This window comes from Garra rufa, chromosome 14, assembly GCF_049309525.1.
Source record: "Garra rufa chromosome 14, GarRuf1.0, whole genome shotgun sequence".
In the NCBI taxonomy this organism is placed as follows: domain Eukaryota; kingdom Metazoa; phylum Chordata; class Actinopteri; order Cypriniformes; family Cyprinidae; genus Garra; species Garra rufa.
The window spans coordinates 36,695,889-36,767,977 of NC_133374.1; the positions used below are offsets into that span (position 1 = coordinate 36,695,889).

General features: G+C 39.1%; 2 protein-coding genes across 3 annotated transcripts in view; both read right to left on the reverse strand.

Moving 5' to 3' along the window:
- Positions 1 to 21,187: 21,187 nt before the first annotated feature.
- On the reverse strand, positions 21,188 to 43,803 carry LOC141284699 (interferon-induced GTP-binding protein Mx1-like). 2 transcript variants are annotated; one of them, XM_073817706.1, is made up of 13 exons: positions 43,646 to 43,802; positions 43,333 to 43,541; positions 42,662 to 42,796; positions 42,279 to 42,433; positions 29,973 to 30,111; positions 29,637 to 29,835; positions 29,476 to 29,554; positions 29,253 to 29,375; positions 29,027 to 29,159; positions 28,775 to 28,933; positions 24,084 to 24,160; positions 23,726 to 23,989; positions 21,188 to 21,648 (listed from the first exon to the last, which is right to left on the reverse strand). In XM_073817706.1, exons 1-13 carry the CDS (start codon positions 43,771 to 43,773, stop codon positions 21,424 to 21,426), a joined length of 2,025 nt encoding a protein of 674 aa, XP_073673807.1. In that variant the 5' UTR covers positions 43,774 to 43,802; the 3' UTR covers positions 21,188 to 21,423. The 2 variants fall into 2 exon arrangements, with proteins under 2 accessions (XP_073673807.1, XP_073673808.1); XM_073817707.1 differs by lacking the exon at positions 43,333 to 43,541 and having other exon boundaries at positions 21,189 to 21,648; positions 43,646 to 43,803.
- Positions 43,804 to 69,416: 25,613 nt separating this feature from the next.
- LOC141284700 (interferon-induced GTP-binding protein Mx1-like) overlaps positions 69,417 to 72,089 on the reverse strand; it is an 8,514-nt gene continuing 5,841 nt past the window's right edge. The window contains exons 7-13 of the mRNA XM_073817708.1: positions 72,077 to 72,089; positions 71,755 to 71,877; positions 71,390 to 71,522; positions 71,137 to 71,295; positions 70,948 to 71,024; positions 70,579 to 70,839; positions 69,417 to 70,116 (exon numbers count right to left, since the gene is read on the reverse strand). The exon at positions 72,077 to 72,089 is cut by the window's right edge and continues 66 nt beyond it. Of these exons, the coding sequence (XP_073673809.1) occupies positions 69,892 to 70,116; positions 70,579 to 70,839; positions 70,948 to 71,024; positions 71,137 to 71,295; positions 71,390 to 71,522; positions 71,755 to 71,877; positions 72,077 to 72,089 (991 nt within the window). The 3' untranslated portion in view covers positions 69,417 to 69,891. The remainder of the gene's footprint in view (positions 70,117 to 70,578; positions 70,840 to 70,947; positions 71,025 to 71,136; positions 71,296 to 71,389; positions 71,523 to 71,754; positions 71,878 to 72,076) is intronic.

The window sequence follows — 72,089 nt, forward strand, 5'->3', positions numbered from 1 at the left end:
GCTAATTGAACACTGAAAATATTGCTTCAGAATAAATTGCTTACACCAACAAAAATCTCAGTGATGTGGTACTTTTGTGTGGATATTTTGTGTGGAATATTGTTTGCTAATATGAAAAGATCACTACAATAATGTAATAAATATAATTTATGACAGTGATAATATTTAAATTAAACATTACTTATTTAATATAATGTGTATTTCCACAACAGGTTTAGGTCTTAAATTTCATATAAGCAGGTATTAAAAAGGTCTTAAAAAGTCTTAAATTTCACTTGTTTTATCTGTAGAAACCCTGTATTATAATAGTCAATGTTATAACAGAACATATAGTATTTTTTAAGGCTTGTATGCCTCAACAGTCTGCCAGCGCTTGTCAATGTCAAAATGATTGAAATGGCCAAACAAATCAGAGAAGGCCAAGATGGTAAGTACCTTAACATTTAGGCCCAGTTTCACAGACAGGGTTAAGGTTAAACTAGGATTAGGCCATAGATAAATTAGGACATTTAAATAGTCTTTTTATGAATATGCCTTAGAATCAGTACCGCCGCTCCCTATACGCAGAGTACGCAGTCTGCGTAGGGCACCAACTCCCGGGGGGCACCATCCCAGCTGCTCAAAAAAAATCGTTTTTATATATTATAATAATAAATTAATATTAATAATATACATACACAAATAAACCAAAATATAAAAATATAAATGTATATATTGCATTTGATGGTGAACGCAGACTAGGCTAGTAAGCACACATGGTATGCACACGTGGTAGGCATCTGCACCGCAACGCGCCCTCACCTCTGTTTACGGCTGCCTATTTGGCCAAAAATGATGATAATAATTGATGAAAATATGCCTGGTCCTGGAAAGAGACATCAACAGTCCGGCGCCGAGAAACGAAAGAAAAAAAAAAAGCCCAAGATGAAGCCCGTGCATCACTTTCAGGTACTTTCATAATCCTGAGAAACTTTATATTATTCTGTCGACGTTAATAATGTGTTTTAATGTCGGTAATAATTTCACGACTAACGCATCTTTCTTAATATGAATACAGGCAGATCTAAGTAAACAAAATGACTTAAAATGCATTATATTAAAACAATTATGGTAATTATGATTATTGATTAATAATGACCATATAGTGTAATTAAATAACAGTGTTAAAATACATAATCTAATACAAAATTAACAGTTTACATTACAATTTTAATAAATGCCTGAAAAGGGCACCAAAGGCCTGGTAAATGCAGTTGTTACACTTACATGATGATCGAATTCCTTGTTTAATATTGACCAAACATTTAATTAAAATATCCACATAATCTTTCCTATCATTTCCTCAACAAAAATATGTGGACATCATAACCCTTGTCTGCTTTATTGTCAAATAGCAAAGGCTTTATCATATGAACAGCTCATTTACGACTTTGCCTCAAGAAAAAGCAGAAGTGTGCCTTTGTAAATTTTGAACTTTGGAAAGCTCCAGCAGATGACAGTGTTGATTTTATTTCAGTTTATTATTGTTTATTTTATTAAGATTTCACATTTTTAAATGTTTTATTTAAAGTGTAATTTTAGTTTGTATTTTTTGCTGTAGAGCTGCAATTGTAATTTATAAATGATACAATGTATTTATGTATTTACTATTTACTTTTATTTGAATAAAGTTCTGTTTTGGCCCCTATCGTAGGTGTTTTTTTATTATTTTATTTTTACTTCTGTAATATTTGGGGGAGGGGGCACAAAAGTAAATTTCTGCTTAGGGCACCCATTTGGCCAGCAGCGGCCCTGCTTAGAATAAACATCGCTGGAGTGCATCTTAAGATAAAACAATGAATATGCATATTTTAAGATCAGTCAGTGCAAGTTTTTGTTCAGTTGAAACAGCTCAGACTTACATTTTAGTCTGGGACTAGGTTTAGGCTTTGTCTTTGAAACCAGGGGGTTATTGTTTAACAACTTTTTACAATATAAATGTTAAATGCTATACATTAATATCCAGTAAGATAAACTACTCAACTTTATGGCAAAATTTGCTGTTTTAATTAGAAAATATAGGTTTGATTTATATTATGTATGTTTTATGAGTGTTAATCTAGTAGGCTATTACCCATTTACTAAATGAACATTTAAAATTAATCACAATATTGGAACCTGTATCCTATTTTAGAGGGCACTTAAAACATTAAATGGATTCTTTGTCCAATAGGATGCCTTTCTGAAAACACTTTCAACAACAAAAACAATACTGTCAATTAAAAAAAAAAAAAACATAATTTTTCTGCAGCAAGGTACAGTCACTGAAGCGACATTTAAAAGGTGGAATAGGTGATTGTCTTCAGATAATTTTTTTTTTGTTGTGCTGATTGAAAGTCTCTTCACATCCCGATAGCAATCATTAAATGAAGTGGTCTAAATCTATTTATATGTGTTTTTAAATTCTGTGGAAGGTATAGGACCAAGAAATGTTCGTCCAACGAAATGCTGAGCAAACAAATCTCATATTTCTGTACCAGCAAAGTGCTATTGAGATGAATGGGAATGCTAAGATTGCTTCTCCAAGTATTATACAGATATTCTGCAGCTAACTGTCAAGTAGCACGTGATTTATGGGTGTGACATACACTCAAAAAAATAATTCGGCCTAAAAATAAACTTTATGTAATTCAATTACATGCAAATTTTCCATGCATTTGGATTACATAGTTTTAATATAAACATATTAATAAACTTAATGTGATTCATATGCATCAGTGATACGTGAATGAAACAGGTAAGATTTATGTAATATTTCCCAGTGTTAAACAAGCACTGCTCAGTGTCCATGTGTTTCCACACTACAGAGTGTTCAAGTAGCATTGACACAGTGTTGGAGTTAAGGAGATCATTATGTGATGATTGACCATTAATGATGAACACCTGCTGTTAACAAGCAGAGTCGCCAATGCAAAAAGAAATGCAAAAACTACAACTGACTTCAGCCACAGCCGAGATGAAATCAACTGAAATAAAACAATACATTAAATCTCTCAAGATCTGATTTAAAAACTCCACAAACAGCTTTACCAGCTTCACACATTACTAACCAGATTGACTTCTGTCAGACTTCTAGAGAAGCTCTTATTGAGAATTAACAGAGGTTCAGATGTTTTGTTTCATGTGAAATCACCATCAATGAGACCAGGGTTTCCAGTCGTAGCCCGTCTTAAAGCAACACCTTTTCACATAATAAGGCATTTAAACAAAAAACATTATTTTGCAGAAAACACACTGATCAAAATTAGAGAACAACAATGACTGTAGCATGGAAAAAGATTACAACAAAATTTTCTGAAGGTTACAAGAGTCATCAATTAGTAGGAAGTGTACAGGCCTCTGCTCTGAATGACAGTTAATTTTATGCATTTGGCAGCGTCTAATTTTAGAGCCCTTTTTTTTTGCTTTCTCAGAGTTTTTCGGCACTGCCTTTCCTTTTTTTTTTACGGTGCATCTCTGACAATTAGCTTGTGTTGCACTTACTGTTTGACATTCTTGCCAGATTTTGATCACGTCCGCGTAACCTCTGATTGGGTCGGATTGGGTCGGCCCATCTCGAAACCAGCCGGCCGTTGCAGATTGGGCCAAATGCTTAACATTTATTATTATTATTTATTATTATTATTACTATTATCATCATCATCATATTTACATCTTGCAAGAGATAAAAGCTGCCTGCATGTAAATACAATACATATTAAAAAAAAAAAAAAAAAAAAAAAAAAAAAATGACCGGCCCACATTTGAAAAAATGGTCCGGCCCTTCTGGCATTTGCCAGAATTGCCAGATGGCCAGTCCGCCCCTGCCTTGCAATGAAACCATCATCAAGGAATGTTTCTGGAGTGGGTTGGACGCAGATATCGGTGACAATTTACCCGATGAGGACCCTAGTTGGAGCCTCACACAGTTTATTGACTTTGTGTTGTTACACTGTGGGAATACTAGAAGGGCCTCAGCACAAGATGTCTGCTAGCTCAGAGCTTCAGCACAAGATGTCTGCCAGCCTAAAGCATCCGCACAAGATGTATGCCAGTCTAGAGCCACAGCACAAGATGTCTGCTAGCTCCGAGCCATGGCACAAGATATCTGCTAGCCCAGAGTCTCAGCACAAGATGTCTGCCAACCTAGAGCTACAGCACAATATGGCTGCCATCCCAAAGCCAGTTCACAAGATGGCCGCCATTTCAAAACCTGTTCACAAGATGGCTGCCTTTCCAGAACCTGCTCACAGGATGACTATTCTTCCTGAGTCTGCGTTCAAGATGGCCACCCTGTTGGACCCAGCTCACAAGAGGACTACCACGCCCAAGTTCTCTCGCAAGATGGCTGCCACCCCAAGGCCCGTTCACAAGGTGGCCGCGATCCCCAAGCCTGTTCACCAGATGGCTGTCCCTCCTGAGCCCGTTCATAAGATGGCCGCCTTTCCTGAGTCTGCACCCAAAATGGCCGCCCTTCCAGATCTTGTTCGCAAGATGGCCGCTCTTCCAGACCCTGCTCACAAGATGGCCGCCTTTCCTGAGCCTGCTCACAAGATTGCTGCCGCCACTCCAGAGTCTGCACTCAAGATGGCTACCGCCACGCCCAAGTCTTCTCACAAGATAGCTGTCTCTCCAGAACCACTGCCCAAGATGCACTTATTCATCTGCGCCACTCAACTTGCACTAAAGTAAGGACTGAATTTTGTTATATACAAAACAAACCCTCTGTTGAAAAACTTTGCAATAAATGTATTTTTATTGGTATTTGTGTATCTACAGCTGAATAGATTTCATAATCAATTGAGAATGTAAATACTTTTAATTAACATTTTACTATAAAAAATGCTGTATGAATGCGGTAGTAGCGAAGATCGCATTTCCTAAAAAAACACCTGCCACGGGTGTTTGACTGTTGTGTTACAACAGTAATGTGGCTGATAAAGCGAAATAATAAATATATATCACGGTAAGAGACAAGATCAAGATGATAAACACTCCTGATACACCACTACAGTTGAATTGAAAATGCTAATTAGAAATTTACAAAATAAATTTACATTTATTATTGCTTAAACATTTAAAGTAATTATTTCAACTATTTAAAATTTAACAGTTTGTCCAAATAAACTTCATCTATGATGGCTTGTTCTCTGATGACTTTAGTATCATCACAGTGAATATAATCAACATGTAATTTATTATTATTATTATTATTATTATTATTATTATTATTATTATTATTATTATGCAAACATTAAACAGATACATAAAGGTCAGAGCAGACAAAACCTCTACAGGAAAAAAAATAACTAAGAAAAACACAACACCACACCTTGTAAAGTTTCACATACAAAAATAAATACATACAGACAAATAACTAAAATAATAATAATAATAATAACTTAACATATATAAAATAAGAAGATAATAATAACATAAGCACACACAGAGGAACATCGGTCATAAACAATCCTTTTATATATTATATATATATATATATATATATATATATATATAGATATATAGATATATAGATATATATAGATATATATAGACATATATATTTTAATTTTTTTTATTTTATTTTTTATTATATATATATATATATATATATATCATCACTTTTCTTTTCAAATCAACCAAAGAGATCTAAGGAAAGTGTAGATTTCAGTTAAGAAATGTGAAAAAGAAGGCAGCAAATCGCGATTTAGATAATTTTTCCCAAACAAAATAATAAAAAATAATTATATAATTCAACCATTATTTGTAGATGGTCCCTCAGATGAGCGATGACGTCACGACACTCCATAGAGATAAGCATATTAATCAGCTTCTTTAAAACACCGAGTTCTGCAGAAAAAGAGCACAAAACTCTCTCTGTACAGTAAAAAAAAAAAAAAAACATGACAGACTTAAAAGTGCAATCACAATCGTCGATTTATTGCAAAAATATCAACAGCCGTACCAAAAAGTAATCCAAATGACGATGCATTTGCAGCCGCAGTCCTTTCTGGCAGAATGCAGTAGGTTTGTTTGAGGTGCTGGGCATATTTTAAATTGATAATCGCTGAAAATAATATCCATATTATTGTCTTGATCCACTCCGTGATTGCGTCCGCGCATCATTCAAACACATCTCACCAGAAACACGTCATGTCGTAATCTGTGACGAAGGCAGGCGAGAACCAATGAGCGTTTGATTTTCCTGCCGTAAAACTTGTCGTTTCTAAATGCGGCAAAATTTGAATTTGAAACAAGGGCTGCATCCGAAATCGCCTACTTCTCTACTATTTAGTAGGGGAAAGCAGTAGGCGAGCGAATAAGTATGTCCGAATCCTTAGTATTTATAAAAGAGTAGGCGAGAATTAGTAGGCGAATGCACTAATTCTCGCAAGATTCGGGCGTACGTCTACTTAAAGTGTGTTCGAATATGCCTACTTACCTACTATATAGTAGGAAAAAAGAGTATGTGAAGAAAGAAGTACGTTCGAAACCTCAGTATTCATAAAAGAGTAGGCGAGAAATCCCCGGATGTCCTACTGCTTCAGCCCAGATTCTGAAGTCTTCATCGATGGATAATTTCAATCCCAGGAGTCCACAGGAGGCCAAAACGTCATCATCGAACGTGATTGAGAACCGCAACGAGGGTGTTTACAAATGTGAGTATTACAAACCAAAACACGGTTCCCTGTCTTAATCATATTTGTTGAGCTACTTTATCGTAAACTGTTGATTTGCATAAGGTGCCAAGATGTTATACAGTATGCTATAGTATATTTGTGATTTCGCTGTTAAAACATGTTTTATGACGTATAGCGAACATTAAGCTTCAGGTAGCACACGCACGTCTTTAAAAGCTGATTTACATAAAACATATACATTTTAAAGACGTTTAATAAATGTCTATTTAACAAATGACAGGAAAATGTTCTAGAGCACATCACAACACGAAACATCTGAGTGAGTGATGCACGTGAGAATTCACTGTCAACACTGCTTTACATTAATGTAAGTAATGTAAATAAACACATGTACATATAGTAAGCCAACTGAACTTCAAACTAATTTCAAACAGAACTTTTCAGATTCTTGATTTCTGTGCCTTTGTTGCAGATCTTTTGTGGTGGAGCAGGACCTGAAAGGAAAGGTGACTGCAGCATTTTTGGGGAAAAATAAAATCCGAAACTTAATATAAAGATTGATCATTTTGTAACTTCCAATACATAGATCTAATGACATTGTGCTGTTAAAATGACAGCTTTTGTATTATATTTGTGCATCTTTGTATGATCTGAAATGACTGCAGACTGGTGTGTGCAGTAAGAAAGGAGAAATCCACAGCAGCATCCTAGAAATGGTCTAGTGCCATTGATGAGACCCTCCATCACTCCACCTGCCCTTTGCCTCATCTGGACCAGATGTTGCTGTGGTCTCTTCATCCTCAGTAGAAAAAGACTAAAAGACCAATATGTTTAAATAAAGCTTTGTTCCATGTGTATTTATTTATGTTCATTGTTACTTTTATTATTTTACTAATTTATTCATGTTTCCTGTTGTTGTCAGTAAATAAAATATAACATTTTCATAAGTGTATGCATTTATTCATTACTTCATTAAAAAAAAAAAAACATTATGCTTGTTTAACTAAACATATCATTAATTATTAGTCAGCATTTATCATTATTATTGTTGGTAAGTGTTGGAGTGGGCTAGCAATGCATTCTAAAGTTATTTTAATTTCTAAGTAGTAATACTTACATTTTCCGAGTGTAAAATCAACAGTCTTCTCCAAAGGTAAGATCTTTGAGCAACTGATCGACGTCTCCTTTGTGCAGATGTTGCAAACATAGAGGAAAGCGTACTAGGTAGGGTTGTTGTGTTAGCCTACTGATGCCATGAGGGGTCGCTGTCGCTCTAATTTTTGTATTATTATTACTGCAGAATTTATAATTCCATACAAACTCAGGGAAAGACTTAAGTATCTTTAACAAAGAACAATCACGACAGAAAACATAACTATAATAGGTTTGCGTACATAGTACAAGAATATACAGAAAAATTATTAAATAATATATTTAAATATTCATAAAATCGCAATGAATTAAAATTTGCATTTGTTGTTTTTGTTATTTATTTATTATTATTTTAAGTTTCAGGGATGAAAGGAGAGAGAAATTCAGCAAGAAAAAGGAAAACAAATGAGATCTAAGCTAGTTTTGCACAATTTTGCCCATTAACATATTCAGGACAACAAATTTGGGGGGTTTAGTCATTTTAGTATTGTTAAAAATATAAAAACTTCAATCAATCCAAAATAAGCAAATTTAATCAACATCAAAATGTTTACAGATAGATGAATTAAATCCGTCGCTCATATCATTTCATGTTGCGCTTGTTATAACGTCATAGGTCACATGATAACGTTAACATGGCTGAACGCATTCATACTCAACGAGATTTGGCTGTTGAGTGGGTACTCTTTTAGCGCTCGTTAAGTAAGTACTTATTGAAATTAAGTACCTACTCATTGAGTAGGCGATTTCGGACGCAGCCAAGCACTTCAGCGCGGGGGAAATGCTGTTGTTGCTGGACTCGCTGCTCGGGATGGAGGTGAAAATCGCCTGATAAAGGTTTTAATTTGGGTCTGTTCCTCGCAGTCGTATGGATTCTGAAGATTAGCGCACAAATAAAATCTTTTCATTTTGTAATTATGATGCGCGTTCAGTGTATTTTATGTTTCTGTTGTTAGTCACCGCATGTCAGAGAAAACGCCCTTTGTGTCCCACTAGGCAAACGAAGTTAATATTACATGAATGCTTAAACAATTGCAGAAATGTATTTGAGTTTAAAGTGTAGGCTTGCTTAACATTATGTGGACCTATTCTTGGAAACGAGCTGGCAGCAGAAATCACACAGAACAGTATGAAATGTTATAATTTAATATAAAGTAAACGATTCAACTATTTAATACACTCAAAAAAAAAACGCTGGGTTAAAATAACCCAAATTGGGTTATTTTGGTAACCCAACGCTGGGTCAAATATGGACAAACCCAGCGTTGGGTTATTTTAACCCAACTTGTTGGGTTAAATCTTTGACCCAACACGTTGGGTTGTTTTATTTACCTAGACTATTGACAAAAAAAAAAATACTATGTTGCTGGTTGAAAACAAACCTGAAATATTTAATAATAAAGAAAATAAACAATAATCAAAGAGAATTACTTAAGGGTTGTTTTTTTACCCAACTGCTGGATTAACCCTGTTGGGTCATTTAGTTGGGTTGTTTTGCTCAGTGTTGGGTTGTTTTTGTGTAACCCAACATTGGGTTACTGATTTTATCCAATCAAGTGACAGTTAAGAGAGTAAGCCATTCCCCCTACTCGACGAGCCAAGCCCTAAACTAAAAAAAAAAACAAAAAAAAAAACGCTGGGTTAAAATAACCCAACGCTGGGTCAAATATGGACAAACCCAGCGTTGGGTTATTTTAACCCAACTTGTTGGGTTAAATCTTTGACCCAACATGTTGGGTTGTTTTATTTACCTAGGTTGTTTTTGTGTAACCCAACATTGGGTTACTGATTTTATCCAATCAAGTGACAGTTAAGAGAGTAAGCCACTCCCCCTACTCGACGAGCCAAGCCCTACCTTCGCGGCCATTTTGAATCACCTCAGGAATCGCCTCAGGAACAACCGTCCTTCAGCGACGACAGAAAAGGTATGTTTGTGGGTTTTTAATGTATGAAACTAATATTGTACACCAGGGTTCCTCAAATCTTACCCTGGAGGTCCAATGCGCTACAGAGTTAGGCTCCAACCCTGATCAAACCCACACAGCAAAATCCCCAGTGTTAATTTAACACTCTGAGTATAGACACATATAGACACTGAAGCGGTGTTGAAGTTAACGAGATAATTAGGTGATTAACAAAGTGATGATTGATTATTATTGAAGACACCTGATGTTAATAAGCAGAATCACCAAAGGAGAAAACCAACATTTTTAAGCAACCATTATAGTGGTCAATGTTTGCATTAGTTGGGCTCTTGACCCTTAAGTTTTCAATATTAGGTCTTGTTTGGCTGTAATTACTGAGTTATAACAGCCAGAAAATCCAAGAGCAAAAGTCATAAGTGGCATTGACTGTGCTTGACATAACCATCATATAGTGACTTGAGTATTTGACATAAGATTTCCTTACGGACTACAAGAAACTGTGAACAAAAGAGCAATCAATTTTGGCGTAATCAGACACATGATGAGTAAAAAGTGTACTTTAATTTAGACACACAGACATGAAGAATCAGTGTGAGAATCACAACAACGGTGACCATCAAAAAGCGTGTTGTAGCCAATCAGAACTCATCCATGACTCCCATCATGCATTGCGGCATGAATAAATGATGAGAGTTCAGAGTTGATCTGTTTATCTGAATATGCCATTTGTCACCATTGTTGAGATTCATGGGCTGGTTCTTGATCTCAATGTGTGCCGACATGAAACACTTTTGTTTATTTTTTTTTAACAGGTTGTAAAAAAAAATCTTTCCAAAATGTATAAGAAGCACTGGATCTTCTGTGGATTGTCAAGGCTATTACAATAAGCAAAAAATAAAAAACAAACAAAGAAATTAGACATGTGATTAAGTGATTCACGTCAAACAATGAATACGTTAAGACATAATCATCACCTGATGACATGAGCTTATGTCTGGCTGTTTTAACTCAAACACAGCAGCCAAACAAAATCTAATATTAAAGATTTAAGGGTCAAGAGCCCAACTAATGCAAACACTGACCACTATAATGGTTGCTTAAAACTTTTGGTTTTCTCCTTTGGTGATCTGGGGATTTTGCTGTGTGGGTTTGATCAGGGTTGGAGCTAAACTCTGTAGCGCATTTGACCTCCAGGGTAAGATTTGAGGAACCCTGGTGTACAATATTAGTTTCATACATTAAAAACCCACAAACATACCTTTTCTGTCGTCGCTGAAGGACGGTTGTTCCTGAGGCGATTCCTGAGGTGATTCAAAATGGCCGCGAAGGTAGGGCTTGGCTCGTCGAGTAGGGGGAGTGGCTTACTCTCTTAACTGTCACTTGATTGGATAAAATCAGTAACCCAATGTTGGGTTACACAAAAACAACCCAACACTGAGCAAAACAACCCAACTAAATGACCCAACAGGCTTAACCCAGCAGTTGGGTTAAAAAAACAACCCAACATTTTTTAGAGTGTAATGCAAATGAAAACATAAGGCAATTGGTATGACAATTAAAAACAACAATAATAATGAAATCAATGCTGCGATTTCAGTATTCATAAGGATTTGTTTTTAGGTGTTGTCAAAACGTATGTATTGTATTGTACGTCAAAATGCTAAAAATACGTATGTATTTGTAAGTGTAGATGCTGTAAATACGTCAGTATTTTTATTGGCTTATTCTGGTAAATAAACTTGAATATCACTCAATAAGTGCCATAATTAATGTGGATATAACTTTCACTTCAGAATAGGGGGTCAAATCGGCTTTATTAGTGTCACGTATCTGGTCTATCCTGTCATCATGAACTCTTGCATCACACATCATGGACTTCATTCCCCACAAGCCACTGCACCAATCACTGCATTCACCTGCTCTCACTTTACTGATTACTGCTCACAGCTGCACCTCATCACACTGACTGCATTTAAGCTTCACACACACACAGCCACTCTGCGAAGTCTTATTGTTCCTTCTGGTCATTATTTCCGAGCGTTTATTCCCGTGTTTGATTTCCTGTGTTTTTGATTCCTGGACTCCTTCCCGTGTTTTGATTCTTGCTGCCAGCCCCGACCTTTCTGCCTGTTTTTGACGACGATTTCTGCCTGCCCCTTTGTGTTTGTTTGTTTTGTGTTGGAAATAAATGCTGCAAATGGATCTGCACGTCTCTGACCCTCCTTGTGACAATTAGTACTGTATTAATGGAAGGTTAGCCTTATGTCACGTCCACACACACAAGGAGAAGGTAAGTATATTTCAAGGTATTTATTAACAGACGTGCACACTTCAAACAGGTGAAAACAGGTGAGTATAGACTTCGGTATCCGAGTCTTCAAACACAGTCCAAACAGGTAAACATAAGTTCATAGGCAATCGTCAGCAAGAGCAACAGTCACTTCCCTTAAAGTGGGTAATATGTGTTTCACAGGTTCACCCAGATGCAGTCCTTGAAGAGCACAGGAGAATCGAGAGAAGGAGGAGAAGATCCACAGAGAGGTGTCCATGTAACTTTGATTCCAGCCGGTGAGTGAATGACAGAGGTGAGTATATAAAGGGAGTGGTGATTGCAGTTCCAGGTGTGGGTGATTAGAACTCTGGTGATGGTTCACGGGCGTGGTGCAGTGGGGATTGGCTGGTTTGTGATGGATCACGGTGATTGGGACTGAGGGAACGTGCTGAGGGTGTGACATCACCCCCCCCTCCACGGGTGACTCCTGGCACCCAAGAGCGGCGACGGGGACGACCTCGGCCTCGGGGAGCTGGGCGTTCTGGGTGCTGTTGGTGGAACTCCTCGAGGAGAGCAGGATCCAAGATGTCATCACGGGGTATCCACGATCTCTCCTCGGGTCCGAACCCCTCCCAGTCCACGAGGTACTGGAGTCGGCCGTTCCGCCGCCGGGAGTCTAGGATCTCTCGGACCTGGTAGATGTTGTCACCGAGGATTTCAGGTTGGTCTGGAGGAGGAGGTGGTTCCGATTCTGCAGAGGAAGGGAACAGAGGTTCAGTGTGACGTTTAAGCAGAGAGACGTGAAACGTGGGAGAGATCCGATAGCGTGGAGGTAAGTTCAGACGGTAGGTGACGGGATTTATTTGTGAGTGGATGGTGAATGGCCCTATGTAGCGGGGACTCAGCTTCTTGCTGGGCAGACGGAGGCGGATGTCCCGGGTAGAGAGCCATACCTGGTCTCCAGGAAGGTAAACAGGATTAGGTAACCTGTGGCAATTGGCGTACTCCGTGTGCCTCCGTACTGCCCGTTGTAGATGGACATGAGCTGAGTCCCACACCCTCTCGCTCTCCCGGAACCAGTGATCTACCGCAGGCACTTCGGAGGGTTCCCCGGTCCATGGGAATAGTGCAGGTTGGTAGCCTAGGATACATTGAAACGGGGTTAAACCAGTAGATGTCTGACGAAGGGAATTTTGTGCATACTCAGCCCACGGTAGATACTGGCTCCAGGTGTCCTGGTGTTGGGAGCAGTACGTCCGAAGGTACCGGGAGATCTCCTGTATCTTCCGCTCGGTCTGCCCGTTCGTTTGAGGGTGGTATCCAGATGATAAGCTGACTGTGGTGCCCAGCAGTTGGAAGAACGCCCGCCAGACCCTGGAAATGAACTGAGGCCCTCTGTCGGATACGATGTCCTCAGGAAGCCCGAAGTTCCGGAACACATTATGGAACAGTGCTTCGGCTGTTTCTAGAGCAGTGGGAAGGCCTTTGAGAGGAATTAGTTTACAGGCTTTTGAGAAACGATCAACAACCACAAGAATTGTTGTGTACCCTTGAGAGGGAGGTAGATCCGTGGCAAAATCCACTCCCAGGTGGGTCCAGGGTCGGCGGGGAATGGGCAATGGTTGGAGTTTCCCTTCAGGTAAGCGACGAGGTGTGGTGTTAATGGCACAGACCAAGCACCCCCGGACGTACCGATCCACGTCCCTGGTCATGTTAGGCCACCAATATTTCTGTTGAAGGAGCGAGAGGGTTCGCTTACTGCCAGGGTGTCCTGAGCCAGGGGACGTGTGCGTACTATCCAGTAACGGAAGCCGATGATTGTTAGGGACATAGGTACGGCCTGGAGGAAGTTCAGGAGGTGCAGGTTCCTCGAAGGTGGCGGTCCGGATGTCCTCATCGAGTTGCCATTGGATAGGCGCTAGGAAGACAGATGGAGGTAGAACAGGGTCAGGTGTGTCAACAGTAGGATCAGGTGAATACATACGGGACAATACGTCTGCCTTGGTGTTCTTGTGACCGGGTTGATAAATGATTTGGAAGTTGAAGCGTGCAAAGAATAGTGACCAGCGAGCTTGCCGTGCATTTAACCTTTTTGCTTGTTGGAGGTACTGGAGGTTTTTGTGATCGGTCACCACCGTGAAAGGGAATTGGGCTCCCTCTAACCAGTGCCGCCACTCTTCGAGGGCCAACTTAATAGCCAGCAGCTCGCGATCACCTATTCCATAGTTCCGTTTAGCTGGGGTGAGTTTTTTGGAGTAGTACGCACACGGATGGAGGGATTGGGGTTCACCAGACCATTGCGACAGGACAGCTCCGACGCCTACGTCGGCCGCATCCACTTCCACTACAAAAGGCTTCGATGGGTCAGGATGCTGGAGTATAGGAGCTGATGTAAACATGAGCTTAAGGTGGTCGAAGGCTTGTTGAGCTTCAGGGGTCCATTGAAGCACCTTTCGTCCTCCCTTCAAGAGGGAGGTAAGCGGCGCTGAGAGGAGACTATAGTTCTTTATAAAGCGACGGTAAAAGTTGGCGAATCCCAAGAAGCGTTGGAGTTCCTTCACCATCTTGGGTTCCGCCCATGTGGTCACTGCATCCACCTTACCAGGCTCCATCCGAATTCCCTCCGCAGAGATCACGTATCCGAGGAAGGAGACGGTGGGCTGATGGAATTCGCATTTTTCCGCCTTCAGGTAGAGCTGATATTCACGGAGACGCTGAAGGACTTGGCGAACATGGTCTTGGTGTTCTTCTAGGTTGCGTGAATAGATCAGAATATCATCAATGTAGATGATGGTAAAACGATGGAGAAAGTCACGGAAGATTTCATTCATGAAGTTTTGAAATATGGATAGACTGTTGGCCAGGCCATAGGGCATCACCTGATATTCATAGTGTCCAGTCGGGGTAATGAAGGCGGTCTTCCACTCGTCCCCTTCTCGGATACGGATCAGGTTGTAGGCACTGCGGAGGTCGAGCTTGGTAAATATGCGGGCCTCTCGTAACTCCTCTAAAGCAGCTGGAACTAGTGGAAGTGGGTAGGCAAACTTTACCGTAGCTTCATTCAACACCCGATAGTCTATGCAGGGCCGGAGTCCTCCATCCTTCTTTGGGACAAAGAAGAAACTGGACGCTGCTGGAGACGTGGAAGGTCTGATGAACCCCTGTTGAAGAGCCTCCTGGATGTAGTCCTCCATGGCCTCCTGCTCAGGACGTGAGAGAGGGTAGACCTTTCCATGGGGTAGTTTAGCATCTGGCAGTAGGTCGATACTACAATCCCAGGGCCGGTGAGGAGGTTGTTGGGTGGCTCGCTCCTTGCTGAAGACGTCAGAAAAGGAGTGATAGACGGTGGGAATGGTGACTGAGGAATGAGTGTTGGGGCTCTCTATGGTGGTTGCATTGAGTGAAACAGCGAGACGAGGTTGTTTCGGAGCTGACGATGGAGAACTGTAACCGTGGCTCTGGCATCCTGCACTCCAGCCTAGGATTTCTCCTGTGCTCCAGTCTATGTGTGGCTGGTGCTCTGCAAGCCACGGTCTGCCCAGGATGACGTCAACATTGGCTCGGGGAAGTACGAGAAGGGTTAGGTTCTCATGATGGTCATATTGAGAAACTAGTGTTACCTCTTTGTTCCGTCGAGAGATTTTACCGTCGCCCAATGGTGAGTTTTGAATAGTGATGATACGATATTTGATTTCATTTAGAACGGTGGGAATTCGATGCTTGGTGATGAAATGTGAGGAGATAAAATTGCCAGCCGCTCCAGAATCCACAAGGACATGTATGGGGAAAGTACGAGAGTCCACAATTAGGTTTGCAGAAATACGGGGTAAGTGAGATATGGCAGGAGAAATGGCTACTGTACTCACCATTGGACGAGGTGGTCGAACTGGGCAGACGTTGATGAGATGTGAGGCTTCTCCACAATACAAGCACAGATGGTTCCTATCATCTGCAGGGTCCAGATGATAGGAATCGGTGACCATAGGTTCCTCATTGTCTCGTTGGGGTGACGGTGCTCTGCATGGAGGAGAACTAGCCACAGACAACGTAGAGGGACAGGCAGAGAGATGCTGCGAGACACCAGTAGCTTTCTTAATGAAAGTCTCTAGCGGTACGTTATCATCATAGATGTGTCATGATCGGGGCTGTGGGGCTTCCCTCAGCCACCTGAGGTCGCTGTTTTCCCTTCCCTCCACTGCACTTCCCCTAATTGTACACTCATGTCTTGTCATTAGCACTGATTACACTCACTCCTGCTCACAATTATCTTGTCTATAAGAACTCTCATTTCCCACTACTCCTTCTGGCTGCATTGTCTTCTGTCTACTCTCTGTCTGCTCTGCGTTCCTGTATCCTGGCCTTGGTTTTGTTATTTAGGATTTGACTTTATGTTTATGTTCTGCCGTGTGGCTTTTTGTTTGTTTGTTTATTGTTTTATTAATTAAAAATACTTCCCTGCACCTGGACCCAGACCCTTCCTTGTTCTCACGTGACAGAATGCAGCCAGCACTAATGGGTCCAGCAGGGAGGATTTTTTTTTTTGAGGAGGCGGCGTTACCCCGCCTGGGGGCAGCGACCACCAGCTCTGTTCCCGACACGGCGGGGATGTCGTTCGAGGCGGCGTCGGCCAAGAGGTTCGAATTCATCTACGCCTGCCTGGCGGCTATGGACACCCGCAGTGCCGAGGCTGTGAGGAAGCGCCCCTGCTTTGCGGAGGGGGTGGAGACCGCTGTTCCTGACGCGGCGGTGACCGCTCTCTCTGTTCCGGACGCGGCGGTGACCTCTATCGCTGTTCCTGACGCGGCGGTGACCGCTCTCTCTGTTCCGGACGCGGCGGTGACCGCTCTCTCTGTTTCGGACGCGGCGGTGACCGCTCTCTCTGTTCCGGACGCGGCGGTGACCGCGCTCTCTGTTCCGGACGCGGCGGTGACCGCTCTCTCTGTTCCTGACGCGGCGGTGACCGCTCTCTCTGTTCCGGACGCGGCGGTGACCGCTCTCTCTGGTACGGACGCGGCTGTGACCGCTCTCTCTGTTCCGGACGCGGCGGTGACCGCTCTCTCTGTTCCGGACGCGGCGGTGACCGCTCTCTCTGTTTCGGACGCGGCGGTGACCGCTCTCTCTGTTTCGGATGCGGCGGTGACCGCTCTCTCTTTTCCGGACGCGGCGGTGACCGCTCTCTCTGTTCCGGACGCGGCGGTGACCGCTCTCTCTGGTACGGACGCGGCTGTGACCGCTATCTCCGTGCCTGACGCGGCGGCGTCCGCTATCTCCGTGCCTGACGCGGCGACGTCCGCTGTCTCCGTGCCTGACGCGGCGACGTCCGCTGTCTCCGTGCCTGGCGTGGCGACGTCCGCTGACTCCGTGCCTGACGCGGCGGCGTCCGATGTCTCCGTGCCTGACGCGGCGGTGTCCGCTATCTCTGTGGCCGACGCGGCGACGTCCGCTATCTCCGTGCCTGACGCGGCGGTGTCCGCTATTGGGCCTGACGCGCCGTTACACGGGCCTGGCCCGCCATCCCTCCCCCTGACTTGCCTTCCTCCGTGCCTCCTCCCTCCAGACTTAGGGAACGTCTGGGAGCCGTTCCGTGGGGAGGGGGTACTGTCATGATCGGGGCTGTGGGGCTTCCCTCAGCCACCTGAGGTCGCTGTTTTCCCTTCCCTCCACTGCACTTCCCCTAATTGTACACTCATGTCTTGTCATTAGCACTGATTACACTCACTCCTGCTCACAATTATCTTGTCTATAAGAACTCTCATTTCCCACTACTCCTTCTGGCTGCATTGTCTTCTGTCTACTCTCTGTCTGCTCTGCGTTCCTGTATCCTGGCCTTGGTTTTGTTATTTAGGATTTGACTTTATGTTTATGTTCTGCCGTGTGGCTTTTTGTTTGTTTGTTTATTGTTTTATTAATTAAAAATACTTCCCTGCACCTGGACCCAGACCCTTCCTTGTTCTCACGTGACAAGATGACCATGTGTTTGCGAATTTGTGGCTTGAGTCCTTTACGATAAGCTGCCAGGAGAGCGATCTGATTCCAACCACTATGAGCTGCTAGAGAGCGAAAGCGTAAGGTGTACTCGTGTATGTTGGCTGTACCTTGACGCAGAGTGATGAGTTCATCGTGCACTGATAGGGGAGTGAGAGCTGCTCCAAACACTTCCTTGAAGTGAGAGATGAACGCACTGTGTGAGGCTAGCGCTGGACTTCTCGATTCCCAGAGCGCGTTCGCCCATTGAAGTGCCGGTCCGGTGAGAAGAGAAACCATGAATGAGATTTTAGAGATTTCGTTAGGGAAATGGTGAGCATTCGCTTCAATATAGAGAGAGCTTTGAAGGAGAAAACCATTACAACCGCCTGGCTCGCCGGAATAATTCAGGGGGCGAGAAATGGGCGTGTTGGAGATCGTCGTGGGGTTAGCACTGGCCGTTGTGGGAACAGATTGCAGAGATTGGCGGAGAGCATTCACCATTTCCGCGAATGGATCGGGAGAAGCAGCGGCTGATGATGCAGATGCCTCCATGAGCGAGCTGTAGTAATTTCCCGGGCTGGAATCCTGTCACGTCCACACACACAAGGAGAAGGTAAGTATATTTCAAGGTATTTATTAACAGACGTGCACACTTCAAACAGGTGAAAACAGGTGAGTATAGACTTCGGTATCCGAGTCTTCAAACACAGTCCAAACAGGTAAACATAAGTTCATAGGCAATCGTCAGCAAGAGCAACAGTCACTTCCCTTAAAGTGGGTAATATGTGTTTCACAGGTTCACCCAGATGCAGTCCTTGAAGAGCACAGGAGAATCGAGAGAAGGAGGAGAAGATCCACAGAGAGGTGTCCATGTAACTTTGATTCCAGCCGGTGAGTGAATGACAGAGGTGAGTATATAAAGGGAGTGGTGATTGCAGTTCCAGGTGTGGGTGATTAAAACTCTGGTGATGGTTCACGGGCGTGGTGCAGTGGGGATTGGCTAGTTTGTGATGGATCACGGTGATTGGGACTGAGGGAACGTGCTGAGGGTGTGACACCTTAATTATTGGCTTATTCTGATAAATAAACTTGAATATCACTTGCCTATAATTAATGCCTATAATTGCCATAATTAATGTGGATGTAACTTTAACATTAGAACTGTAGAACCTGATGCATCAAATAGTCCTTATTACACTATTTTAGCCATATATAATTGCAAACCAGCAGTAATTAAACATAATTACTAGTTTATTATTTGGTTAACTTAATAGATGGTAAATCACAGAAATGTTTTTACATCACTACAAGAAATATTAAAATAATAATGGCTTATTAATTTGTAAATAATGGCTAACATGTATTTACTGTACATTCCGTTATTTATTAATTACTAGCTTATTTTTGTTATTTATTTTTGCTTATTCATGTGTTTTTAAACATTTAATAATTTGCAAATAATGGCTAATAAGCCCTTACTATATGTTCAGTTAATCATTATTTATGTATGTATTCATGCTTATCTGATGCATAATTGTGAACAAGTTAATCTTGAATTACTAGTTTATTAATAATTAACTAATACATCATTTGGGAACCTTAAAATGTTAAATTAGTCATTAATTACTAGTGTGTTTGTGCTTAACTAATGCTTAACTGTGAACAAATTAACAGTTAATTAATGCTTAACTAATGCATTATTCTGGACCCTTAAAATAAAGTGTTACCGTTGTTTTTAATACACTCATGGTAGACTTACAAATTTTCCGATGCAGCGTTTTGTGAGTACATACCCTATTTACACTACTGTAGAAGTTTGGTAAGATTACGTGCACATTTAGTGGTGCAATTTACGAGATACATCAGATGTTCCATGTATGGCTGTAGCAAGCCATTCGAAAAACTCTGATATCTCCCTCAATGTTTGACTAAGGTAAAAAAAAACACTTCGGATGGTGTATTTACATGGGCTTCAGAGTGCATAGCAATGAAGTCAAATCTACTCCGAACCATCCCTTTAAGAGAGCTAAATTAGTATATATATATATATTAATAGTGACATTTATATTTTATTGCATATAGTAGTTGCTCTGTAGTAAAGCCATTCAAACCAGTTTTTTTTTTCTGATGATATTCTTTTGTTTTATTGTTTTAGTTATGAGTGAAACATCACGTCATTATTGTCTATTAAACAGTGCCACCTCGAGGAATAAAGGTGAATTGTACATAAAGAGTCATCAGATATTTACATATTTTTGTGCACAAAAAATATACTTACACTATTACACACCTTTGGTCTCTAGCTACCCTATACACTTTTTACAAAAAACAAAAACAAAACAAAAAAAATCAGAAAACAGATTTTTTTTTTTTTTTTTTGTTATATTGTTTATAATGAATAGATTGAGGAAAACTAAGAAAGTTGTCAAAAATGTTGAAAATGTTGAAAAAAGTAGAGGGAAGTAGAGGGTAGTGAATGACGTCCCAGATCGCTAAAGACTTTGCTGGCTAACCCAAAACAAACCTTAAAAATATGTGTTTTGGGTACATTTAACATTCTGGGAGCCAACTAATTTTTAACCGGGATGCATGCTTATACCAAGGGTGTCCAGTCGTACTCCTATAGGGCCACTGTCCTGCAGAGTTTAGATTCAGCCCTAATTAAACCTCACAAAGCTAATCCAGGTCTTCTGGTCCTGTACTAGAAACTTTTAAACAGGTTTGTTGGAACAGGTTGGAGCTAAACTCTGACGTGCATTGACTGACCTGAGAAATGTTTTTCTTGTGACTATTTCATGTATTTCTGTTGACTAAACCAGTGATGCCAATCATTCTCTCTTTTTTTTCAGCCAAATCACTTATTTTCAGTAAATTGGCTAAACTGGTGTGAAAAATCATCTGAATCAATTTGTATTTGTTAAGACCACTCTCTCCCTTAAACATCTAAAGCTGTTTTAGTAAAACACATTTGAATTATAAACACAAAACAAACATCAGTGGATAGAGTGAATATTCACCTACAAACAAAAAGCTACTTTGTGCAGAAGCATTGAGAAAATTTAGCTATTGCTCACCCTGCTGAAAAAACCAGCATATGCTGGTTTTTTCAGCAGGGCAGTCATGTCAATAAGCAGCCATTCACACTGAAAGTACTTTGTGAACATGTGCTGTATGGATGTATTTGACCTTTTGTGTGTGTGTTTAAAATGTGTCTAGAGAGTACAGACACCTTTTTACTTCATTATACAAGTGTTTATTTATTTTCTAACAAATTGAAGAGATATTACAGGAATTGTGTATTTTATGAAAATTGTTTGCTACTACTGATTTAACTGACAGAACTATACTGAAATACAATCAGATTTTTCAATTATAATATATCCAGTGGTCATATTCTGCAGCTCTAAATGTATTCATATTAATGATGTTTTAAAAAGATGTCTTAGTCTCAGAGTCTTTTACTCATTAGTTCTTGAGCTTGTGTGAGGCGTTCTAGACGCTTATTTAGATCAGCTCTCCTGCGCCCTCGCTCTGAGTCTTCTTTTAGCAGCTCGACAACATCTGCCCCATTCCTCAATTCTAGCATTTGATGCTGCAGTATCTTAGCGGCATCCTTTAGCATGAAAAGGATTAGCAGCATGGGCACATAGTCTGTCAGGCGTTGATAGATGATCTATATGGAGACAGGACATGAATCACTATAATATTCACTTGGAAAATAAGGATATATTTGATGCACCCTTTGAGGTTGGTTACCATCTACAGTTATCTCTTTGGTGAACCTCTAGTGCAAATGCACTGACAATGTGTGGTGTGGATGAACACACAGACTTTTTTTTAGAAATGTTTAAAATTGAATTTAACTGTTCATCTTCATCTAGTCCACTCTTAAAAACAAAAAGAAGAACTATTTTTGGTTCTCCATGGAAATAACATATAGGTTACACATTTCAATGGTACCATTTAGACATTCTACTAAGTTTTCAAGTACATGTCAACTTAGTCTCATTAATCTGCAACAACATATCAACTAGAAGTCAGTATTATCATTATTAGTTGACTGTTGGTTTAGGGTTAGTATAAGTTGACATATTGCAAGTAGATGTTTATAGTCAGTAGAATGTCTGTTGGGGGGACCATCAAAATTAAGTTTTAGCAGATCTGAAGCAAACAGTAAAATAATACCCTTATGATGCTAGTTAACATGTACTGTAGTTTCAAAGTTATTTAAGCAACCCAACCAGCCAGATAAAGCAACACTAACACAACCATTTTGCTTTGTGATGCTAGCAGAGTGGAAAGTACACAATCCACCTTTAAAGCCTACTTATATTAGAATTATGTTATATTAGAATGTATGCACACCATAATTACAAGATAAAATATAGCTGCAAACAGCAATTACGGGGCCAAGCACACTAATGGGAAAATGAAGTGTTTAGCGTGGCATCTAGCACCAGACCTACTGCAACAATGAGTAAAGGAAGCCATTTTGAGATGATTTTAGTCAAAATGACAGAAAAGTAATGCAAAACTGCTCATAATATTATTTAATGGCTTATCACATTTGACCAACAGGTGGTGCTGTTATCAAATCGATGTGGTGTGTTTAGTGTGTGGTGACAAAGGCACACACAAAGTTTGGTGTCATTATGTCAAAGCTTTTGCAGAGATAAAGCCTCAGAATCATTTTGGTATCAAGCCTAAAATTTGTAGTGGCACTGTACAAAAACAGTTTTATATATCAACATGAAATCTAAAAACATGATAATCATGGTCTCAAACTTTTCGTAAGCACAGTCTGAAGATGATCTGTCTCAATTTTGATGAAATTTTGGACCAACAGTCTAGGAAGAGTTTGAAAAGTAGGTTTTCAACATAAATCAATATGGCAGACAGGAAGTTCGGCCAACTATGGTATAATTGGTATCTATGTTGTTGGCATGACCAAAGGAATATTTTGAGACCAATTTCATTACAATAATAACGCAATAATGCTAATGCATTCTACAGTTGTTAGCATTTTTGAAAATTTCATAATTAATGGTTAATGAATGGTTTATTAATCTTGACTATTAGGTGGCGCTGTTACCAAATTGTTGTGGTGTAATCAGTCTGAGGTGACAATGCCACATAGAAAATTTGTTGGAAATATCTCAAAGCTTTGCAGAGATACAGCTTCAGATGCACTTTGGTATCTTTACGGCATCTTTCGTATATTTACACAAAATCCCAAAATTTTTGTCAGCATTGTCTGAAGATGATCCGAGTCAAATTTGCTCCCAGAGGAGTTCGAATTTTTAAATTTTGGTGTCCATTCAAGGATAAAGAGAAAAAAATGTTTTTATTTTTTATTTTATTTTGTGTCTTACGGTTCAAAAGTTATTAGAATAAACATGAGTGAAACTTTGGACAAGTTGTAGCGCTAGAGAGTTTGAGTTAGAGACTTCCAATTTGCTATGGCGACAGTTTAGACTGTCCTCTATCAGTGTGCCAAATTTCACAACTTTCCTGCAAGCGGTTCTATAGGCAGTCATAGACTCAAGAGCGGAAACGGAAGAATAATAAGAATGCCAATGGTTTTATTAGGTGCCTTCGCACCTTCCGTGCTTGGCTCCTAATAATAAAAAATGCCAGCGGATACAATAGACGCCTACGCCCCTTTGGTGCTTGGCCCCTAATTAGCCACATTTTTACATTGTGACACTGTCAATAAATAACTACATTTCATTGTATGATTTGCAACCCACCTCATAATAGAGAACCAGTTTGTCTGGTATTAGATGTCTTGTATCCAACAATGCACAGCCTTTGGAATTAAAAATTGTGTCGTCATCATCATAGAGTTTCTCGTCAGAAGGGTCCATCCCAGTCTTCTGAGGGACGTCAGAGTAATTAAGTTTCTGTTGTAATACCTTGTCCTGAGTGAAGACTAGTTGCTCCATATCAATGAACTCCCTGATTCTTTTATCCACTTTGACCTCTTGCTTTGACTGAATGTCATTAATCATTTTCTGAAAAGAGCAACATAATACATTGCATATACTACTATTACTACTACTAAAAAAATATTATTAATAACAACAACAATAATAAAGTTGGACTTACAGAAACAATGTATCTCAGTGAAGGGAATTGGTCAAAACATGAATAACATATGTCTCTCAACACATTCTGAACAATCTCTGAAAGAGAAATTTTAGTATATATGACAAGGAGGAAAATTTTTATTTTGTTGTTTTTTTATTATGTTTATTATATAACTGTTATTTTGTAATTAAATAGTAATAATAATGCTTATTTTATATAGTGGCTTTCTACAAACTTAAGGTCACTTTACAATAGGAAGACAACAAAGAAAAAACAACACAAATGGACATGATCAGGGTACAGAAGAGAAAAAACATAAGCATGATGCAGAATAAAATAACATGCAAATCATTGAAATTAAACAAATCAAGGTTGATTGCAATAGTAAATAAAAAGAAACTTAACAGTAAGCATAAGCACAGGCACAGAAAGAAAATCATAACACACAGAGATATTAACCTGAAACAGATCAGAGGACTAAAGAGTAGTCTAAAGACATCAGAGAAACATGAGGTAAAGAGATATATTTTAAAGTGGACTTTGAAATCTTGTAATGATGTGATGTTGTGAATGTTTTGGGGAATGGTTTTCCAGAGTGTGGGGTCCGTGATACAGAAGGCCCTGCCACTAAATGTTGGTAACCTATGCCGTGGAACCAGAAATAGACCAAGAGCAGAGAGTCGAGATATGAGAATGCAGTGAGAGATGGCATCAAATGCAGAAGAAATATCTAATAGAATTAAAGTACAGATGGAACCAGAGTCTACAGCCATAAGAAGATAATTTACTACTCTGAGGAGTGCTGTATCAAGGCTGTAAAGAGTATGGAAACCTGACTGGAAGCATTAATAGAGATCATAAAATGACAGATAGTTTTAAAGTTAAATTAAACAGTTGAGTTTTACCATTTTTAGCTGATCTCTGGGTCTAGTGGTAGCACTTTTAGCATAGCTTAGCATAGATCATTGAATCTGATTACTCAAAAATGACGAAGAGTTTCAGAGTTATGTTTCTTATTTAAAACTTGACTCTTCTGTATTTATATCATGTACAGACAGAAAATGAAAAGTTGTGGTTTTCTAGGCAATATGGCTAGAAACTATACTCTCATTCCGGCATAATAATCAAGGAACTTTGCTGCCATACCATGGGTGCAGCAGGCGTAATAATATTACGCAGCGCCTCAAAATAGGCTAACTTAGTTCACAGAAACTTAGTGCCAGTCACGTTTGAAGTTACCTAGCTGGGGACTATTTTCAGGCACTGTGTAATATCATTGAGCATGCTGCACCCATGGTACAGCAACAAAGTTCCTTGATTATTACGCTGGAATGAGAGTATAGTTCCTAGTAGTGATGGGGATGAGACCGCCTGTGCCGAGTCCGAGTCAAGACCGAGTCTTTGAAGGGTTGAGACCGAGTCGAGACCGAGTCCGTAGGTTTTCAAATACAGTCGAGTCCGAGTCAAGACCGAGTCTTTGAGGAAGCAAGTCCGAGTCGAGACCGAGTCTTTAAGGAGTCGAGACCGCATCGAGACCGATTAAAAAAAAGAGCAGATTTTCATGATTTACTTACATTTAACATCACCCAAGTATCATATTCAGCCATTAAATTCACGAAGGGTAGAGTGGGGATTGTTGGCTATAGGAGCAGTCTAGCTGGCACACTTGTCTACCAAACTTTTTCTCAGAATAATATTTTAAGACTAGGAGCTCAGCTGGAGTCAAAATTTAGTAGGCCTATGGCATGATGTCAACATTTGATTAAAGTTGAAGGTGTTGCATTTTGATACTAATAACATTATAGTTGTAATAGTTAATATTTTAGAATATATACCATGAAATGGATAACACTTTATAATAACGTTCAGTTGTAAGTCATTTATAAGTGGTTAGTTAATGACAAAATAATGATTTGCAAAACATTCATAAATGTTTAATAAGTGATATGCTAACAATTTGTGTATGTTTTGCTAATTCATTTACAAGTTATTTACAAGTAATTAATTAATGATGAACTAATCATTTACAAAACATCACTATGCATTCATAAGTGATTAATAAGTGATATGTTAGTATTTTTATATATGTTTTGTAGATTAAGTTATAAATCATTTACAAGTGATTAGATAATGATGAACTAATAATTTACAAAACATGATTATATGCTCACAAATGATTATTAAGTAATAGGCTAACAATTTACAAAAATTAAAAAAAAAATAGCATATCATGAAACAATCAAACAGATCCTTAGTAAGTGGTTAATACGTTTCTAGTTAATATATTATTTGTCACTTAAAAATAATTAAAATATCAATCATTTAAATGTTTATCCTTTGCTGAAGATCGCATTATAAATAAATCATTTACAAATCTTTCTGCATCCCCTAATCTAAAGTGTAAACAATTCATCAGTTGTAAATGTTTTACTCATTTTTCAGAGGTCTTTCACTCAGTGTGTATACCCACCTGATGCCCACACAACCTGTAACCGGCAGGTTTGTAAAACATTTACAACTGATGAGTAGTTTACACTTTAGATTAGGGGATGCAGAAAGATTTGCAAATGATTTATTCATTATTTATTCATCAACAGCTTTTGAATACTTTTAAGTGTGTACTGCAATGTAAGGGCTGACTGGTGAGGGTAAAGATGTTTTCTCTGGCAAACATGAGCTGCACCCCAAATGACGCACTATACACTCTGCACTTATTCACTAAAGCACTATGCACCATGTAGTGTATGAATTATATAAGGTTATTTAGTATTTTATAACACCCACAAACTTTTACAGGAACCTCGATTTTTTTCATATCAACTTCAAATTTGGAATAATTTTTATTAAATATAATAAAAATTGTACTCTTTACAGTAAATTTAAACTTCTGTAATTTGTTAATACTTTTTTTTTTAATTCCGCTTCTGCAGTAATCTGCTGATTGTTTTCTTTAAAAAGAGACCTACCTTAGATCCAAAGTGTTCATGAATTACAATTTAAGTTTGGATAAACTTAAAAAAAAGTTAAGGGGTTAACTAGTAATTTTTAACCATTTACTAAGGATCTGTTTGATTATGTCATGATATGCCATTTTTCAGATAATTTACGACAGATGGGTAAATTGTTAGCATAGTACTTACAATAAAATGAACATATCACTTATTCATAATTTATAAACACATAGTCATGTTTTGTAAATAATTAGTTCATCATTAACTAATTACTTGTAAATTAATTTGTAAATGACTTGTAAATGAATTAACAAAATATACACAAATTGTTAGCATATCACTTAATAATCATTTGTGAATGTTTTGTAAATGATTATTTCATCATTAACTAATCACTTATAAAAGACTTACAACTGAACGTTATTATAAAGTGTTACCATGAAATGTTCACGTGAGTTTAAAAAATTCTATCTGTCCCCAAAGAGTTAGTTTTTTAGGCGACCGTTATTTTAGAATGTTTCGCATTACTGTTTCCATGGCGACGCGTCATATGACACACCACAGCCACAACAGCACTGTAAGACACATGGATCGCTTTTATTTCGTTTTTCCTTTTTTATTATTACTATTCACAAGCATGCTCACTATATTATGAAATATCTGATATTCCGATTTCGAAATATCAGAAAAAATTTGAAACACTTTTATAATGACCGCGTTAGTTAATCTATACCGGGTGATGGGCACCGCCATGTTTGTTCGCGCTGAATCCGAGCTGCAGGATTTACAACATGCAAATTAGTCCTCTCCTCCCGAAAGACATTAAAGTAAGTCTCTGGTGTGCTGGGAGAAGAGGAGAGCGAATGTTGTCAGAATATATTTGTAGGATCATTATTGCCGCTTTCATAGACATTAGTGTGTATTTTACAAACTATAAATGTATGGTTTTGCTAGTACTTATGTGTATTTAAATGTCTGAAACCTAAAATAAGCATTATATGGTTGAAAACACTAAATGTGATGTGGCAAACTTTCAAATCACACCGGTGTGATCTTACGCTTCAGGAACCAGCCAAGACAAATCACACGGGTGTGATCATACGCGCTAAAGGGTTAAAAACATGGGGGAAACGGTCTCGTTGTCTCTGTCTAAAATTACAAGTCCACCTTCTTCCAATGAAGGTCGACACCGAGTCAAGACCGAGTATTTTTTCTTTCAAGTCCGAGACGAGACCGAGTAAGTAAATAATGGTCTCGAGACCGACTCGAGTACTACAACACTAGTTCCTAGACATATCAGCCTAAAAAATAAGAACTTTTCACGATGTAACTACGGGAAAAATATCGAAACTATTTGGTAATTTATGACCAAAATGCTAACGGTCTAATCATATTCAGTTATCTATGCTAAGCTATGCTAAAAGTGCTACCGCCAGACCCAAAGATCGGCTGAATGGATTTGAAAACAGTAAAACTCAACTGTTTAACTCTAAGGAAGCTGAAAAAAAAAAATTAGCCTATTTTCAAAAATAGCGTCATGTTCCTTTAAATAGTGACCACATTCTCAAGCAGTTTTGAGAGAAATCGGAGAATCAAAATGTATCTAAAATGTACCATACAGGAGGGGTCAAGGCAAGTTTTTTATTTGTATTTTTTTCTGTGTGCTATACCTACTTTAGAGTTACTCTGGGTACACTAAAAATGTTTATTGCTAAAAATGGATGACTATACTGTATATTTAAAAAATACACACTGTACCTCGTACATGCTTTAGTGCTGCCAAAGCTGGTTCTTGAAGGGCTCCCACATGGTCTTTGATGACACTTTCAAATTCACTGAAGTCACTGAATGTTAGCAATTCTCTGCCACGATGCTTTTCATTATACTCGTCTATCATCTTAATGACCCTTGCTTTGACTGCATTTGTAATAATAGAAAAGAGAATGTCAGGTTTAGGGATCTTGGTGAAGTTCTACTAAAGGCACAAATTGTTAACAAATCTTGACTTACATGACACTTCAGTGGCTCTTAGATAGATGTCCCATTTCTTGAACTCAGGACGTAGAAGTGCATAAATGTTTCTGTCCTTTGAATGTCCTGTTTTACTCAGATCATTGATTTGAGCGTTGAACTTTATTATTATCTATTTAAGGAAGAATCATCAATATATGTATATAAAAAACTCCCATAATTACTTATGGAATCAATAGATATAGATAAGATTCATTGTTATTACCTCACTGAGAAAAGGTCCCATCATCTCTTCATCTAAAGGTGGACCCTTCTCGTACCTTTTAATCTCCCTTTGCACATTGAGTAGTGTAGTCTGAATCTGCTCAGTCAAGTAGGGTAGCGATTTCTGTGTCCATAAGAAAGTATAACTGGATATATTAACTATTACATCTATTAAGTCAAGAAACAAGGTAAGAGCATAATCCCTCTAATCATTTAGTGCTTACCTTGATATGGTCAACCAATTCTTTGGTCAGCCTGTCTGCCAGGCATTGAATAGATGCTCTTCTGTCAATCAGTAGGGAGCTGTAAAGAATAAACATATTTTTGATATATGCAAACCACAGATTAACTGTGTACAGATTTATATTATGGATGCATTAATTACCTGAAATAATTGTGGTTCCTAAAGAATTGCATTTCAATTTCCAAGGCTTTAGAAAGAGGGATTTTATTATTGATGTCACTCTGACCACGACATCTCACAACAATGTAACCCTTGCTGAGAGGAATGACTTTGCCCTGGACAATGTTCAAAACACCAGTTTCTGCCCCTTTGTCAATAAGGTCTGGTTTTGTGAGAATTGCTAACCCATGCGTTCAACAAAAAAAAAGAGTTAGGGATAAGCATGAATCATACCATTACATGTATGTAGCATTCATGAAATGTATGTGTTAAAAATATATTATAGAAATACAGGCATACATTATACATTATACAAACCAAGAGTTCTGTATCCCTCTGGGTCTACTTCTTGGGCCATTCTTAGTGCTTCTGTTGTGGCTAGGTCAACAGTGCAGGGCACAACAACTAAAATGATGGTCTCATTTTTGGCTATATATTTTAGTATCAAGTTTTTGATCTAAAAATAAAAGATAAATCTCCTTTGATTAAAGAGGTAAGATTCTTTCAGTCACCATTAAACACCACAGACGCTGTTTTATTTCTATAATGTAGAATATCCATTCATTAAAAAAAAAGGATGGATGGTGAAAAGTTGTCATTTAAGTATGAGGCTAAGAGTTTGGAGAATGATTTGTGGCAAATGTGTACATTTTCCTACAGTCTGTTCACACTTGAAAATAAGCTGTAGTGCTGATCATTCGTGGATATGTTTTATCTATCTATGAATGTGTAAGAAAGTTTATTTTTTCTTCTTGAGTTTATTTTGACTAAATTCAATTTGCACAACAAAATCCCCAGTGTTAATTGTGGACTCATATATACACTGAAGCAGTGTTGAAGCTAATGAGATAATTAGGTGATTAACGAAGTGATGATTGGTCATTATTGAAGACACCTGATGTTAATTGTGATTCTCTAATGTTGTTGTGACTTTCATGCTGCTTATTCATGTCTGTGTGTCTAATTTAAAATATACTCTTTTTTTCATCATCTGTCTGATTATGCCAAAACTGATTGCTTTTTTTGTTTACAGTTTTTTGTAATCTGTAAGAAATCCTATGTCAAACACTAAAATCACTATGTGATGATTACATCAAGCACAGTCAATGCTACCTGATGACTTTTGTTCTTGGCTTGTCTGGCTGTTATAACTCAGTAATTACAACAAAACAAGACCTTATATTGAAGATTGAAGGGTCAAGAGCCTAACTAATGCAAATATTGACCACTATAATGGTTGCTTAAAAATGTTGGTTGTCTCCTTTGGTGATTCTGCTTATTAACATCAGGTGTCTTCAATAATGATCAATCATCACTTCGTTAATCACCTAATTATCTCATTAACTTCAACACTGCTTCAGTGTATATATGAGTCCACAATCAACACTGGGGAGTGTTAAATTAACACTGGGGATTTAGCTGTGTGTCAGCTTAAAAAAAACAAACAAAAAATTTAGAAGTTCACTGATTTGAAACTGAATTTAATGTGTTTCTTTCTAAACTTCCTAAATGTATTAATTAATTCATGCATGTTTGTCACTGACTGCACAAATGAACAGTCTAAAAAACTATTTAATTATTTAATTTATTTAATTCTAAAAAACAACATTCACACTACCAATACTTTCAAGAGTAAAAAAGCTGTTTTATTGCAAGTAGTGGTAGTGTGTGCACTCTAAAAAAGGATGTGTTAATTATTAACACTTTTTTTGTGTTATTGCCATTTTAACACATTTTTGTGTCATTTTAAGTTGATCATGTGTAAAGAGAGAGAGAGAGAGAGAGAGAGAGAGAGAGAGAGAGAGAGAGCGCGCGAGAGGGAGAGAGAGAGAGAGAGAGAGAGAGAGAGAGAGAGAGAGAGAGAGAACACAATGTGTTCAACACAAAATATGTTAAATATCATCCAATCACATTGCTGCCTACGCCACCGCATAAGCTCTATTTTCATTGGTGGATGATGTGGATGCACTCATGTCAGGTATATGGATTTCTCTGCTAAAAATGTAATGTTCCCAGAGCATTCTCAGAACGTCCCCTCTGGTGTCAATGACATTCACAGAACGTTTCCCAAGATGATCATGATGTGGAGATCTTTACAGGGTTGGGGGACGTTATTTCAGGAACCTTCAGGGATTAACACATCTCAGAGTGGATTTGGTCCCACAATACAGCATTAAAATAACACTGAAGCAGAGTTAACAAGCAGAATTACCGAAGAAAAGAGAAACAAACAAAGAAGAAGAGAAGAGACAAACAGAAGCACAACTACAACTGACTTCCAGTCACAGCCTCAGATCAAATCAGCTGAATAAAGCACAATAAATCTCTGAATATCTCAGCAGAGGAGGATTAAACAGCTCCACAAACAGCATCACCATCTTCAGTCACTTACTAACCAGTTTGACTTTATTTCTGTCATACAAAAGTTCTCAATGAGAATTAACAGAGGTTTAGATGTTGATTTAATTTCTTAAAACATCACCATCACTGTGGTCAGTGTTTACTTTTGTTGGGTCTCGACCCTAAAATCTACAATTATGTCTTTTCTCTTGTTGCTTCAGTTCTGTTCTCAGAATACATTACTATAGTGGATAATATCCAAGTGAAAATACAATTAGGAAGCTTCATGCTGAAAGAAATCATTATGTAATTCAGTGATTCTCAATTACAGTCCTCAAGGCCCACTGCTCTGCACATTCTGTATGTCTCCTCCTTTAACACACCTGATTCAGATAAACAGCTCGTTAGGAGAAAGACCCATGAACTTAACTGAGTGTGTCAGATTCAGAAACATACAAAATGTGCAGAGCAGTGGGCCCGAGGACTGGAGTTGAGAATCACTGATGTAATTATTATTATTTCTTCAGATTAAATTTTAACAGATTATAGATAAATTATATAAGATTTTTTGTTTTCTGAATTGCAGACATGGAGTTGAAGAATCAGCATATGAATCTCAACGATTGTGACAATAAATATAAAGCAATTCATTCTGGGAGCCATGTACGGGTTTTGATTGGTGCTCCCAGAATGCACTGCAGCATGAAGCATTTTGGTTTTTTGTCACCATTGTTGAGATTCATATGCTGATTATTGATGAATGTTTGCATCTACTTCCCAGATATTCAAAATGTTTCGGTTATAAAGTGTATTTAAAATCAGTTAAATTTTCTAGTTAACATATAGCTTTCATTAACAGTCAATTCATTAACTTTTTCATTATGTGCAAAAGAAAACAAAAATTCAACAACTAAACCTCTGTTCTAAATAATAGCTTTTAAGACAAACTGGTTAGTTATGTGTGAAGCTGGCAGAGATGGAAAGTAACGAATTACATTTACTCGCGTTACTGTAATTGAGTAGGTTTTTTGTGTACTTCCACTTTTTAAAGTAACTTTTAAATTTTGTAATTCTACTTTTACTTAAGTACGTTTTGATGTAAGTATTGTACTTAACTACATTTTAAATATTATCCGTTACTGAGTAAAAAAATAAATAATAATAATAATAATAATAATAATAATAAAACAAATTAATAAAAAAAATGTGCGTGGAGGGAAGGAAGGGATCACGCACTGGAAACTACTGATTGCTTGATGAGCGGGAGAACAAACGCAGTTCAACTCAGAAAAGATGGAGACGGACAAGGCACAGTTTTGCAGAGTCACATCTCATGGCTGCATGCATGAAGCAAACCGTCGTGCTAATGTAAGGTAATAACAGTTGTGCGCGATTAACACTCGTGTATATCAGAGTCATACATTAGGCACACATATGTCCGATTCACAAACTATGCACCCTCTGATCTCTATCGTATTTTTGCGTGAAATTTCAAAACATTAGCCTAGTTGTCCAAATTACTGTCCTGTGAGTGTTTTATAATGAGTGCTCACCCATAGAAGAGGAGTGAGGCTCTGTGTTTATGAGCATCAGGCGCACACTGACAGTTCACTGATCGTGTCTTTGTCGAACCTTCACATCGATGTGTTTCAACAGATTTAGAATGTATTTGCTGTAGTTTGAATTCGTATGTTAATTTTTTTAATGGATACAAACAGTAGATATTCAGTCAGTTAAGTTCAAAGGGATAGGTTAAGTGGTCTTTTGGCATCTCCCTGCACTAAAAAAATGGTTTTGTGCCATTGTTGGTTTTATTTAAATATTTTATTTTAAAACAACATATATATATATATATATATATTGTTGTCCGCCAAAACACTGTTGTATTGTGCTTAACTTAAGCTGTTTAATTATCCACTTTACTTAATTATGAATTGTTAAAGTAACGCAAAGGGTTTAATTTCACCATTCAAAAACGGGATGTGACAATTTCTAAAGTATTTGATAAAGAATCATGATTGATCATTATTACAGACACCTGATGTTAATAAGCAGAATCACCAAAAGAGTAAAAAAAAAAATTAAGCAACCATTATAGTGGTCAATGTTTGCATTAGTTGGGCTCTTGACCCTTAAATCTTCAATGTTAGGTTTTGTTTGGCTGCTTTTACTGAGTTATAACAGCTAGACAAACCAAGAACAAAAGTCATCAAGTAGCATTGACTGTACTTAAAATAGCTATCATCATATAGTGATTTAAATACTTGACTTAGGTTTTCCTTACAGATTTCAATAGAACTGTGAACAAAAGATCTGTCAGTTTTGGCTTTATAAGACAGATGAAGAAAGAAAAAAAAAAAAAGCTTTTTTGCTTTTAGACACACAGACATGAAGAATCAGTGTGAGAATCACCACCAAAAAACCATGTTGTAGCCAATCAGAACTCATCCATGTCTCCCATCATGCATTGCGGCATGAATAAATTATGAGCTGTTTGGCCTATTTTTTAGTAAACCAAAACAAGCTGACTAAACTTAATGGTTTTATGTTAAAGGACATTGATTACATTGATTTGGTTGGACATTACTATTTCACATTGATTTTCCTAATTCAATTGTGTTGTCTTAACAGAATAATTTTGAATAGATTGAAAAAAATCCTTATATGTTAATAAAAAAACTATTTGGTTGTTTGGAACCACTGTCCATAACTGAATTGAGTTAGTTTAAAGAATCATTTTTTTGAGTGTGTTGCTGAGGCAGGTTCAGTTATTTAAGAAAAAGTACTCTGAAGTTGTAAAGAATGTCTGAAGTAAGGAATTCATGCGCTTTAAATCTGTATATATAATTTAAAAAAGTTAGAATTTATCAGAGGTTTTCTTTAAAGGTTATAAGGTATATTTAAAGTTTTAATGTAAAGTTTGTTTGAATTTTGAGTTTTTTTATAACATGCAGTAGAAGAATAATAAGGCAAAACAAATGTTTTGGTTAATAAAAAAGGTTTAAAAATAAATGCTTTTCTCTTTACTGCGGAAGTAAATAAGTAAATAAATAAATAAGATAATAATAAATAAGAGGACATGTCAGGCATAGGGGGCCTTGCAAGGTTGACCAGAGAAGGAGGAGGGCCCCAGAGTAAAAAAGGTTGGGAACCCCTGCTCTACTGAATCCACACTGTAAAAAACAACCTATAGAATCTACTCAATAAAATGGGGTAAACTGGTGTAACAATTTGCACTCAGTTTGTTTGGGTAGATTCTATCCTATATATCTGAGTAAATAATACCTGAATTTAAGAATCTACTCAATAAAATGGGGTAAACTGAGGAAACAATTTACATAGTTTGTTTGGGTAGATTCTATCCTATATATCTGAGTAAAGAATACCTGAATTTATCAGCTAAGAAAAAAAAAAAAAGTAGGTAAAGTCTACACAGCAAAAAGCTCAGTATTAAATGAACTCTCCCGGGAGTTTATTTGAGTCCATACTCAGAGTGTTAAAATCAACACTGAAGCAGTGTCAAAGCTAATCAGGTAATTAAGTGATTCATTGAGTGGTGATTGAAAATTATTGAAGACACCAAAATTTTTATGTCACCATTATAGTGGTCAGTGTTAGCATTAGTTGGGCTCTTGACCTGTAGCTCTTTAGCATTAAGTTTTGTTTAGCTGTTTAGTTAAACCAGCCAGACAAGCTAAAGAGCAAAAGTCATGCAGTGGTGGTGATTCTGGTTTAAAATAAGCTTAATTTGAGCCACTGAAATCTTTAGAGTGCAGTCTTCCAGTTCTATATCCTTTATTCATTACAACTGCTTTGGGGTTTCACAGCAGCAAAAATAATAAAGCCTTTTTTTTTTTTTTTTTTTTTTTTGATTGGCCTTTTTACAAGCTCCTCTGATCAATTTTTTTTAAAAGATGCTCTTTTAGGCACACACAGACATCATGAATCAGCATATGAATCTCAACAATGGTGACAAACAGCATATTCAGAAACAGATCAACTCTAAACATCACGGAAATCATCAGCTCATAATTTATTCATGCCGCAAAGCATGATGGGAGACACGGATGAGTTTTGATTGGCTACAACATACGTTTTTGATGGTCACCATTGTTGTGATTCTCATGCTGATTGTTGATGTCTGTGTGTCTATTTCTAAAGTATGTGCATATTTTTGTCAAAATAAGCTTCAAAAACACCTTTCTGATTAATCCAGCGTAATTAATAAATAAAATATAACTCTGTTATTCAGGTCATTACATTATGACTTTGTCAAAGCATGTTCAACATCACATAATCTAATTTCTTCTGGTTTGTCTGATTGTTATAACTCAATTAGAGCACCCAAACAAAACCTAATGTTAAGAAGTTAATGGTAAAGGGCTAAACTAATGCTAACACTGACCTCTATAATGGTGACTTACAAAATTAGATTTTCTCCTTTTGGTGATTCTGCTTTTTAACATCAGGTCTTTAATAATGGTCAATCACCACTCAATGAATAACTTAATTACCTCAATAACTCTAACACTGCTTCAGTGTTCATTTTAATACTCTTGAGTATGGACTCAAACTATTGGGTGAGTTCATTTAATACTGGGCTTTTTGCTGTGTAGACTTTACCTACTTTTTTTAGTTTGTCTTAGCTGATCAATTCAGGTATTGTTTACTCAGATATATAGGATAGAATCTACCCAAACAAACTATGCAAATTGTTACATCAGTTTACCCCATTTTATTGAGTAGATTCTATAGGTTGTTTTTTACAGTGCACAGTTTATGCCACATTCAGTGGTTGTGATGTTTAAAGTTTTATGGGATCATTTGCACTAAAATTTCCCTAAATATTTTATATGCTTATTTATTTTTTATTGTATCTTATTTGCTTTTATTGCATTTTAGTTTGTAAAGTTGTTTCCTCAATTAAAAACAACCAGGTTTAGATTTATATCCCCTTGTCTTTTTTGAATAACACTAGAATCCCCCACCCACCTCTGCTGTTCAAAAAAAATAAAAATAAAAAAAAATAAAAAAAAAATACTCAGTAAATTTTAAATGAGTTACTTTTTACTTTTACTTGAGTAGATGTTTTGACCAGTACTTTTACTTGTAATTAAGTAAAAATTCATTGAAGTAATAGTACTTTTACTGGAGTAGCATATTTTATTACTCTTTCCACCTCTGGAAGCTGGTGATGCTGTTTTTGGAGTTTCTGTTTCTCTTTCATTCAGCTTGTTAACATTATCAACTCAACTCTGCTTCAGTGTTCATTTAACACAGCAAGTATTGTGTGACCAAATACACTTTGAGCAGTGTAAATAGCCGACCTCTATACTGTACAAGTTGGCTCGCAGCACCATTTCATCATAATCATTTGACTGAAGTGACCGTCATCAATTGGCGTGCAGCTTGTAGCATGGCTAGTGATTCCGGCCGACTGAACCACTCCAAGTAAATCCTCAAAGCCCTCAAAGGGGATTGGGGAGTGCCAACAGAGTAATAACCTGGGCTCTAAATTGAGTTGAGAGCACTTTAGGGATGCACGTAACCGTGTCTATGGTTGAGGACGACTTTACAGCAGAGGTGGACAATCCAAGTGCCATGAGTAAAAGTCCTCCCCAGTATTTTGTTCCAATCACCTGGATTTGCTAATAAGCACAGTTTTTCAGCCAGAAGGTTCGATATTGGATCAAGTCATTCCTTTTGAGTCTCAAGCAAGTCCCACGTAAAATCCCAAGCCCCTAAGGAGTTAAAGTTAATGAGATAACTGAATGATGATTGTGCATTAGTGATGAACACCTGCTATTATTACAGAGGATCTACTTGTCATTCAGCAGAGAGAGAGAGAGAGAGAGAGAGACCACTTCATGCTGCTTACCCAAATGAGTTCTATGGAGAGAGTGTGAGCTAATCTGCTGCTGCAAGCTTTTGATTCAGCAATGCACAAACGCTTTCTGTCACAGGATATTGAAATTACTTTAAATTACTCAAAGAGGCAAGAGAAAAACTAAAGCAACCCTTGACCACAATTATGGTGGCACTGTTTTTTTCTTTTCTTTTCTTGACCAATAAAACATCAACATCTAAACCTCTGTTAATTCGCAATAAGAGATTCTGCAGACATGAAATGAAGTCAGTCTGGTTAGTAATGAGTGAAGCTGCTGATGCTGTTTGTGGAGATGTTTAATCAGATTTTGAGAGATGAAATGTTTTGTTCAGTTAATTCAAGTCAGCTGTAGTTCTTGTGTTTCTCTTTTCTTCAATGATGCTGCTTGTTAACAGCAGGTGTTCATCACTAAGGCAGAATCATCATTCAGTTATCTCAATAACTTGAACCCTTTAGGGGCTTGGGGGTTTACTTGAGACTTGCTTGAGACTCAAAAGGAATGACTTGGTCCAATCTCGGACCTCCTTGCTGAACAATTGTGCTAATTAGCAAATCCAGGTGATTGGAACAAAATACTGGGGAGGACTTTTACTCATGGCACTTGGATTGTCCTCCTCTGCTTTACAGCCGCTACGCCCAAACTCAAGGCAGAGGTCCACCTCTGCCCTCCCAAAGACAGACCAGATTTCCTGAACCGTAAGAGGATGTAGCCTCCATTCTCCCGGAGCTACATTGCCCATGGACTGCATGTCTGCTCCTAGGTTCAAACCTCCCGGCACATGTACTGCTCTTATCGAGGGAGTTAGTTCTGTGTCTAGAACAGGAGGTGTCGAGCCATTCTATAAAGGTAACGAGACGTCAGCCCGCCTTGGTTATTGATATAGGCTACCACCTTTGTGTTGTCTGAGCAGATTAGGACATGATGCCAACTTAAGGCTGGCAGGAAGGCTTTCAAGGCCAGAAAAAAAATGCCAGTAACTCAAGGCAGTTGATATGCAAATGCTGCTTTATGGCTGACCTCAACAGCGGATTACTCTCCAACAGAGTACCCCAACCCGAGTTGGAGGCGTCTGTTGTGACCACCTTCCTTTTGGAGGTCAGTCCCAATTATACACCTGGTTGAAACACAAAAGAAGTTGTCCAGGGTGCCACAGCCTTGATGCAGTGGTGGTCTATCCTGATATAATATTGACCCAGGCACCAAGTGTGGGACGAGACTCAAGCTTTAAGCCAATATTGAAGTGGCCGCATGTGAAGCAGCCCCAATGGAATCACAGAGAAAGTGGCCACCATGAGGCCCAGCAGCTTCTAAAAATCCCTGAGGGGATGAACTGTCCCCGTTTTGAAAGAAGTTTCCAATCGCCGAGTAGTCAGGGACCGTTCCGGCGTATAATAGTGCCCAGAAAGACCGCTCGCTTTCTGGGCGACAACTGACTTTTCTGGGGGTTGATCTGCAAATACCAGCCAGTTGTTGAGGTACTTCAATGTGCGGATTTGAATCTGTCTCAGAGGGGAAAGAGCTGCGACTACGCACTTTGTAAAAGTGTGAGAGGCCAGGGACAGTCCTGACAGTACTGATAGGCCACTCCCTCAAACACAAATCTCAAGAATGGTCTGTGATGGCAGGCTATCTGGACATGAAAGCTGTAGATGTGCGCAAGCATCTGCTTCAGAGTTAACATGTCGCATAAGCGAGCGATTCAGATGTCTGAGACCTAGAATAGGCCTGATCCCACCATCTTTCTTTGGAATGAGGAAAAGCGGATGAAAATGTCTGACTCGCTGTTCGCTGATGGAACTGTTTCTACAGCCCCCTTTGCAAGCAGTGTTTAAACTTCATGCCAGAGAACATGCCTCGTTGTCCTGAACCGAAGTCTGAATAATACCTCTGAAACCAGGTGGCCTGCGAGCAAACTGAAGTGAGCATTTTATTGTCTTTAGAACTCAGCTCGACACGCCTGGAATGTCTGCCCAAGCCTTGAGCCTTGAGAGGGCGGGGGGCTTGCATTCACTTAAGTGAGTGTGGGAAGAGGAATTTTGCTTTTTTGAGTATGTGGGTCTGCTATTACAGTGGTAGAAAATTCAGGTACACACTGCGCCTGCAGGATGTGACCCGCACGAAACAGATCTCCTTCTATCAGAGGTGCTTGAAGAGATGGATAAGTGTGAGCTAGGGAGTGCCAGCCAAGGCGAGAACTGAGCCCCTCCTTAGCTGGGCTTCTTGCAGAGTCAGCGAAGAGATAATCCTCGTCGCTAAAGGAGAAGATTCTGATGAAATTTCAACGTCAGCCGATTTATATAGAGGTTGGCTCTGCCCCTTAGAGGTGGGCTAAAGTACCATTGGTTTGTGCAGCTACACAAACATGAACAAATCAGGCTTCAGAACAGGGTAAAAAAGGAGATAACTCATACACAATGTGAAGTGAACGTTCGAATAGAAACAGTAAGTATAATTAATGATTAATAATGTATGAATGTATGCAATTCAAAATGGAGTAAGATTCCATCATCCAAAATAATATAATTATTATATTATTGTTAAATGACCAACCATTTTTGCTTAGTAGTTCTTATATAGTGTTCTATTCCAGCTGCTATGCATTTAAAACCTTATATTCAGTTCAGTATTCAGCATAACTGATATTCGTCAGGTGGTGCAACCATGTGAATTCTTCATTTTAACAAACAAATAATAGATCAAAGAGAGCAAATGGAAAAGTGAACAAAATGAGTAAATTGTTTTTGCATTAAATACATTTGTTATTATTTTTCTGTTTTTACAAGTAGAATCAATGCTGCATATACTAAATACCCAGCTATTAGAATGCAATAATTTCAAATTAACCACAAAATAATAATATGCTAGGCATTGCAGACACTCAAATAATTATTTTGTAATGATTTCATTTAGAAATAAAATTAGGAATATAAATATATGTAATATAAACTTTTAATTTTATTTAACAAAAGGGGCAGCCGTGGCCTAATGGTTAGAGAGTCGGACTTGTAACCCAAAGGTTGCGGGTTCAAGTCTCTGGTCCGGCAGGGATTGTAGGTGGGGGGGAGTGAATGTACAGCACTCTCTCCACCCTCAATACCACAACTGAGGTGAGCCCCCTGAGCAAGGCACCAAACCCCCAACTGCTCCCCAGGTGCTGCAGCAATGGCTGCCCACTGCTCCGGGTGTGTGTTCACTACTGTGTGTGTGTTCACTACTGTGTGTGTTCACTACTGTGTGTGTGCTCACTACTGTGTGTGTGCGCACTTGGATGGGTTAAATGCAGAGCACAAATTCCTAGTATGGGTCACCATACTTGGCCTCATGTCACATCCTTTCCTTTTCTTTACAAATTAAACTTGTTAAAAAATAAAAATGAAAAGATTTATTCTAGGGATGCAACAATACAGTTAGTCCACGGTTCAATACGTACCTCGGTTTTTAACCACGGTTTTCGGTTCGGTTCGGTTCGGTTCTGATATCTTGCCACTTCAGTGTGGGTTTTTTTGGAACAAATGAACAAAATACACCTTTAAACCTCTGCACACTAGATAAAGTGTGGTTGTATGTGTCTGCTTAATTTTTCTTTTGAGAGAGGTATAATTTTTTTGATTTTTACGCAAAATAGAATGGTTTCATTCATACTGGATGCCAGAGGGCGTCCTTGTGCAAAAACAAAACAAAACACATGCATCAAAGAAGTAGCTCTACTAACGTTCCGTTCCAGCTTCTCTAATATGGATAAAAGCATCGCTATTGCTGTAAGTTATTAAAAACAAGATATAAGGGTAAACGTTTTGAATGATGAAATCTAAGGAAAATAAACACTCAATAATATATGGTTTATTTGTGTTCTTCAAGCCATCTCGGGTATTTTCATAAGCCATTGCTAATCGACATACATTGAATATGAGTATAGAATTTATCATCTGCTTCATTCTGTGATGAGAATCCACATCAGATCACAACATTAAGGAAGTTATTTCAAACACTCGACTGATGTGAATTAAAAACAAGTTATAATGTTTTTGTAACTTGTTTTTATAACTTTTGGACAACAAGTTTAGAAAGGCTTATCATTGCATGTCATTAGAATGGAAGATGCTCTGTGTGTTGCAGAGTTTGTAATTTTTTTCAGATATAAGAGGGGAAGCGTTTTCTCATTTCAGCACATTAAATCGTGGGCAAACATACAGCAAATTCCAAGAGAAATAAAAGGAAGGAAGATATTTAAATGCAAAACCGAAAAACCGCAATTCACAAGCGCGTATTGAACCGTGGTTGTCGTACCGAACGGTTCGATATTATATTGAGTATTGTGACATCCCTAATTTATTCATCACTGACCCAGGTGCAGGATTACAGCTTAAAGGCCTGTTCAGATATTGTATATCTTTACCTGATCTCCAATATCATCAGGTTGACCATGCACAGGTACACGGGTTATACCAGGTAGATCGATCAGAGTGAGGTCACAAACATCAGGAGATGAAATTTCCAACGTGATGAGATCATCACACATTCCAACTGTATTTCCAGCAAGCTGGTCTTGAGCTGTTGAGTACACATTCATAAGTTTTCAAACACAAACAAGAGTAGTATTTTTTTGTTCAGGTGGTATTGGAAAATTTGACTCTTGAAATCCACATCAGGACACAGGGATGTGCAGCATTCACAGCAGAATTGAGAATGGATTTTAAATTTGAATTTTACAATCAAAATGTTATAATCTTCCTTAGATGACATTTGTTATGATTTGTTAGGGTTTCTGTTGATACTGACCTTTTCTGACAAGGTTATCCACCTCTAATGGGTCATTAAATTTTTCTTTGTGATCACTGTAGGAAATGGTCCCTGACCATTGTCCTTTTTTTAACTTCCGTAATTTCAACTCTAAAGGACAGCGAGTCACCATGCCTTAAAATGAAAAAGAAAGAAAGAAAATGAATAAAAACACAAATACACCTAAATAATTTTTGTGAAAATCTGTAGTTTTCAGATTTCATTTATTTCAGCACATTTCAACAAGAACAAGAACAAGTTTTATGTCCTCCCTCTTCTTTTTATATTGTAAATATGTAGAAATTTCTAAGATCTGTCATTAATGCAGAATATTTTAATAGCTGAGGGGGGGTTTTTAGTAAACATTTACAGTGAATTTTATGATGATTTTATGTGCTCTATGAAGCTTGCCTGTTGCAATCTCTATCCTAAATGATGACAACATTTTAACATTAATATAGCAAAGCAGTCACATCTACATTTTTTTTTTTTTTTTTTTTTCATATTTAATATACTGTATGTTGTTCAACAACACAAAAGTTTAGGAGTAGCCACAAAACGAATTTATAGATTTTCACTATTCAACATTACTAAGTGTGAACACCAGATCATTATTACAGTAGAGATATGTAGTTTCATTTATTGAAATAAAACGAATTTCAGAGTTTTACCACTTCCTCGAGGTAAAGCCACCCCAGATAGTGCCTCTAACACAGAACTCTTTCCAGAACTTTGATCCCCCACCACCGCAATAGATGGTAGATTTACATCCTTATCAATGCCAATCAACCGCAGAGAATCAATCAGCTCTATCAAAGGCTGAACAGATTCAGTGAAATGATTGTGGAATGCTCCATGAGTTTTTGACTCTGAAAATGAGCTTTATCATTAAAACATTGAGAGAGAAAAAAAACAAAAAAAAAAAACATAAATACATTTTTAGTCATCAAACAGCCAAATATCTGAAGTATCTAAATACTATACCTCTCAGTGCCTAGGGAATCGTAGTCTGTAAGTTTGTCCTGATCATCCATAATCTGTCTGAAAAAAACTGAGATGTGCCATGTTAAAATGTTTAGTTTATTTAATATAAAGCAGCACTTTTTTAGCATTTCACTTTCACTTAGATAGTACTATGCATTGTAATGATAAAAAAAAAGAATTTTTTTTTTGCCTTCTTACCGTATGCTTGGGTAGCAAAGTAGCTGAGTTCAAAATTCCATAGGTTTATATAGCCCATATTTCAGACTGTTTTCAACATTTATTAACGAATGTTCATCAATAAAGTTTATTGGTTGTTAAGAAATGAATGTGACTCATATGAGATGACTGAATTACGCATGGTGGAAACACTGGAGAAAGGTCAGCTGTCAATAAAATTACTTTTTGTTTTGTTTTGATTTGTTTTAATTCCTTTTGTAATTTTGCACTGCAACACTTTGCTGTAAAAAAAATGTCCAAATACTAACAGTAACATGCTGGTTTCCATTAAAACTATTAAAAACAATGCATTAAAATTAGTTGATTTTGAGAAAGTAGCCTACTCAGAGACTGTAGCCTGGTTTCCATCCAAAATTGCAAATTAAAATAATGTGCAAAATTAGATGTCTCACACAAAACATTTGCAAATAAGCACCGTTTCTATCCAACAAGTCAGAGAACAAAATCATCACTTCCTGACAAACTAGCACTAAATATCACAAGAAAAGTAGAAGCCACTGAATATAAAACATTTCATATATTATAAATTACTTGCACTTCAGAGCGAGCAGATAAAAAACAATAAATGCAATCATTGAGTTTGGAAGTTAAAGCCTGCTGTTTGGGAATGCAGTCATGTTCTGGGAGGCAATGATACAGAAAACTTCTGGTGACAGACTTTGTTCTGTCATTGCAGAACAAATAAAACAACATTTGAGATGCTGTGCACTGAGAAACACAATGACTACAATGGACTTCCACCCACAGCCTTATGAAATCAACTGACATAAAATCTCTCAAGATCTCAGCAAAGGATGATTGAACAGCTCCACAAACAGCATTACCAGTGTAAGACCTAAAATTAAATTATCTTCATTTGAAGCCAAAACTTTATGAAGAAATCTCCAAAGAGAACAAATGACACCACCTTGCTTAAATCTCCTTGCGCATTTATGACCCCCTCTCACTCTTCTACTCCAACAAGCTTCATTGAAAGTTCACTAAGAATATCAACACTGTAAAAAAATCCTGTAAATACATTTACAAAGTTATGAAAATTCAGTTTTTGCTTTGACATTATGGTGTATAGAGTGTAGATTCTGTGAGGAAAAAAAGGGGTATGAATACTTTCGCAAGGCAATGCAATTGGCATGATATATTTTTACCTGACTAATAATATATTATATTTGATTTATTTTAAACTCTCCTGAAACCATTACGACTAGTAGATTATGTGGAGGCTGATGTTACCTCAAATCTACGGCCAGGATAGTACAAACTGAAAACACCCTGATGAATGGAGCAGTATCATCTGAGATCTTTTGATTTTAGTCTATTTCTAATTCAGCATGTTGTATGAGAAATGACTAAGTAAACTACACTTTTTATCAAAAGCAAGCAGTATGGGCAACAGATTTAAAGGTTTTCGTCTACCTACATCCTCTGATGATAATCAGACAAGCAAGATTGTGATCGTGAGATCCGCGCAGGCAATGCGAAACTCAATTCTGACTTTGGTTCCCTGATGGACGAATAAGTATTGTTTTAAGTATTGTTTTGTTCTGACGGAATATATCACAAAAACACACAGAGTGTGCAAGCATACACTGTGATTTAGCATATTCAAATCCATTTTAAAGCATAAAATACAAGCCATTCTAAATTGTGGGTGGCAAAGTTTAATAAAGTTAACATTAAGTGACTTACATTTTAGACAATATTGCCTGTTTTTGCTCAATTTTGTCAATGAAAATAGATCCAAACAAATAGCTTTTATACTTTTATAAAAGTATAATATTAGTCAAGTTTTTAAAGAAAGACTTTAAATAAAGAAAATAAACTATAGTACATAGAAGCATATAGCAATTAACTGATAATTTTATGTGTGATAAAAATATGTGGTCTGTGCTCATATTACAAAAACAACTAGTTGTGTTGACTATGCATAATTTCCTTATGCTAAAATGTAAATTTCCCTTGGAGTGCATGAATTGAAATTGATTGAAATGAACTGATGAGAACATAACATGCAATGTCAGTTGCTTTAGAAAAAGGAGTGTCAAACATATCTTGGCCTCAGCCAAGAATATTACATCATCAGATTTATGAACTGTAAGAGTTATGTTAGGGTTATAAACTGCAGTCACGCTGTACTCATATGTATATCATGAATTATGCAGACAAACACTTTTCAAGACTGTTCTAATTTGTAGCATGACTATCAACAAACCAGTAAAGTCATTTTAGTTTTGTTTTACTTTTCTTTCACTGCACCATGCATGTCGATTTATGATATGATAATTTTATTGTGACATAATTCTGTAAAATCTGTATCCTTACAAATAAATACATATGAATAATAGGAGGAAATTATATTTGATTTGAAGTCCATGTTGATGGAGGCAGATAAGATTTTGCATCATACAACAGACATCTTGAACTTTGAGTTTGTAATGCTGCCATCAGGGAGGAGATTAGGAATTCCAAAATGTAGATTAAATCGGTTCAATACAATTGCAAAATTACTGTTACTCAAATGTTTAAAAAGCAGTTCTAAATAGTGAGTATGTGTCTAAAATTGTATTTTTTATTTTATTCATTTTAAGAATCGGCCACAAGAGGGCACTGTAAAAGTACATCTACACGCTGGTTCCCTTCCGGGAACTCAAGCTGTGTCAAGCGCTATGGGGAATGCCATTGGCGAACCATGCTCTGAATATTGTGTGTATAACCAATCCAAAGGAGGGCGTGACGTCACAGACGGGGTGACGTAAGCGACCAAAGTATAAAAGCACGTGCAACAGAGCCGGCGTCAGCTTTCTGTCATTTCAGCGAAGCGCCCTGTGTGTTGTGTCTGTGCTTATCACTCCTTTTTTCTGCAAGTTAGCACTAATTTCTTTTTGAGTGATAATGTCTGCTAGGGGCAAAAAAGAGAAAGATAGAGTGAGCGAGGGCGAATCACATTATAAGCGGTGTGTTCCTCCCTGCCAACGCTACATCACTGGCGGGGATATACACAGCTTATGTGTGGTTTGCCTGGGAGCGGAGCTGCTTCCTGTTCGCTTGTTTTGCTCCCGGAAGGCTCTTTTCGAGAAAGGAGCCTTCACCAGCGTTCCCCGCTGAGGCAGAGCGGCAGATGCATTCGTGGGGTTCGCAGCTAGATCTGCTGGAGGGGATGGAGACGGGTGAACCCCTATCTCCTCCTTTACCCGGCAGATCGGCAGCCCTCTTACCAGGTGTGGAAGCCCGCTCTGCGGATACTCCCCCCCGGGATGAGGGCTCGGTGCTTCTTCTGTCTTCCTCTGAGGAGGTTGACTTGGAGAGCATCGCTGATGAACATCCGCTCCCTAACCAATCGCCCCAATATGAGGAGCTCTTGGAGGTGGTTACTCGTGCGGTTGCCAAGCTTAACATCGACTGGCCCGTTGAGAAACACCATGAGCGCTCTCTGCGGACAAAGCAACCACCTCCAAGACGGAGCCTTCCCTTCTTCCCCGATCTCCACGCTGAGATCTCAAGATCATGGGGAAGACCTTTCTCATCCCGTCTGTTTGTCCCCACCTCTGATTACTATGGCAATGTGGCGGGGCTCGACGAGAATGGCTATAACAAACGTTAGCCAGCTATTTGTCACCCGGCACGGCATCATCTTTGAAGGCCCCATCCTTGCCCTCCAAGCCACTACGCACATCATCAGCGCTGGTGGGCAAGGCGTACACAGCCGCAGGTCATGCTGGAGCTTGCTTGCACACCATGTCAGTGCTGCAAGCATACCAGGCCGACCTGCTTAAGGAGCTTAGCGACGGTGAGGAAGTTGATGTGTTCATCATACCGCTGATTTGGCTTTCCACGCTACCAAGGAGACCGCCCGTGCAGTTGGGCGGTCTATGGCAGCCCTCGTAGCCGCTGAGAGACACTTCTGGTTGACCCTGTCTGGCATGAAAGAGAAAGACAGGGTCTTCCTCCTGGACGCCCCGTTGGAGCCTTCTGGTCTGTTTGGTGACTCAGTCGATTCTGTCGTCAACAGATACTAGGAGGCTCGAAAACAAGCGGCGGCATTCCAGCAGTACCTCCCTCACCGTGTTATCGCCTCAGCAGTGTACGAGCTCCTCATATAGAGACGCCCAGAAACAGAGCGTCGCTTCCCATGCCCCCCAGACACCTAAGGGTAGGGATTCACAACACTCTGGGTCGGGGGCCTCCAAGACCAGGCCCGACCTGAGGGTCGTCCTCCAGTCAAGGAGGTCCTCGGCCAAAAGACCCTGACGGTTGTGCATCAGGGTCATTGAGGGCAGCCCCTCCCGGGGACGAGCAGGTTTCACCATAACACACGGTGCCCGTCTCTCCTCGGGGCCCTCAGGAGATCTTTCAGCCACCCCTACCAGTGCTACAGGGCGCGGCAGTCTCCAGCGAGCCCATACCTCACGTCTCTCCACCCGGCAACGTAGCGGGACTGAGGTGCTCGCCGCCCCTACAGGGGCCTTAATTACAATCAGAGGCCAGCCTCAAGATGCTGGTTCCCTTAGTAGAATTTGTAGCAGCGTGGAAACTACTGCCAAATGTGTCTACTTGGGTCCTGCATACTGTAGAAAGAGGCTATTACATCCAATTCGGCGCACAACCGCCGTCTTTCGAGGGGATTTTTCCCACTCTGGTGGGCCCCGAGCAGGCTCTGGTCATGGAGCAGGAAGTAGTCTCTCTTCTGAGGAAGGAGGCCATCAAGGTGGTCCCTCCTCAAGACAGTGAGTCAGGATTCTACAGCCACTACTTCATTGTTCCCAAGAAGGATGGAGGACTGCAGCCTATTTTAGATCTCCGCCGTCTGAACCTCTCAGTCAAGAGACTGAAGTTCAAAATGCTCACAGTCAGTCAAGTTGTGTCGCATATCAGGTCCGAGGACTGGTTCGTCACAATAGACTTGAAAGACGCTTACTTTCACATCTCCATCCTTCCCCAACACGGGAAGTTCCTGAGGTTCGCTTTCAGGGGCAAAGCTTACCAATATTGGGTACTTCCATTCGGCCTAGCCCTCTCACCCCATACATTTACAAAATGTGTGGATGCAGCTCTGGCTCCTCTGCGACTCCAGGGCATCCGCATACTCAACTACATCGACGACTGGTTGATTTTAGCTCAATAAGAGCAGTTAGCGGTTCAACATCGAGATGTTGTTCTCGCTCACATGAGAAACTTGGGGTTGAGACTAAATGCCAAGAAAAGTGTGCTATCTCCATTACAGAGAACCACTTATCTAGGCGTAGTGTGGGATTCGACCACGATGCAGGCACGAATGTCACCTGCTCAAATCGAGTCAATCCTCACAGTAGTCAGAGGAGTCAAGCTAGGCCAGCCACTCACTGTGAAACAGTTTCAAGTACTCCTGGGTCTGATGGCAGCAGCATCCAACGTAATACCTCTTGGACTACTGTACATGAGGCCCTTACAGTGGTGGCTCAAAACCAAGGGTTTTCCCCGAGGGGAAATCCATTTCGCACTGCCTACGTGCCTTAGAAATGTGGAAGAAACCTTGGTTCCTTTCCCAGGGCCCAGTGCTGAGAGCTCCTTACCGCAGCATAACGCTAGCAACAGATGCATCCTTCACTAGCTGGGGTGCGGTCATGAGTGGCCGCTCAGCCCGCGGTCTGTGGAAAGGTCGCCATCTACTTTGGCACATCAACTGCCTAGAGATGCTGGCCATGTTTCAAGCCTTAAAACACTTCCTCCCAGACCTACGGAACCATCATGTGCTAGTACGCACGGACAGCCTTGGATGTTACGGTTTGCTGGCGTTTGACCCTGCCTGTCTTTACCACGATCTGTTTAATAAAAGCTTGCGTTTGGATCTTATCAACGCTGTTGCCGAGTCCGTTTGTGACAGAATACTTCGCCATACCACAGATCCAGCAGCTTTTACCACCGATCACCATGAACCCAGGATATCGTCTAGTTCGTCTTCGCCAGAGGTTGCTTTGAGGAGTATGTGGCTGACTTCTGAGAACTATGCTATCAGGTAGATTTCCATGACATTTTTCAAAAGCACATTTTCTACTATGGTCTGAACCAGAATTTAGAATCCCGTATGCCCCTACACACCCCATACTGGACTATAGAACAATACATTTGACTATGCTCTCCTGCTGGCTGGTTCACCTTTTACTGTTGGGATTGCGGATGAGGAGCTCCACAGTCCCACAGTACCCACACCACCAGTACATTTGTACATCTCATCTGTCACATCTGCCAAACCACAACCCTCTCACGTCACGCCTGTCAAGCCACAGCCTCCTCACACCATGCCTGCCGCTCCAGGGCCTTCTCACGCCATGCCTGCCATTCCTAAGCCTGTTCACAAGATGTCTGCTAGCTCAGAGCCACAGCGCAAGATGTCTGCTAGCCCAGAGCCACAGTGCAAGATGTCTGCTAGCCTAGAGCCACAGCGCAAGATGTCTGCCAGTCCAGAGCCTGTTCACAAGATGGCCGCCCTTCCAGAGCCTGTTTGCAAGATGGCTGCCCTTCCAGAGCCTGTCCGCAAGATGGCCACCATGCCAGAGCCTGTTCACAAGATGGCTGTCCTTCCAGAACCTGCTCGCAAGGTGGATGCCACGCCAGAGCCTGTCGCAAAGATGGCCGGCAGTCATCCAATCCTGGACTCTGGCAGTGACAACAAGAACCAATAGAAAAAATACAAATCTTTCCACACAGTATTACGGGATGTAACACCCACCCCCTTAAAATCAAACATCCATGTTTGACAAAAGCCACCAAGGATAAACCAAAATACCCATCTTTAAACCCGGGACAGGGCATCAGCTACAACATTATCCAAACCTTTTTTATACCTGATCTCAAGATTGTAGTTCTGGAAGATGAGGGACCATCTCATCAGTCTTTGATTCTGGTTACACATACGTGAGATAAAAGTTAGTGGGTTATGGTCTGTAAAGACAATTACAGGAAGGGTTGAGGAACCAACATACACCTCGAAATGTAAGAGTGCAAGTAACAAGGCTAAAGCTTCCTTTTCTATTGTAGAGTAGTTACGCTGACTTTTATTAAACTTTTTAGAAAAGTAGCAAACAGGGTGATCGATTCCATCTTTATCCTGTACCAGTACTGCACCAGCTCCTACATCACTGGCATCAACCTCCAACTTAAAAGCCACGTCGAAATTTGGTGCAGCCAACACAGGCTCACTACACAACAGAGCTTTGATATTATCAAAAGCTTTCTGACATTCGGGTGACCATAAAAAACGTTCGGAAGGACTAAGGAGTGCAGTTAACGGAACAGCCACAGAAGAAAAGTTTCTACAAAAGCATCGATAGTACCCGGCCATGCCCAGGAATCTACGTAGCTCACGTCTGGTCTTTGGCACAGGAAATTCATTAATGGCCGTGATCTTTGCTGTTAAAGGTCGTACCTGACCTCCTCCTACCTGCTTACCCAAGTACAGTTGCAATCAAAATTATTCAACCCCCTTGACCTGCAAGACATTTTGCTGCAGAGAACAACATTTTGTGAAAACAATTCAACAAAGGCATCAGTAAACTATTAAAGAAAGTTTATTAATACACTTTTGAGTAATTCTGAGAACGTAAGTCGATGAATAATGAAGAAAAATCAAATTGGCTCTAAACATTTATGTTCAAAATTATTCAACCCCTGAAAGTGAATTTGGTGTAGAATCTTTTGTTCTTTAAAACCACCAATAAACACTGCCTGGAAGTGCTTAGATGCTTCTGTCACCTTTCTGCTGCAATCTTGGGCCATTCCTCCCCTGAAAAAGCTTTCAGATCACTGATAATCTTTGGTTTTTACTTTGCCACTGCTTGCTTCAAATTCAGCAATGTATTTTCAATGAGAATTACATCTGGAAACTGAAAAGGCCACTTAAAATCATTCTATGACTGATTCCTGAACCAAGCGTAAGTAGATTTGAACGTATACTTTGGGATGATTGTCCTGCAGGAAAGTCCATTGATTATTAGCTTCAGACTTTGCACAAAAGGCATTACAATGTTTTCCAAAATGGTCTGATACTTTAATAAATCAATGATATCCTTTGTATGGTCATGTTTTCCACTTCCTGCTACAGTAAAACAACCCCATAATAGGACTGATCCACCTCCATGTTTGATGATGGAGATAGTGTTCTTCTGCTTATAAGCTTTGTCTTTTTTGCGCCAGATATACCTCTGATCCATACGTCCAAAAAGTTCTAGTTCGGTCACATCACTCCATAAAACATTCTTCTAGAACTCCACAGGTCTATCCAAATGAATTTTGCCATGTTCAAGGCAGTCTTTTTGTTGTTCTTGGTCAAGAATGGTATTCAGCAAGATTCCTCAACATGAAGACTACACTTGTCTAGTGTTCCTCTTGTACACAGCATTGAAATATTTTTCCTCCCTTTGTCGGGTCATCTTGCAAGTCTTTGGCTGCACATTGCAAGTTTTTCCTCAGTTGATCTGATCAAACATTTTATGATATTGTGCTTTTTTGTTCAACGGCCTCAAAGGTTTTCTGGTTCAGCACACTTTAATCTAAGGAATACGGCTGCCAGCTGTGTCTCTAGGGACTTGTAATGTTTTAGAAATCTTCATGTAGTTTTAGACTTTATAATATAGCAAACTATTTCTTCTCTATTGATTTTGTGTGAGCTCTGTTGACTTTACCATATTTGCTACTCATCTTCAGCACATGCATGGGCTAAGAGTGTACTATGTGTAACACTCCAAGCTAATTCCATTTTTAATAAGTTTGAAAAGGCTTAAGACATTTTTTTAAGACAATTTTGTTCCTTACCATAAAAATAACTGTCTTAAAACAGCAATGTTGAATAGGGATATTAAAAAATCCTATAACTCAAAAACATTACATTATATATTGACAGTATCCCTTTTTAATATGCCAGAAAACTGTTGTAGATGCAATTTAGTCCTGGATCTTCAGAAAGAGCAAAAAACATTTGTAAAGTACTGCAGTCTCTGGGGGGGTTGAATAATTTTGATTGCAACTGTAGGTCACGGTTGCTTTGCCGATCTCACATTTAGATAGATTTAAAGTCAGACATGCTTTTTCTAGACATTTAAAAACAGTTTTCAATGACAATACGTGTTCAGCCCAACCCTGTGAATAGACAATCAAAACATCGGGATATGCATTAACATTAGGAACGTCAGCAAGCACTAAATTGACCAGTCGCTGAAATGTAGCGGCGACATTTCGTAATCCAATGGGGTCACAAAAGCTGAAATTTCCGATGCCCTATCGGTCAATGGGACTTGCCAGTAACCTTTAAGTAGATCAAGTTTACTGACAAATTTTGCTGCTCCTACGCTATCGACACAATCTTCCATTCTCGGCATTGGGTAACAATCGGGTATGGTTACTGTATTTACACGTCGATAATCAGTACAAAAACGGTTAGTGCCATCACTTCTGCACTAATAAACACGGAGAACTCCAAGGGCTAATACTAGGCTTTGCTAACCCCTTCTCCAACAGGTACTGAGTTTCTTGTTTCATTATGTTTCTTTTAACCCTCCGGGGCCGACGGTCACGCCAGCGTGATCAACCTACTTTTTTTAAGATCAGTGCAAAAGACACTAAAAATACTCTGTCGGTTTCAGTCATACAAATTAGAGCTATATATCATTGGAAGCTGTTAAGTGTGTAGTTTTATTTGTGCACACTCACAAGAGCAAAAGAACGCTGTGCTTTTTTATAGAATAAAGAAAACAAACAGTGTGATTTCTGTTTTCTCTGTCTCCGCGAACTGCTTTTAGAAATGCGTCACTTAAATCATTCAAACTCGGTGAATACTCAGCACACAAACAGAAGAGTGTTATCTACAGAAAGCTTGATATGTATGCTTTTAAACGAAGTAAGTTTTAGCGAAAACAAATATTCTGTAATAAAGTAATCCATATGAAACCAAGGGGATGTCTAATCTATCCAGTTGCAACTAATTATATCTAATGAGATCACGCCCACGAGCGAAGAACCATTGATATTTAAATTAGCCATGTGCTACAAGCGCGGCAAGGAAACTCCCACATCACCGCAAACAAAGAAACACGTCTTTTCAAGTTCATCTTGGTTACAGTTCGTTTCTGAAACGAAGACATGCTGTGAGGAATAAGACTTATATTTACCTCAATCATAATAAGGACGTGATGCGACGCAAACCCAGCAGAAGGAGACATTTACATGAGTAAGTCTTACTTTTGTTTGCCTACTTGCTTTCGCTGTTATTTACTTTGACGAAACGTGTACACATTTTACTAGTTAGACTTATTCCAAACTATAATTCCTGACTATATACATAATGAAACATTATGAAGTACGTTTGATTGCATTGCATCTCTAACTATGCCAGGGTATTTTTTATGTTTTAGAAAATGATGCGTTTATGACTGTAAGATGCATTTATGACGATATGTTTATGTAAGATGCAAGATCATATTTATTTATTTTATTGTATAACAGTAGGGTGTAAAAGTAATATGAGTGTTTACACTGAATGTATGTTTACATCACGTTTATTCGTAATATAGTGCTAAACAATAATTATTAGTTTCTCAGATATTACATGTCCTTTTTTACATTAGTACAAATGCTAGAATCTATGACTATATACTATATACCAGTTATTCCCCTGTAAAGGGAAGTGTGTCCAAACCTTTGTCTGGTAGTGTGTGTGTGTGTATTTATTTATTATAGATGCTCCTAATATGAATAGGCTCACAGATGTTTTGCTTTTGTTGTTTTTAGTGCTCAGAAACCTGCTCAACAGATGAATCTTGCTGTCCTTTCCTTGAGTCTCTTCAAACTGTTTTCCTCTGAGAGCGCTGTACAAACTTCAGATGATACAGATAAAAATACAGTACAAATACAGATATTTAAAGTGCACACACTTTAATATCAGGTAAGATTTATTTGTTTTATTTGTTGAACTGAATTCAGAAAAAGTTTTCAGAAATGCCACAAAGTCTGTGCACATCTGTGTGGTTAGATCAGGGAGCTCAATAGAGTGTCTTTGACCTTCATTATGTATGTTTTGATTATACTGTGTTGTAAATAAAATACAAATAATCTAAAAAACGATTTTTTGAATCTTCTCACATTGTTTCTTCTTCTGCTAGTCAAGTCAGTCATTGATGGGGCCATTAGGGAGGGCTCTTTTGTCTCTCAGGTGTGAATTGCTAAATATTCATGGGTCATTGCCAAACCTATGAATAATCCCTTTCGATCACAAAACATGTTTTAGAAAATTTACATCAATATATTGTTTTTTCTGAACGAGTGAACGAGATGATTTTCACATCATTTGGTTGATAAAATTCTAGCCTACTCCATACAATTCTCAAAAGTCTTGTTAATAAATGGCCTGTATGTATTTCATGACCTTATTTCAGTGACTTCAAAACTTAAGTTTTTCACTAACCACGCATAAACGTAGTTTTCTCAAAAACACAACCATGTACATTAATGTTGCTTACTTATTATTATAGCCTAATATGTGCTGATTACAATGTAATCAGACTTTTTAAGATACTGAAAAAACAACAAATGTCAGGGCATGTCAAACTTCTTCAGGGCCTCAAAACACCCTCAGACCCCAGAGGGTTAACCACGTTCACCCTATAAGGATGTTGTTTAATGGGCTGTGCATTGTGAACTATGATATCATGTTTCAACACACTCGTCAGTGTAGGAGCATCACCTAAAATACAAAGAAATTTATTAAAAAGCTGGACAACGTCTTGCTTTTGGTCATCATCCAAATGACCCAGAACTTTAGACAAGTCCGCAAGAGTCTCGAAATTCGACAACCTGGCGGACAACAGCTATGTATCTGCCTTCATCAATCCATCCAGGTCTGCGTTCTCTGGTTCTACAGCTGGACTCACCTCACAAGCAACACCTACAGGCAAGGCAGCATCACTCTTTTTCACTGTGGTAAGGGATTCTACAGCTTCTCTAACAAAATAAGCTTTTAACATATTGATGTGACATACTTGCTTTTGACGCTTCCTATCAGGGGTACTAACTACATAATCTGTGTCACTGATTTTCTGCAAGATCTTATATGGCCCTGAGAATTGTGCGGATAAGGTGGAACCAGGAACAGGAAGTAAGACCAGGACTTGATCATCTACCACAAATGATCTACTTACGGCATCTTTATCGTAACGCGCCTTCATTTTCCCATGAACCTTACACAAGGCTTCTTGAGCTAAAGTACTCAAGACTCATGAAGTCTCTCTCGAAACTTACTTACATGCTCTAGCACATTTGTTTTCTTGTTATTCTCAATGATAACATTCTCTCTTTTTGTGCTTTCAAAGGCCCTCTCACCGTGTGGCTGAAGACCAATTCTAAACATAAGAGATTCCTGAACGGTTTCTCGGATTGAAAATAAAAGCAATGGTACCCCCTCATCCCACTCGTTCCCTGTCTCAATGCAATATTTCCTCAACATTGCTTTTAGTGTCTGATGGAATCTCTCCAACATTCCCTGACTTTCAGGATGATAAGCACTAGATATATATGGTGCTTAATATTGAGTGTCTTAAAAACTTGTGAGCACAATTTAGAAAGAAAATTAGTTCCTTGATCGGACTGAACGACCTTTGGCAAACCAAACGTAGTGAAAAATTTTATTAAGGCTTTCACGAATGCCTTGGCTGTAATTTTACGCAGTGGAATAGCCTCTGGATACCTAGTAGCAGCACACATAATTGTGAATAAAAACTGGTTACCGGATTTAGACTATGGTAGAGGCCCCACACAGTCTACTATGACGTGCTCAAAAGGTTCACTCAACACAGGAATAGGGATCAAAGGAGCAGGTGGAATCACCTGGTTAGGTTTGCCCACACACTGACATACGTGACAAGTTTTACAGTACCGTATTACATCACGCTTAAGACCGTGCCAAAAGAAATGCTGAAGGATGCGGTTATAGGTCTTGGTTATCCCCAAGTGTCCTACTAACACGTGATCATGGGCCAGTGACAGGACCTGCAGACAAAAGATGGTAGGAACTACCACCTGATAAACAAAGTTCCACTCACTCTCAGTGGAATTACTAGTAGCCCATCTTTAACAAAGAATGAAACATTATTGAATTTGGCATTCTCAGCCAGTTTGAAACATTTTGCCAATGAAGGATCATTATTTTGAGCTTCAATAAGTTTCTCACGTGTTACCGTTAACGATAAAGAGTCGTTCCCTACAACTCCCTTAGCCTCCGTGTCACCAAACTCGATTACTACAACGTCTCCAGATACACCATCTGCACAAAGGAAAGAGTCAGGTAAAGATATATCGTTTTGTTCTTTAGCTTGGGCATGGGTAACAGCACATGCAGGAAATACATTAGGATATTTCTGGAACAGTTCGTCTTCCTTAAGCTGGGTCAGTGGAGAGTCAATTACTTCTAGTGAGGGTATTATTTTTTCACCAGCTAAATCGTTTCCCAAAATGAAAGACACCCCTTTCACTGGCAACACAGGGCGTACTCCTACCTCCACAAAATCTGTGACCAAATCAGATTGAAAATGAATGCGGTGTATGGGCACCTTCATAACCTCCATACTCCATACTTTGAACTAACCTACTAGAACCAACAGAAGATTTCTCTGAAAAAGGCAAGACATCTGCGCATACGAACGATTGACAAGCTCCTGTATCGCGCAACACCTGCACCTCAACCTGGTCCTCCTTGTTGCCTGTCAACGAGACAAACCCTTTAAACAGGAAAGGCAAATAAGTGGGGTAGGGCAAATCATCTCTTTGTTCAGCCCTCGAACCTTGTTTAATAGAGCTAACAAAACCCACCTCTTTTTTTGGAGAATGCTGTTTACGTTTCAAAGATAGACAGTCAGCTATCACGTGCCCTTTTCTATGACAATAAAAGCATTCTCCAGTCTCTTTAGACTTCTCACCATTTTGTCTGGGCAGTTGAACATTCACTGAAGACCTCGGTACAAAACATTTTTCAGCACCTGTTGACTGAAAAACATTTTTGTGTGTAAGTACAAACTTGTCCGCTAACACTGCAGCTTGTGACAACGTTGTTACTTTTTGTTCATTAAAGTACAACACCATCCCCTCTGGGAGACACTACTTAAAATCCTCCAGCAACAGAAGCTCTCTAAGTGAGTTAAAATCGTCAGCTCTACTAGAGGTGCGCCATTTTTCAAAAAGAATTGTCTTATCTCGTGCAAATTTCACAAAAGTTTGAGAAGCGCCTTTCTTACGGTTACAAAACTGTTTTCTATACGCTTCTGGAACTAACTCATAAGCTCTCAGTATGGAAAGTTTAACCACGTCATATTTCAGACCATCTTCTAAGGATAAGGTAGAGTACACTTCTAAAGCTTTGCCCATTAATTTGCATTGAAGCAGTAGTGACCACACATCTTTAGGCCAACCCAAAGAAGTAGTGATCCTCTCAAAACCATTAAAATAACTATCCACTTCAGATTCTCTAAAATTCGGTACTAAAGCAATATGTTTGCCCACATCAAATGCAGCAGGACCAGAATTAACCGAATTATCACTCACCGACGAGGCGTTCTGCTGAACAGCGGGGACCGAAGTAACCTTAGCAGCCTCGATCTCCAACTTACATAGCTGAACCTCTTTGTCGGCTTCGATTTCGAGCCTGCGGACTTCTAGACGGAGATCCAGTTCTGCTTGGCGGGCCTGCGCTCGCTCCTGAGCCTCCATACGGAGCCGTTCAATGCGCACATTTGTCTGCATCTCCCCTCTTGAACTGGGAGTACCTGGTGAAAAAGGTTCAAAAGGTGGCAAAACACCCCCGACATCAACCTCAGTCTCCGCCGCGGCTGTTTCTACCTCCTCTTTACCTAACTCCATCCCCTCATGCCACACGCCAGCAGGATCATTCTCTTTGTCAACGTCAGGCTGTTTTAAAATCCCCAAATTGCAAAGCCGATCTAGCACCTCAGCTTTAATTTTTTTTTTTAACCATTGCTTTGCAGCTGGAATCTTGAAGTGGGTAGCTATTAAAAATAAGTCATCTTTTCTACATTCTTCAATTACCTCGAATGAGGGATTATCGAGAAAACTTTGCAAATTAAAAGCCATGAGCAAGCTTATTATGACAACTTGTATTAACATACCTCATAATAAAAAACACCCGTACTCTACCATCCACAAAGTCACGCTGTCCACCCCTAGTTGCGTTTGGTTCCGAATCACCCGTACACAACTTAATAATTAATCAATACGGCAACAAAACAACTTCCTAAATAATAATAATTGATTATTAATCAATTAATTGAATAATTGATTTTTGGGACGAGCCCCCAACTATGTTACGGCTCCCTATGTTGGCTGATGTAATTGTCTAGGGATTTAGGAAGGTAACACAAAAAAACACAATAATAAACGAAACCCAAAGGGTATTTTTACCTGTTTTCAAGAAGATTGTTTGTTACCGGAGTTGTGTGTGAGATAAAGAATCAAACGGAAACCAGAAATGCTTTCAACATTTTAGTAAGGAATTATGTTTACCAAAACCCAAGTTTGGTCCGTGTTATAAACATTACCTCAAAGAGGCAGGCAGTTCAGATATACAAAATATATACAATAAAGAGAAAATAAATAAATAAACAAAATAAATAAAAGAAATAAAGAAATCAAAACAAAACCATAACTAACTTCAACCCATCAAATACTATCTAAACAAAAAAAAAAGAATAAACAAAACAAATCTTCAGCCTAAACGCCAACTAACTACGCTCACTAAAACAAAAATACAAACAACAGCTTCCGCTCCTACCCTAATGTTTCTGTACAAGCAAATTTATGCGTGTTGTATCATGTAGGTCACGTGACATACTAACCTTGTCTCAACACTATGAGTCAAAGATGAATCCCATTGTCAACTCTTTAAAAGAGCGAAATTCAAATCACAGCACAATCGGGTAACGAGTCAGAAGAAGTGAGATACAACAAGTATAAAATGAAAGTCAATCAATACTAGTGATTCAAAATCTCGGTGGACAGTGTGACAAACAAATGAGAGCTCCACAAAGGAAAAACGCACTCTCCCGTCTTGCGTCACTTTCGAATCCTTAAAGCAGGCAGGCGTAACGGATTGGCTCAAAAGTATTCGTTGTCCTCACAGTAATAGATAATCGATCCAGCTGTCATCCAATCCTGGACTCTGGCAGTGAGAACAAGAACCAATAGAAAAAATGCAAATCTTTCCACACAGTATTACGGGACGTAACAACACAGCTTCACTTTCTGAATCAAGTCAGGACACCACTTCACTTCCTGAGCCAAGTCAAGCAGTACTTCCTGAGCCAAGTCAAGCAGCACTTCCTGAGCCAGGTCAAGCAGCACTTCCTGAGCCAAGTCAAGCAGCACTTCCTGAGCCAAGTCAAGTAGCACTTCCTGTAACGCCAGCCCAGCAGAGGGAGCCCTCACCCAGTCAGACAGTTGCTGCTCCCTCTGCTGCTTCGTTGGTTATTTCCTGTCTGTCAGCCTTTTAAGGAAGGCCATACCAAACACACAGTGCGAAGTATTGTTTTGCTCCTGCGGACTCTACCAAGCGTTTCTCTGTTTTCTTTTGCCTTGTCTAGATTCTTAGTCATGGTCATAGTCATAGTCACAGTCTTAGTCATAGTCTTAGCCTTGCCTCGTTTCATTGATTTATTTCATTTGTTACCTTGGACTGCCCTCTTGGATTTTGTCCCCCACCTGTATTACTGGATTACGCTTTTGTCTTGCCTTGGATGTTACGGTTTGCTGGTGTTTGACCCTGCCTGTCTTTACCACAATCTGTTTAATAAAAGCTTGCGTTTGGATCTTATCAACGCTGTCGTCGAGTCTGTTTGTGACAATCTCAATGTGGGAGCAGACATCCTGTCGAGGCAGGGGCCGAGGCCCGGGGAATGGATGCTTCACCCAGAGGTGGTGAAGCAGATTTGGAGTATTTTTGGTCGAGCCCAGGTGGACCTCTTTGCGACTCAGATGACATCACAATGTCCCCTCTGGTACTCTCTGACTCATCCAGCTCCCCTGGGGCTGGATGCTATGGTACAGACGTGGCCGAGGCTTTGTCTGTACGCCTTCCCCTCGATCGCTCTGCTCCCGGGAGTTCAGGAAAGAGTGCTCCAGGACGGGGTCAGTCTACTCCTAGTAGCTCCGTTCTGGCCAGGTCTAACGTGGTTTTCAGACCTGATCTCCCTCCTATACCGGACTCCATGGGAGATCCCGATCAGGAGGGACCTTCTCTCTCAAGCGGGGGGCTCCATCCTGCATCCCCGCCCACAAATGTGGAAACTGTGGGTGTGGCCCCTGAGGGTCTCTCAACTGAGGTTGTTGAGACCATTCTCCAGTCCAGAGCTCCCTCCACAAGGAAACTTTATGCCTTGAAGTGGAAACTTTTCACTTCATGGTGCAGAGACCGCCAGCTAAACCCAGCGAACTGCCTGGTCAGTACAGTCCTGGAGTTCCTGCAGGCCCGCTTCTCTGCAGGGCTAACCCACTTCACCTTGAAGGTTTACGTGGCGGCACTTTCGGCCTACAACGCCCCTCTTGGTGGACTTACAGTGGGTAAAGACCCTCTGGTAATACGTTTCCTCCGCGGTGCGCAGAGGTTGAGACCTCGGGTACGTCCTCGGGTACCTACCTGGGACCTCGCTGTGGTGCTTGAGGCCCATTTGAACCTATAAAGGAAATTTCTGATCCCTGTCAGTGGCCCCCTCTTATTTAGACTTTGCGCCCGGACTGGCCAAAGCATTTCTGTACACCCGTGCGGGGTATGTTCCTAAGGTCCCTTCCTATACACCATAGCCCGTCATACTCCAGGCCTTCTATCCTCCTCCATTTCTGGAGCCTGACCAGCAGAAGTATAACTGTATGTGTCCAGTGCTCGCACTGGACACATACGTCCACAGAGCTGCCCTGTGGCATAAGACGGAGCAACTTCTTATTTGTTATGGCCCCCCTAAGAGGGGGTGCCCTGCTTCTAAACCTACTATCAGTAGATGGATCATTTCTACTGCCTATGAGTCCTCTGGCCTCCCGTCACCCTTGGGGGTTAAGGCTCACTCAACTCGAGGCATGGCTGCTTCGAAGGCCCTTCTGGCAGGTGTCCCAATTCAGGACATCTGCAACACTACGGGATGGTCCACACCTCTCACCTTCGTCAGATTTTATGACCTTGACCTCAGGGCTACCCCTGCCTCTTCTGTCCTCTCATCCTAACCTTGACAGAGACACCTTTTCCCTCTTGTTCTGGCATTTTCCCCAGACAGAGGTGTACTACAGCTCTTGTCCTGGCAATTTCCCCAGGCAGAGACCTTCTCCATTGTGTCCTGGCTTGTTCACCAGGCTCATCCTTTTTCGCCCTTGTTCTGGCTGTTCCCAGACAGGGACTTGGAATTCTGGAGGCGTGGGTATATTTGTTCCCCATAGCACTTGATGCAGCTTGAGTTCCCGGAAGGGAATGACCCAGGTTACGTATGTAACCCAGGTTCCCTGAGGGAACGAGAGCTGCATCAAGGGCCACAATTCCGGCATCCCTGGAGCGCTTGCTGTATTCCTAGAAAGCTGACGCCGGTTCCGTCGCACGTGCTTTTATACTTTTATACTTCGCTTAGGTCACCCCGCCTGTGACGTCATGCCCTCCTTCGGATTGGTTATACACACAATATTCAGAGCGTAGTTCGCCAATGGTGTTCCCCATAGCGCTTGACGCAGCTCTCGTTCCCTCAGGGAACCTGGGTTACATACGTGACCTGGGTCGTTCTCCTGTCACACAAGACCTGTTCCCCAAAGATTTTGGATGTCCTACTAATTCAGCTTGTTAGTAGAGACTCCAACACCTGAAATAAAATAATGGGAGAGTTAGATCCATTCGGTAAGATGAATATTGGATCCAGTATCTGTATCAAAAAATATTCATTTTGTCTGGTATCCAATAACTTAAAACATTGAGATTTGATATCATGGCCACAAATTTGCTCCCATTTTGTTCCCTCATTTTAGTTAAGCCGAAGCCATGTTGTACTACAGAGCAACTACACAAAAATATTAAAGGAACACCTAATCATCACAATATAACACTATCCCCCAGCTTCACAGACAAGGCTTAAGGCTAGTCCCAGACTAAAATGCATGCTTGAACTGTCTCTACTAAAAAAATTACTTGCGCTTGCATGTCTTAAAATATGTCTGTGTCATTGTTTAATCTAAAGACACCAGTAATGTATTTTTCTAAGGCAGTTAAATAGAACGCGCTTAAATATCCTAATTTAACTAAGGCCTAGTCCTGGCCTAGGCTAAGCCCTGTACGTGAAATTGAGCCCAAGTCTATTAAACTTAAGAGATATCAATATGAGCAGTTAGAAAACGTGAGTGATTGTGAATCTGTTTCACCTGCTTTGGTGCAAATTAAAGTGGCAGTGTTACATTCATGTCTGTTTTTTTCATTGGTTTCTCCCATTGTCTCCCCCGTTGATCTGTGCCCTCGTTAGCATCATCCCCTTCACCTGTCTTCAATGATTAGTCACCATTTATAAGTGTCTCTGAGTTCTGTTCTCTGTCGGTCTTTGTTAAATGTTACATATATGTGTGTGGAAGTTCTCAGTGTTCCTGCCTGTTCCTGCCTGTCCAATTTGAAGAGTATATTAAATACAACGTTTGTTTTTTGTATCTCGTCTCTCATCTCGTCCATCCAGCACGCTACTCATAACAGAAAAGACCGACCGAAACAGTTTTTCCCGGCGTTTTCCCTGCTTTATTTTCCATTTTTTTCTCAGTGTTTGTTTTTTTCTCGATATGGACCCTACCGTTCTCCTCATCCTCCTGAGGCAGGGGGACGCTCTCTTGAAGACCACACCCATGACTATCTCTTCCTGGGGGAACATTCCCACTTCCCGGATAGCAGCCTCTGTAAGTTGGACTCAACACCACCACCAAGGCGCTGCTGTCCGGGGAGGGTCCTCAAGAAAGCCTGCCGGACTACATCGAGTGGGTGCTGGCCTCCTGTGGATCGTCATGGACTGTCGACATCATCGAGAAGGACGTCATCCTCCAGAGCCCAACACGTCCGACCAGGTGCGAGAACCGGCCACTACACCCGCAACAGTGGAGTGCGGCGTGGAGCAAGAGAAGGCTACAGGCACGTGCACAGGTAGGGCTCAACCTGTGCAGAGCACATGACCTTTTTGTAATTACACTCGGAAGTGCCCTATTTTTTGGGGAGTTTTTTTTTTTTTTTTTTTTAATAAATCAATGCTATTGGTAACCCTTTACGTCTGTTTTTCTTTTTAAAAATATTTAACCAATTAAAGGCATTAAGCGCATCTCTTAGAACTGCTCAAACTGTCAGTCAAACTTCACAACTCCGCCCCCTGAGCGCCGCGAACTTACGTACGTTTGTTTAAGCACATCAGTCAGAGAGCAGAAGCAGATGAACGTCTTAGTCTTGTAACGGTAAAATATCTTGTTGTTTGAATAAGTGCAACGTTGTCTTTATGAAATAAACACTAGTATGTCTATAAAGGTTCATATAATGCATCACCACACCAGTGTGATGTTGACGTAATGTGATGCAGTTGTTTTAATGATGGACAAATTGCACACATTTGCTGGTCAAAAACCCACGGTGTAACTGGATTTGAGTTTGACACAAAGCAACCGAGTGATCCTTGTCAGCTAGGCAAAATATATTATACAAAATTTCTACTTTTCTACTAATACTAATTAAATATAATATAAGAATATTATTGTGTTATTTTTTGGTGGTGGAGGGGTTCGTGGCAAGGTTAATTTAGTTTTGCTTTTTTCGTTTTATTTTGATATAGTTTTCAAATTTGCAATAAAATTTAGTTTAGTTTTTATTTGTTTCATTAACAATTTTGTTAGTTTTAATTTAGTTTCTATTTTTGTGAGCACATTTCTATTTAGTTTTTATATAGTTTAGTTTCATTTTTAGTTTTAGTTTTTTCAAACAGAGATCACGATTTCCTCCCAATTCTAAACTAAGCAAACTAATGTGAGACAAAATACCAATTGCTGCAGTATATTTAAAAGTGTTAAAATTATTTGAATGAATCATTAATCATTTAATACATAATATTTGTATTTAAATATAATATATTTAATACACCAATTTATAATATTTAATTTATGAAAAAGTGGTTTGAATGAATAAATGACTTGCTCACAAATACATTACTGAATGAATCTGCCTTTTTGAATCAGTCTCTCTATTTAATGACAAATACATTTTTTTAACAGTTACTTGTTTCCACCTAGTGGTGAAATAATGCAATCGACACAAACGTTACTTGAAGCGCCAATTACTTTAAAAAGACGTGCTCTATTTTGATCTCTACAATAGACATCAATATTTATATCCAAACTGATCTTTAATCAGACTTTTGCTGTGATAATATGGATGACTGTATTTGAAAAGACTGTTTGTGAAGCAGTTTTTTTTTACATAAACATGATGACTGCTCTCTCTGTTAGTGCAAATACAGATTTGAATGTTCCGGTAAGACTTTTTCAAAGGTTTATAGACATGGGGAATCGTTGTCATTTAAAAATGAGATTGCTTGGGTGTTTGAATCTCTATCCTTTAAAGATTAATCAGCTCTAGTATATTGGTTGATCGCTTGTGTTACATAAAAAAATGCCTAAAACTGATGCAGTAGCCTAGATTTAAAGCAGGTGCTGTTGAGGTCGCTGTCTTTATTTTTCTGCGATGGGGTGAGAACTTAATTATTACGAAAATGATTTTTTATTTTTGATAGGCTAATTATTATTTTATTTCGGTTAGTTTTTCAATAAAAGTTGTTAGTTTCTTTTCGTTGTAGTTTTTCATTTATTTTTACGTTTTTATTTTATTTCAGTTTACGAAAATGTTTTCTGATCAATAGTTTTAGTCTTAGTTTTAGTTTTCGTTTACGAAAATAACCTTGGTTTGTGGAGGGGTTGGGGGGGGTGCCCTTTTTTCAGTTACAGCACATGCCCCTCAAAAGGTCTGTGCACGGCCCTGGAGGGCTATGGAGAGCCCTGCCCACTGCACCACCACTGGGGGTGAGCTTGAGCAAATGTTCTCTGTCGGTCTTTGTTAAATTTTACATGTACGTGTGTGGAACTTCTGAGTGTTCCTGCCTGTTCCTGCCTGTCCAATTTGAAGAGTATATGAAATATAACGTTTGTTTTTTATCTCGTCTCGTCCATCCAGCAAGCTACTCATAACAGACAGCAGGTTGCACTGGAAAAGCAACAGCAAGATAACTCCCCAAAAATGAATGGTTTGCAGGTGGTGGACACAGACAATTGTGCTTTCCTTAACGTTCCTGACAGATTTGTCTGCAGTCTTGTGTTTTGTTGAAGTCTTTGTCACTCCTCGTAGCATGAGGCAGTACCTACGACCCAGTCAGATTGCACAGGTAATCCAGCACAGTCTCAAGAACATGGAGCAGATACAAGAACACAAGGAGAGTTGGACAGGGCTATAGAAAGGAAACAACCCAGCAGCAGCGACGGTAACAGGAGGAGCACTGCTCTAATAAAATGACCTCCAGCAGACTACTGATGTGCATATTTCTGACCAAATTGTGGGTAGCATGAGGGCCAGATATTCTGTAGTGGGACCTGGGCTCACAGGTCTCATTGTCACTGACATTGTCAGACCTTATTCATGTGCAGTGGAAACTGGATTCCTCAATGTGTATGACAGTACCCGGCCTCATGTGGCCACAGTATGCATGAAATGTCTGAATAATGAAAACATTGATGCCGCTGACTAGCCATTACATTTACCAGATTTAAATATAATTGAGATACCCCAGGACGTTAGGATTCCTTCTGCTCGGATGAGTCCCTCAGTTTCTGCCACTGAAAAACAGTCCCACAGCATGAGACTGTTACCACCACACTTTACTACTGGGAATGCTACTGTGCAGGTAATGAACAGTGCCTGCTTTCCTCCAAACATGATGCTTGGAATTGGGGTTTAACAAATCAGGGAATTTTCATAATCTGAGAGTTCTTTAGGTGCTTTGTTGCAAATTCCGAGTGGGTTTACATGTGTCTTTACTGAGAAGAGGGTTGAGTTTGACCACACTGTCCTAAAGACTGGATTGGTGGAGTGTTGCCGTGATGTTTGTCCTTTTGTAAGTTTCACCTATTTGCATATATGATCATTGAGTTGAACTAGAGTGACCATCAGCTTCTTGGTCTCCACTCTAACCAAGGCCCTTCTCCATCAATTACTCAGTTTGGCCAGAAGGCCAGCTCTTGGAAGAGTCCTAGTTGTTTCAAACTTCTCCCATTATGAATATTGGAGGCCACATGCTTCTGTGAACCTTCAGTGCAGCAGATTTTTTTCTGAACTCTTCCCCAAGTCTGTGCATTGTCACAATCCTGTCTCTGAGCTCTACAGGCAGTTCTTTTGACCTCAGGGCTTGGTTTTCTGGAATTTTCTTTTTTTTTTTTTTTGCTTCAGTTCTCTGATATACATTTTCAGCTGTTAGACCTATTATTAAGAGGTGTGTGCCTTTCCAAATCATACTGATTCAAATGAATTTGCCACAGGTAAATCCTATCGAAGTGTTGTAACATCAACATGTGATATGAATGCTCCTGAGCTAAATTTCAAGTGTCTCAGAAATATGTAGCATATGAATACTTATGCAATTAAATCATTTCAGTTTTTATTTCCAATACATTTGCAAAGTTATTACAAACCTGTGTTTTGTTTTGCAATTATGGTGTAAGGAGTGAAGATTCACTGAAAAAAATGTTATGTTGAATTTACTTAATTTTATTACGTCAAGGGGTTGCACGAAATAAATTTATCTAAATCCAGATATATTTTTTAAGTTGAGTGAATTTATATTTTATAAGTTGAGTTTACTTATATTTTATAAATAGGTTGTACTTATATTTTATACATTGAGTTTATTAATCTCTTTCAGTAATTTCAGATTAATTATATTCATAATTTTAGCTAAACTATTTTGAGTAGAATTTACTCAAATTAATTGTGCAACCAGATCAATTTAATCGTTTAATTTCTACATATTAAAATTAATTTTAATCCAATATTTTTTTTTTAAATCTAGCTGGCAGAGGTGGGACCAAGTCTTTCTATTCAAGTCACAATTTAAAGCCGAGTATCAAATGTTGATGTTTCATTGGTTAAGATGATGCTACCATCATGAAGATCAGTGTTTGCTTTAGTTGGGCCCTTGACCCTTGACTTATTATGTTAGATACCTCGCTGCAACATCATATGTAGTGCTATAGATTAGAGAGTTTGAATGTAATATGACTGTTATCAGGTAGTGGCCTGATTATATGTAGAGTAACTACTATTGTGTTTAATGAGTAGTTCTGTGAAGCTTGACATGTAATTTTTAGTTTTGTTCTGATAGTTCAAAATTAAAAATTCTGCTACATGTAGGACATACAAATAACTTCAGCTCTCGTGCTATTCAGATACATGCAGACATCAAGAACCAGCATATGAATCTCAACAATGGTGACAATGAACTAAATTCTTCATGCTGCAATGCATGCTGGGTAACACCATAGTAAAAACTCCCATCATGCACTACAGCATGAAGAATTATTGTCACCACTGTTAAGGATGGTATGATAAGTGTTTATATCTAAAAGCCTGAGCTGCTGTAAGTTTCTTCTCAATATTGTAGAGAATGTTTTACAGTGGCATTTTTAATAAGACTTTCTGTCCAGCTGTTTGGTAGTTGTATGTCAGTCTATTAACCAAAGACTAACCATTTCATGTTGTTCACTCACATGATATTAAAGCAAAACATGTTAACTGGACTGCTACTACAAGTTTTTGGTTCAGTAATGTGCAAAAACTTGCTGTAAAACAATATTGCAATTGCTTAAAAGCAATTTACTTTGAATTACTAAAAGGGTCAAAAGCCCAACTAAAGCAAACACTGATCTTCATGATGGTAGCATCATTTTAACCAATAAAACATCAACATTTGATCCTCTGTAATTCTGGATAACAGCAGGTGTTTATCACTAATGCACAATCATCATTTAATTAGTCACTTAATTATCTCATTACCTTTAACTCTTTGAGGACTTGGGCTTTAAATTGTGACTTGAATAGAAAGACTTGGTCCCACCTCTGCCAGCTACCATGTTCCAAAACACAGCTTGAGCTGGTCTAACTGGATTTTCCAGTAGGGGGATGCAGCATTCAAACGAGTGCATCATGTTCAATCCCCCCCGCCTTGGCGCCTTCAGAAAAAAAATGTGTCTGCACATGCGCAGACCGGACAGTACATGGAAATTAAATGAAACGTATTTTTTTCTAATTACTTTTAATTGAATGAAATTAACTTGTTTTACACAAGGGCAGTGAATTTGAAAATGAATAATAAAAAATAAGTAAGATTAAATAACACATTAAAATCAGTGAAGTTAACCAGATAAAAACATGTAACATTTACAAGGGGTCAGAATCATTTTTTTCAGTGTTGCTGTGGGGAAAAAAAGTTATTTAAAGCAGTTGAATAAAGCTGCAACATAAAATGTGAAAAAAAAAAAAATACTTTTGCAAGGCACTGTATATATAAAGACTGCCAACTTGAATATTTTGTTCATTGAGATCCAATGTTTTACCTTTAGTGTGTAATATAGCAATTTGTGCATGTAAACAATCTATAATGTTACAAAGCAGAAAGACTTGCAAAACCAACAACATAGGCATAATACTGTTTAGATTTGCTTATTAAGCCTTTCCAGCTTTTATGTATATTTCTGAAACAAAAATATAGATAACATAATAAAAAATCATAAGAATAATAATTTTAAAAATCTGCATTTGTAAATGTGGTTATCTACTACTTTTGTGAAATCAAAACATTTATTTATCTATTCCTGTTGCCAAAGTCCTACTGTATTAGACAGCTGTTTGACAATCTGTAGCTGATCATAATTTATTAAAATTTCTGATGTTTAATAAATGTGTTTTAGAGTCTGTTGCTGATCAGTTCTTGAGCTTGTGTGAGGCGTTCCAGACGCTGTTTCAGATCAGCTCTTATGCGTCCTCGCTCTGAGTCTTCACTCAGCAGTTTGACCACATCTGCCCCATTCCTCAGTTCCAGCATTTGATGCCGCAATGTCTTAGCTGCATCTTTCAGCATTAAGAGGATTAGCAGCATGGGCACATAGTCTGTCAGGCGTTGATAGACAATCTATTTGGAGACAGGACATAAATCATATACCATCCACTTAGAATATAAAGATACTTGAGACACATTTTGGGGTTCCTCGGATGTCTACACTGGTGAAACCCTTTGAAGAACCTCTAGGTACTTTTTCAAAAGGCCAGTTTTGTGAGGAACTTATGAAAACTTGAACAGGAAATTATTCACCATTGCTTTCTGTATTTTATCCTTTTGTAAATTTATGCACCAAAAGTACATTTGTAGGTTAATGGACAAAAGATTATTACAGTGTATAAATGCATGACCATGAATTTACTGCCACTGTCTGTAAGCTACTGTAAAATTTATTAAGAAATGTAAAATGTTAAAGCATTTTTTTTCCATTTTTAAAGCATTTTCATCACAGATACTTATCATAATATTCCATAGTAATAGTAATGTCACTATAATTCTAATTATGTATAAATCATTTTATGGTATGTTACCCACCTCATAATATAGAAGCAGTTTGTCTGGTACAAGATTTCTCGAATCCAATAATGCACAGCCTTTGGAATTAAAAATTGTGTCATCATCGTAGCTGTTTTTGTCACTTGTTTCTATCCCAGTCTTCTGAAGTATCTCAGAATCATTGAATTTCTGTTGTAATACCTTGTCTTGGGTAAAGACCAGTTTCTCCATATTAATGAACTCTTTGATTCTTTTCTCTGCTTTGGCCTCTTGCTTTGTCTGAATGTCATTAATCATGTTCTAAGGAGTATAACATAATACATGAAAGATAATAATAATAACAATATTAATAATAATAATAATAATAATAATAATAATAGGGTGAATAGTATTAGTAGTTTTTCTTACAGAGACCACGTATCTCAGTGGAGGGTATTGTTCAAAAGACAAAGAACATACATCCCTGAACTCATTCTGAATAATCTCTGAAAAGAAATTTTAGTTTGACAAGATGGAAAATGGTTCACTTTACAGCAACAAAGCAAAATGACAACTATTTGGTGGGTTTTATTAGTTAAAATTAGTTGTACTCTGTACCTCGTACATCTTTCAGTGTAGTCATAGCTGGTTCTTGAAGGGCTGCCACATGGTTTTGGATAACACATTCAAATTCACAGAACTCACTGAACGTTAGCAATTCTCTGCCACGATGCATCTCATTATACTTATCAATCATTTCTGTCACTTCTGCTTTGACTACATTTGTAATGACAATAAGAAAAAGGTAAGGATGAGGGATCATAGCCTACTAGGAACAAATGGTCTTAGGTGTTGACATATCTTGACTCACATGATTCTTCAGTGCTTCTCAGGTAGATGTCCCATTTCTTAAATATAGGACGCAGGTGTACGTAAATATTTTTGTCTTTTAAATGTCCTGTTCTACTCACTTCATTTATTTGATCACTGAATTCCAGTACAATCTATAAAAGAAGAAAATACATTTTAAATTCCATAATATTATTTCTGGATAGATAAGATTTACTTCTCCAACCCTGGTCCCAGAGAGCTACTGTCCTGCAGGCTTTAGTTCCAACTCTGAACATCTGGTTTAGATGTGTTTGCTTGGGGTTGGAGCTTAAATCAGAACGTTGGCTCTCCAGGAGCAGGTTTGGAGAACCCTGATTTCCTGTGATCTATTGTCCGAACTCTTACCTCACTAAGAAATGATCCCATCATCTCTTCTTCCAGAGGTGGACCCTGCTCATAGTTTTTAAGGTCTCGTTGTACACTGAGTAACCTAGTCTGAATCTGCTCAGTCAAGGATGGAAGAGATTTCTGTGTACATTAAAAAAAGTAGATTAATTAAGGGGGGGGGGGGGATTTCTTGAATTTCATAATATTTCATAATATAATTTTCATAATATAGTGCACTGATGTTTTTTTTTGTCTTTTTTTGTCTTTTTATCCTTATTCCAAATGTTATCAAAATAAACATAAAAAAAGTTTCCATTCCCTTTAATCATTTCATGCTCACCTTAATATGATCG

Excerpts from the sequence above, each read along its gene's own strand:
- LOC141284699 (XM_073817706.1), bottom strand. The coding sequence starts at position 43,773 with ATGCTAAAAAAGTGCTGCTTTATATTAAATAAACTAAACATTTTAACA. Across the intron at positions 24,161-28,774 it reads AGCACTAAAGCATGTACGAG|AGATTGTTCAGAATGTGTTG; the intron begins GTACAGTGTGTA and ends TTTCTCTTTCAG. Across the intron at positions 21,649-23,725 it reads AACTGGTTCTCTATTATGAG|ATCATCTATCAACGCCTGAC; the intron begins GTGGGTTGCAAA and ends GTCTCCATATAG.